General features: G+C 37.8%; 3 protein-coding genes across 12 annotated transcripts; all 3 read right to left on the bottom strand.

Annotated features, from left to right (window-relative positions):
* Positions 1-165: 165 nt before the first annotated feature.
* vlc (disks large-associated protein 2) lies at positions 166-3,884 on the bottom strand. 4 transcript variants are annotated; one of them, XM_017161588.3, is made up of 6 exons: positions 3,729-3,846; positions 2,820-2,900; positions 1,484-2,658; positions 1,328-1,424; positions 1,112-1,266; positions 166-1,052 (listed from the first exon to the last, which is right to left on the bottom strand). In XM_017161588.3, exons 2-6 carry the CDS (start codon positions 2,887-2,889, stop codon positions 750-752), a joined length of 1,800 nt encoding a protein of 599 aa, XP_017017077.1. In that variant the 5' UTR covers positions 2,890-2,900; positions 3,729-3,846; the 3' UTR covers positions 166-749. The 4 variants fall into 4 exon arrangements, with proteins under 4 accessions (XP_017017077.1, XP_017017078.1, XP_017017079.1 ...); XM_017161589.3 differs by lacking the exon at positions 2,820-2,900 and having other exon boundaries at positions 3,729-3,884; XM_017161590.3 differs by lacking the exon at positions 2,820-2,900 and having other exon boundaries at positions 3,724-3,847.
* Positions 3,885-28,708: 24,824 nt separating this feature from the next.
* On the bottom strand, positions 28,709-29,901 carry LOC108070927 (uncharacterized). The gene has a single exon (XM_070289207.1). It carries the CDS (start codon positions 29,269-29,271, stop codon positions 28,999-29,001), a length of 273 nt encoding a protein of 90 aa, XP_070145308.1. The 5' UTR covers positions 29,272-29,901; the 3' UTR covers positions 28,709-28,998.
* A 15,220-nt stretch (positions 29,902-45,121) lies between these two features.
* On the bottom strand, positions 45,122-69,944 carry ap (apterous). 7 transcript variants are annotated; one of them, XM_070284237.1, is made up of 10 exons: positions 62,072-62,170; positions 60,159-60,445; positions 59,832-60,089; positions 59,553-59,764; positions 59,266-59,482; positions 57,754-57,893; positions 46,929-47,102; positions 46,613-46,869; positions 46,184-46,380; positions 45,122-46,119 (listed from the first exon to the last, which is right to left on the bottom strand). In XM_070284237.1, exons 3-10 carry the CDS (start codon positions 60,060-60,062, stop codon positions 45,946-45,948), a joined length of 1,602 nt encoding a protein of 533 aa, XP_070140338.1. In that variant the 5' UTR covers positions 60,063-60,089; positions 60,159-60,445; positions 62,072-62,170; the 3' UTR covers positions 45,122-45,945. The 7 variants fall into 7 exon arrangements, with proteins under 7 accessions (XP_070140338.1, XP_070140350.1, XP_070140345.1 ...); XM_070284249.1 differs by lacking the exon at positions 62,072-62,170 and having other exon boundaries at positions 59,553-59,761; positions 60,159-60,438; XM_070284244.1 differs by lacking the exon at positions 62,072-62,170 and having other exon boundaries at positions 59,832-60,084; positions 60,159-60,437.
* Between the last annotated feature and the right edge of the window lie 2,145 nt (positions 69,945-72,089).

Below are 72,089 nucleotides of genomic sequence, written 5' to 3'. Positions count from 1 at the left end.
AAAACTTCTGTTTTTGGTTTTGTAAAGACTTGACAAACTGTTCATTTATGTTTATCCCCTTATCAAAATTTGTTTAATATAAAATATATGTGAAGAAACATGTAATACAAATATAAGAACTTAGTGAGATTGCATCTGTACCGTTTATAAAAAATATCAAATATGTTCATGCAGGTGCTTACAGACCAAAAGGAGTATATTTTAGATTCGTTACTTTTACAGAAATAAATATAAAAAAGTTAATGACATTTTTTTTTATAATTGTTTACTTAAATAGTGTTACATATGTAAGAATAAATGTCTTTTATAATCATAATTTTATAAACAATTTCAGATACTTGAGTGCACAGCAAATTGCTTAACGAGCAAAATCTCACGCAGATAAGGCAAACTTTATAAACAATTTTCGGCGTGTCGCTTTGGGTGGTACGAAAAAATGCGCCTACCATGGCGGGGCCATCAAAAATGACTCCAAGACCGCAAACTCGTTTGGTTAATTTGTGACACCTTGTGACACGATGTAGGTATGTTGTTATGCTGCTAGAAAAACAAGCTCCAGTATGTGCATTTTAGTCGGGACTAGTTAAGGATTAATTCAACTAGGAATTTCTAAGCATATGTTTTGTTATGTATTGTTATGTATGAGTGTACGAGTATGTCTCTGGTTTTAGCTTGTGAGTGAATGTTAATTTCAGATATGTGTATACGTAGAGAGCATAGTAAGTCTTGCTTCTCGCGGTAAACACTATTTAGCTGCTGTTTCTATCACCAGAGTTGATAGAACTCTCGCCAATTATCTGCGTATGCTCGGGAGTGCTATCAAATACAGTATGATTTGTTTTGTTTGTCGCAGCCATAGCTTCACGCCGCTGTCGTTTCATCTCCAGCAACTGCTTTCTTTGGGCATCTCTTTTTAATGCTGCAGCCGAATTTTTCGAAGCCGACAATCCAGGTAAACTCGCCTTGGTGTTTGATTTTGATTTCAGAGCTCCAGATCTTATCTGTGGAGCCTTATTGGGTAATGTGTTCGATGCTGCCGGCTCAACTGTGCGCTGGTAAAGTCGGAATTGGAAACATTACGGGTCAGGCAGCTAATGAATAACTAACTTACCTTCCAATTGTTAGCTTTGAGCTGCTCAATGTCTGCAAAAATTGAATCCAAATGCTCCACTTGCAAATAAACCATGTCCCAAAACCCTTGTAGGTCGTCAGCGGTTGTTGGGAACTCGTCCTCCGGCGACCGATTTACATTATTGTGGCATAAACCTGAAAATATTAAATGGTTTAATAAGTTGCATTGCGTTTTTGCGAAACCTTAGAATGTTACCCTCAAACTGCTTCATTTTTTGCGATACCAACAGCCTGGCTTTTCCCGAGGCTGATCGAAGCAATCCAAAAGTATCTTCTGTGATGTCAGGATTGTTCTACGGATTGTAACGAATAAAACTAGCTGGCGAACATAAACGCTATATTATTTACTCACAGCCAAGGCGTCTGTGTATTTCTCAGCAATGGCGGCCAGCGCCAACAGACGAATTTGTTCGTCTTTGAGTATTTTAAGAAAATAGTTCCCATCCTTTACAGCATCCACAACTTCGCTTTTAAGGTTAACCTCCTCCGTCTCCAGTTGGACCTGTTTCAAGGGCTGGTGGTCAACTTCATCAATTTGGCCTACTTCTTGCTTCAGTTTATTATCTTTCGTGTGGTGCATCTCAGGAGCAGGTGAGAAACGAGGGGTGGCACCCCTCTTTGGTGAAACCTTGGGCAACTGGGCTCGAAACTCGTGACTGAGATGCCGGAATACGGGTAAGTCCAACTCTCCGTTCCCCTCTGAAGACAAAGATGGAGGATCATCCAACCGCTGCGTTGCGGCTTGTGAGCAATTGTTCAGTTTCTTTCGGAACTCCCCGTAATCCTTGCTGGGCGAAAGTTGCTTGAATTTAAGCTCCAGCTCCGAGCTCTGCCTGGCCGAGGTCCGAGCTGCTGATGGAGATTGTCCGTGCTTCTTGGGACTGTAAAAGCCCTGGGCTAGGGCACCTGGACCATAAAGACGCTCCACTCGCTCTTGAATAAAGCTGCTGGTGCCTCCGTCCTTTCCATTGCTATTAATAGGGTCAGTATCCGGTCCGTTTCTTTGATTGTGGCCGTTGCTGTCGCCATTGACCTCGAACGGGTACTTGCTGATCGACGACGGCTGTTTTATATACGGCATACTATGCAAAATCGGGGCAGCCAAAGAGTTGTTCCGCTTGCAGTACTGCAGGCCGCTGGAGGACGGACGGATTGGAGAGACCTCGCGCGACTTGTTGATATCTTGACGTATTTTGGAGTCGTATGTTGTCAAGTTCGAATATCCGTTGACGCAGCAAGCCAGATTTAAATAGCTGGGCTTTTTCTCGGCAGCATCGATACTGACAGCAGCGGATCCAGGGGCGTTTTCGGGGCATGTATCGATGCCAGCGGTACTTGATGCATGGACGGACTCCACGGCCGCAGGCGACAGCACCATGTGCACCAGGCCCGTACCGGGATCTAAGTAAGCGGTGGTGGTTTGTGGTGGCGAACGCAGAGTACAGCGCTCCCGGAGGTTTGCGGTGAACTCGCGGGTGATGTCCTTCACAGAAAGCGGCGTGGGAAAGTTCAGGCTGCCACTGGTATCTGGAAACGTAAAATTTAGGTCAGAGAAACGTTTGTGGGGGGCTATACCGAAATAACATTAGAAACAAACAAACGATAACAAAACCAATACGTGCGCAGGGTGACTCCAACAAAAAACAGTAAATTGTCAGATTGAGCCAAAGCTTCATCAGCTCAAATACCTGATATGTCGGAAGAGTCTGCGTCTACATCAAGTGAACAGCTGCCAATCGAATCCTGGCTGCGATCCATTAGAACTTTGTCTGTGGAATGGAATTGATTCTGTTTCATATGTTCAGCGGTATTTTAGCTATACACAAGTCTAAACCAAGTGGGAAAATAAAAACAGATTGTTGGTTTCCGGAAGGCATGACTCAGCAAAGCCACCGATCTAGCGCCTACATATGTACATATGTACGTACATACATATGTATTGCTTTTCAGCGGAGCATGCAAAGTGCACGAAATGATGATAGAGCTCTTGGCGTGGGATATGCTAGAGACGGTGGCTAATTTTCGCCATTAATGCAAAGCAGAACACCGATCTGTTTGGTACTGATTGGATTTGCTTGCCAAAACAGATGTGATCTGAAATACCGGAAAATACACACATCAGAAAAGCAATAGTAGTGCTAAGCTGATCCTGGTGTGACGCCACCGAGAGTCGCAGCTCGCAAGATGGGAGCAGCTCTAACGGCATTGTCATCAGTATTGCCAGTTCCGCTTTGCTGGCGCTTTACCGTTTTTTCGCAATGTGTCTTCTTTCTCCAGAGACAGCACAAACACAGCCGCATTCTCCGAAGTATGGAGGTGTGCACATACGTACATATGTACATATGTAAATGCAGATACAAGTATATAACAGTTGGATAGCACGGCTTGGACCGGATAATAAATTGGCACCAAAAACCCACTCGTGCAGTGTCCAAGTACACGTTGTGCCGTATATGCACACACAACTATTTATATTGCGGCGGTTTCGCAGACTACCGAGGCAGTCCAAGAGGAAAGCAGAAATATAAATGAACTGGATGGAGCCGCACACGCATTTCAATTCTATTTTGGGCGCTTAAACACAGCAATGACCTTACGCAGCCAACGCAGAGATGGTTCCTGGTGCAGCAGCGGCCAATTCGAGTCCTTCAGCTGGATTTAGATTGCAACCAATACAAAATACAAAAAATCTCTTTGGTAGACAGTCAGCGATGAGAATCAGTGATGCCAACCAGTGATGTCATTTTTTCCGAAAAAAAGCTGAATAACCCAAAAAAAAACAACAGCTAAAAAGAGCCAAATTCCAAGGGGAAAAATCTAAGAAAAAATATGATTTTTAGAAGGTTATTTTTTGTTTATTTATTTATTTTTTTTATTTGATACATAAAAAATTAAATCAAAGCAGTTATACTGCATTTACAATGACTGAACAGCTATCTGGCCAATACGAGGGATCGAAAATACGAATTATAAGTAAAATCAAAGTTTTTAAAAATTTAAAAATAACTTCAATTTGGAAAATAAAAGTTAACGAATAAAGTAGTATTAAATTGCAAAACCTTATTAACTGAACGGCTTATTTAAAAGATTGACATATATAATTAATCTACTTTATAATACTTATCAACTGATGTACATACATATGAAGTGCTTCTTCGAATTCGCATTTGCGAATATTATGCATATTTCATATACAGTGAGTCACAAAAGTATTCGTTGCAAAGGAGGTCTTGAGGAAAATGTCAATTTTCACTAGCTAAAAGCTTCAAAATGTGAAAAAATGGATTACTATCCCAAAGATGTATATTTTGTTTAGTATATGACAAAAAAAAACTTAAAGAAAACCTTTTCAATAACAAGCTACAGACAAATATATAAAACTAAATCGATTTTTATGCTCACAAAAGTATTCGTTTCTGAGATTTTTTTTATATTTTTTTTCCTTTTTTCATGGGTTAGTGCAATTTTTTTCAGTATTCTGGTTGGGAATTCATTTTAAAATTTAATTCATGGAAAAACACAATATTTAAGCGTCATTGTGGGTCGTAATCAATTACAAAATGGCGAATAGTACGGAGTCAAAACATTTTCCAGAAGAAAATTACTTTACACCTACACAATGAGGGTTGATCCTTTAAATATATTTCTGGTATGTTTGATAATAGTCCTCTTACCATAATAAGCGTGGTTTTTCTTCTGAAATCAAGAAATTTCCTGGAAAATAAGCCGCGTTTTGGCCGAATAGAGTAATTGAAAATCAGAGAAGATAGAACAATTCTTTAAAAAAATCAGGAAAGGCATACATTTATAGGCTGCAAAAATTAACACCGCCATGACCACATCCTAAGGAACAAATGTATCCACTTAAACTATTGGAACAGTTCCTAGAAGCCATGATGAGGATGGTAGAAGCCCTAAAATAAAATCCTTGTTTTCACCTATCAATATGCCGAAGCTATTTTCTTTGATATAGCGTTTTGGAACCAAATTTTAGAGTATTCAGGGCAAGTAATATTAAGTAAAAAAGGTTTTCAATGTTTAGGGATCGGATTAAGAAGGGATAGTTTGCCGCAAGCCCGGTAAAGCCCTCAAGTTTAAAAATGATACAGCAACAGCAGAGCTTGCAAAAAACTGTCGACCGTTTCTAGTTGTCTGCATATATCTGTCTCTCTCTCACTCTTTACGAAAAGACTCAGAGAGCACCCGTTCATGAGTTCTTGGAATCAGCTCGCGCGCGTTCAGAGCGAACTCGTTTTTTTCTATTCTGTTTTGTTTTGGTTGTCCCATGAACCGTGGTCAGTGAACAAAAGTCTTTTGCGTATGTATTGGAATACATTCACACGCATAGGCAAGCAAATCCTTAAACGTTTAGTTGCGATTTAAAAACAAAATTGTCTAAAACTTTTCTATTCTTTTTAATAGCATTTTGTTATATGGACACTTGTTCACAAAAATAAATAAATAAAAAAAAAAAACAAACAAAGGTGAAGACCGTTCGCGCTGAGCTGTTCGGTCCCTTGGTCTTTTGCTGGCTCTCTGTGTGCGAACGTTTCTCGTCCCGCTCTTTACGCACGGCTCATTGAAAGGCCGAAGCAAAAAGAGCTCAACGAAAAGCGTTCAACAAAAAACCGAAATGAAGACAGCAAAACTCCCTTGCTCTGAACGAGAGCGAGAGAGTATGATCTTTTTCGGTTTTACTCGCAACGAGAGCACAGGAAAAACCCCGTCAACAGTTATTTGCAAGCTCTGAGCAACAGTAAAGCACGTCAGAGTTTCTGTTCTAGTTTAGGGTGTCTGTCTGCCCCAGGAGTTGGAAATATGTTTTTTTTTAGACAGGATAATAATTGCTGATATATATTTAAATATATTAAGGTGTATTTTACACTCTAGTGGCACCCTAATGTGTTCAGAACCCGACAAGTTCAATTTCCACCAGTACAATAGCGCCGAACAAACGACTTTTAAAGTCCAGATGTGGGTGTTGTACTATTGAAACCAGACTAAAACTCCTTCACAGAGCCCAGACGTTAGCCCTACTGAAAATCTATGACACCATCTTAAGCTAAAATTCCAGGAACAGCGGATTTCTGCCGAAAAAGGAACTTAATGATATAATGCGGAAGAAATGGTCGAATATATCCTGAAAGAGGTGCCCAAAATGGGTAGAGCCAATGCAAGGACGATTTTAAGCTATTAAATAAAACAAAGGATTGCACATAAGATATAACACAATAAAAAAATAATAAATATTTAATGGCGAAACAAAAAAACGAATACTTTTGTGACATGAAATTTTGTAGTTCAAATGAATTTCTTAGAAAAAAACAGCAATGAAGCTAGTTTTTTAACAACTTTTTGTTGTTTTCCTATTGTTTAATATCTGAGTAACATAAAAAAAAAACTAAAGTGATCAATTTGATACTTAATCATTAAAAAAATAACATAATTATTCGTCGGGAACCTTGCAACGAATACTTTTGTGACTCACTGTACATATGTTTCATATATTTTTCATATTTTATGCAAATGCATTTTATGCAAATTCCGAAGTCATAGCGATAAGTTAATAATTAAGCGAATTTAGTTAATAGGCCGCTCAGTTTAACAGTTATGGCAATACAAATTTTATTTTTAAATTTCAAAATAAAAGTTATTTGTAAATGTTTACTTAACTTATTTGCGATCTCTGGTCAATTCAGTGGGGTCCTTTTTAATCCAATCCTTAAATTCTGTACTTTGAAGCAAGTCATCTCGGACCTTTTGTTTGTAAGTCTCTTTTGCCATAGTTAATTTATGTTTTTCCTCGAATTCACAACCGCACTTCACAATTTAATACAAGCAATGGAAGTAATGTTGCAAATTTAGCTATTTCCCACTAGATCTGGCGTGTTTCAAAACCCAAGTGCGGGATATTTTGTGAACTTGCGGTCAGCGGAAATTATAGCTATTTTCCAAGCAAAATTGGCGTAATTTTAGCTTTTTGAAAACATCTGCCATCTTCATGTATTTTTATGTTTTACGATGCCACACTTAAATACTTTGTAGTATTTTTCCATTTGAATGGCAAAAAACATCGATATGCCAAAAGAGCATTAAATTGATGCTTATCGATTTTTACTATGAAATCGATTGAATTGAGTATAATACTGTCTTCCCACACAGCGCATTTGTGATACTGGCATGACACTGCCGCATTAATTAGAGACTTCATTAAAGATTTGACAGCGCTATAGCGTTTTACACAAGTGCGAGCAAGACGACTATATGGCGCTCTAATGCATTAGAATAATGCATTAGCTACTTCATTGCCGCGATAATCGATAGATCTACATATTATATACTAGATATTCGATAACAAAATACGGGTTTAATGAAGAAAATTGTAATTGAAAAATGTATTAGCCAGTTCATTGACAGTATGGTCTCACAATGAGAATTTTATTTTTATATCATTTCGCTTGTTTTTTGAACTGAAAATATATTAGAAAATTAGCAAAAATAATATGTTTTGCGGTAGCAAGGTTCTTGCGCTGTAAAATTAATTAAAAATTTTTTTTTTGTAATAATTAAAAAAATTTTAACCATTATAGGTTAAAAACATAAATTTAAAGGATTCTGCATTTATTTATGCAAGAATACTTCGACGAGGAATTTAGAAATTCATAGTAATACGCCGCGAATGGCGGCCGTTTTTTTTGTTTACCTTTTACGGTCGGTGTGACCGTAGTCGTATTACCAAAATAATCCAAGCAAAATCGAAGCCAAATTACACAAAATTACACATATAGTGGTCTCTTTCAAGGTTCTAATGAAGTAGCTAATTAATGAAAACTGCATTAGTGTATCATATGGGCATGAGGAACGTTTGGGATTTTTCACAAATGTGAAACTCGTGTTCCCACACAACATTAAAGAGCATTTAGCATCCGAACAGCTGATCGATCAGCTGTGGCTCATGAAAACGTAAACAAAGGCTGTCGAATTGGCAGTTGCAAATTTGAAATGGAGCACTTACCAACTATTTTGGCTGTTGTACAACAGCAAAATGCACAGATTGCGTCAGAATTTATCCGCACTAAATTTAAATGAATTAAATGACAAGGAATTTTAGTTTTTCTAATGATTTTTCTCTAACAAAGAGCAAATTCCCCGAAGAGTGTCTATAGGTGGTATAGGCATCCAAAATCTTTAAAATTAGGTAGAGGTAGGCGGTTTATATTAAATAGTAACAATTGGGGACATATTGGGGCAAGAATATACAGAAAAAACGCCAAGAACTATTTTGGGCATGCTTGTAGCTTTGGCGCCACGTTTTAAATTCCATATCTCATTTGTTCCTCGCCAATTTGTTTACATTTTCGTGGTGAATGGTCAAATTTTCAGAGTTGCACCGAAGAACTATCGCCTAACTATCGCCAAACAAACCGTGGTTAGATTTTAATGCTGAACTAACGCCGGGCCATTTGGGAAAATTCGGAACGGCAAAACCTTATGGAGCATTTGTTCAACGGATGCTAAATGCGCTTTAATGCTGTGTGGGAAGACCCTATAAAACTCGAGAACGGCTGAACGGATTTATCTTATCTTAGTCTTGAGATGTTCGTTAAGCTCTAGAGGTTTAAAAACAGCCCTTTTCTGTTTCCCATACAAACGTTTTTGTTGACATACTGTATACATATATAAAATTTCAGAATTAATTTTCAAGATTTTTCTAATTTTCCCTAAACTTTTCGAAAAAAAAAAATTATAAAAATTTAAAATTATACTTTTATGAAAATTTGCAGTGCTTGATTTAAGTGCCAAAAAATTATTCCTTTATGAGCATTTTCTGTGCGTTTTCAATGCTTGATTAGGAGGGTGAAAGCACTTATTTCTGTGTCAAAAAAAAATCATATCAGACACAGAAATTGCCCTCTTAAAGTACGACAGTTTTCAAGGAATAAATGCTCTTTCCGGACTCTTTTTTGGTCACTTTATGATATAAAATGCTTATAAAAAACTATCAGAAAACTGTCAGAAAATGCTCATATTGCTTGCTGCTATGCGCGGCAATATAAGAACACAACGCCGCCTCTTGTTGGCAAGTTTTCAAGGAAACAGACGCACAAATGGTATTTTGTTTGTCTGTGAAAATGCAGAGGACGATGCCTTATGTTTGGCTGTCTTGGCATGTGCGAGCAAATTTGTAAGTTTTGCATTTATACTGGATTTGCAATTTTGCAAAAACATTTGCCATCATCAGCCGCATCTTCACTCAACCAATCTTTGAATAAATAAATATTAATTTTTGACATTTTATCTATCACTCGCGCTCGTTTCAAAAATTGATGATGGCATAATAGGGTCTTCCCACACAGCATTAAAGCGCATTTAGCATCCGTTGAACAAATGCTCCATAAGGTTTTGCCGTTCCGAATTTTCCCAAATGGCCCGGCGTTAGTTCAGCATTAAAATCTAACCACGGTTTGTTTGGCGATAGTTAGGCGATAGTTCTTCGGTGCAACTCTGAAAATTTGACCATTCACCACGAAAATGTAAACAAACTTGGCGAGGAACAAATGAGATATGGAATTTAAAACGTGGCGCCAAAGCTACAAGCATGCCCAAAATAGATGTTGGCGTTTTTTCTGTATATTCTTGCCCCAATATGTCCCCAATTGTTACTATTTAATATAAACCGCCTATCTCTACCTTATTTTAAAGATTTTGGATGCCTATACCACCTATAGACACTCTTCGGGGAATTTGCTCTTTGTTAGAGAAAAATCATTAGAAAAACTAAAATTCCTTGTCATTTAATTCATTTAAATTTATTGCGGATAAATTCTGACGCAATCTGTGCCTTTTGCTGTTGTACAACAGCCAAAATAGTTGGTAAATGCTCCATTTCAAATTTGCAACTGCCAATTCGACAGCCTTTGTTTACGTTTTCATAAGCTCACAGCTGATCGATCAGCTGCTCGGATGCTAAATGCGCTTTAATGCTGTGTGGGAACACGAGTTTCACATTTGTGAAAAATCCCAAAACGTTCCTCACAAATGCGCTGTGTGGGAAGACCGTATAACGAACAGCAATTCATATATGTACACAGAAACACCAGGAGAAGCCAGTGGACTTCTTATTTTTTGCGACAAAAAAAAGATGATGTTGTACTACAATATATAACATTACTCCAGAAGTCCACTGGCTTCTCCTGGTGTTTCTGGGCAAACCAAAGTCGCTTTTCCATGTTTACTTTCGAGAGTAAAAATGTTTGGGATGTGTACTCGGTCCGTTTTAGCAGCTTTCGGATGGTTTCGTGAGAAACATTTAGATTACTTGTATCCTTAATATCGCTTGCTATGGATCTGAGCGAAACATGAGGTATTTTGGCCAGTTCCCTTAGCAATTTTCGCTCATCTCTCTCTGGAATTTTTCTAGGCCGTCCTGTTCCAGGCTTGGGACCCAGTCGATTCTCCTTGTTTGGTCTATTTAGGATGCTGTATATTGTCTGCCGTAATACGGAGAACATTTCAGACAGTTCCTAGACGTTTTTTCCCGATCTGGTGGTTATAATAAACCAGTTGTGCAACATCGTGCGAAGTTCTCTTTCCAGGTATTTTTATTTAATCTTGATAGAACTTGTCGCGCCGAAATTGATTGACAAATGATTAGGAACACAAAGGCTAAGAGGAGAAAAAAAAACCAAAGCTTAATTCCAATGGGAGCTGTCCTAAAACTGTTTTGCCGCTGATGTCAAAACACTTTCTTGACAGTATGAAATCTGAATGTTATTTGTTTTTATTTTTTTTTAAGACAGTTACCAAATGAAATGTTGTTATTTTTTCTCATAAATTAGTACTTACTTACCCACAGAATCGAAATACAATTTTTAAAATATTAAAAAACGCTGATTACTTCCTTTTTTGGCATGCAAACATAAAAAATCAAAACACTTTTCATTGTCAAAACACTTTGTTGACATACTGTATCTGGATTATTATATATGTATGTATGAAAAATGAAAATCTTATCAACTAAATCTTAATTTTTAATCAATTTTTATTATATATGTACATAATATGGAAATCTTACAAACTAAATCTTAAATTTTAACCAATATATAAACAATTTTTTTTTTTATTATTATAATATTTAATTCTGTCTTTCGATGTTTGAAACCACAAACCATCCACAAGGATGGAACAAAGGATTAAAGTCAAATATTTTAAGTGCAACAATTATTACCTCTCACAGCTGTCGTTATCGCCATGCTCAGAACTAGACATATACGCCGCCGCGCCACGCCGCCGCCGATTTTTGCCTTATTTGACGCGCCGCCGCCAAATTATGAAAATATCGGCGCGCCGCTGCACAGTAGCGCCTTTTCTCATTTTACGTTGCAAAAATCATAACTTTTGAACAAAATAAGATAACTAAATAATTTAAACGCCATTTGATAGGTAATTGTTGTAAAATTTACATATGTATTGGAAAATCTGCCACGCCCACTCATTCGCCTTTTTAAAGGGTATCACAGTAAATAAATATTTTTTTCTCAATGAAGACAATTTTTTAAAAATATTTTTTATTTAATTTTTTATCTTTATTTTTATGTATTTGCTCAGATAAAAATAATTTGAAAACTGAAAAAAAAAAAAATTTTTTTATTTCAACGTGTAACCGCCACACGCTACAGTTAGTATATTTTATGGTTAGTATGAAGCTGAGTCGGTATTTTGGTATATTTAACCCTGAGTAGTTTTGGTTTATGCTGTTGCATTTCCGGGGACGCAGCTCGACGCAGCAGATGTAAGTTGATTTTGGTCCAGATAGGTAATATAGTTTTTGTGTAATATTACCTGAAAGTCAACAAATTTTTCCTTTTTTTTTCTTATGATGCAAAAATGGAAACAAAGTTCAACTTTGAATGCTCATATCTTCTACAAAAAAAATCCGAAAATTGATTTTACAGCAGATTCTGAATCCATGGGAAATTTCCTGTCGAATAAGTATGGTTAAAATCATTTTTGCGACAACGACTTTTTCGATTTTTGCAACGGCTTTTGTTCGAGAGGCGCTACTGTGCGCTGGTGCGGCACCGGCGCGGCCTTCGGTGTTATTATTCTTTCGTTTTCTTTTTCTTTGCCCTCGAGTGGAAATTCCCCAGCTAGGCAGCTAGTTGCTAGTCGCCTAATTTATTTATTTTAATTTTTTATGTTTATTTTTATGTATTTGCTCAAATAAAAATAATTTGAAAACTGAAAAAATTTTTTTTTTTTTAATTCGAAGTGTAACCGCCACGCGCTACAGTTAGTATATTTCTTGAAATGTATGAAATTGTGTCGGTATTTTGGTATATTTTACCCTGAGTTGTTTTGGTTTTTTGCGTTAAATTTCCGCAGACGCAGCTCGACGCAGCAGATGTAAGTTGATTTTGGTCCAGATAGGTAATATAGTTTTTGTGTAATATTACCTGAAAGTCAACAAATTTTTCCTTTTTTTTTCTTATGATGCAAAAATGGAAACAAAGTTCAACTTTGAATGCTCATATCTTCTACAAATAAAAATTCGAAAATTGATTTTACAGCAGATTCTGAATCCATGGGAAATTTCCTGTCGAATAAGTATGGTTAAAATCATTTTTGCGACAACGACTTTTTCGATTTTTGCAACGGCTTTTGTTCGAGAGGCGCTACTGTGCGCTGGTGCGGCACCGGCGCGGCCTTCGGTGTTATTATTCTTTCGTTTTCTTTTTCTTTGCCCTCGAGTGGAAATTCCCCAGCTAGACAGCTAGTTGCTAGTCGCCTAATTTATTTATTTTAATTTTTTATGTTTATTTTTATGTATTTGCTCAAATAAAAATAATTTGAAAACTGAAAAAAAATTTTTTTTTTTAATTCGAAGTGTAACCGCCACGCGCTACAGTTAGTATATTTCTTGAAATGTATGAAATTGTGTCGGTATTTTGGTATATTTTACCCTGAGTTGTTTTGGTTTTTTGCGTTGCATTTCCGCAGACGCAGCTCGACGCAGCCGATGATAATTCTGGTCCAGGAAAGATCCACGTAACTTGTAGACATAGTGTAGTCAGTGGCTTTCGTTGGCGTCAGAAGATATAGACTACTTTAGGCAGAAAAAGGTGAAAAAAATGGACACCTGGCAGGTAGCGATTTACCTGTAGAAGCCCAAATCAAAGTGTCGTTTTTTTTAGGTTCTTTAATAGTTTATGAAAGTATCTATCATTTAAAGTAAAAACCATGACCATTGGTTTTATGGTTTTTTTGTAATATTACCTGAAAGTCGACCAATTTACACATTTTTTTTTGTATGATGCAAAAAAACGAAACAAAGTTCAACTTTAAATGCTCATAACTTCTACAAACAAAATCTTTAAATTGATTTTATTGCAGATTCTGAATCCTTGTTAAATTTCCTGTCGAATAAGTATGGTTAAAATCGTTTTTGCGAACATGACTTTTTTTATTTTTGCAACGCTAATTGTTCGAGAGGCGCAACTGTGCGCCGGTTCTTTCTGACCACTACGCCGCCGCCGAGTCATTTGACCTCTACGCCGCCGCTGAAGACTTTAACCATCGGCGTCAGTGTTGCCAACTTTTCCTTTAAAAAAAAGCGATTTTTGACTGGAAGAGTGATTAAAAAAAGCCAAAAAAATTTTGGAAAAAGCTAAAAAAAAATCTGTTTTTGAAAAGACTAATTTGTTGGTGACTGACTACTCTACAACATGTATATGGACACTCACTGAAACAACTCGAAATTTGTTTTTAAGCTCTTTGAAAAGTTTAACTTTCTTTCCAAAAATAACAAGGGGACATCACTTGCTAAATACACAAATTTTTAGAAAACTACGAACGAAACACGCAACATATGTATTTGTATCAACACATAGTACTTATCTGAATTTTATATTTATTGATTTCTTGCCTGAGATATTCCAATTTGAAATTGCACAGCAAAGGTAACCACAAAGACAGCACGTGTTGTTTACTTGCAACAACTGACTTTAACAGCTGTTATCTTAACACTAAACTGTTAAGTTAAAATTTTAGGTATGTAACATAGCATTTTGATAATTTCTTAACATGGTCGTTGAAAAAACAGAAATTTGCGTACTCGCGAAAAATGAGTTTTGGCCACAAAAACGGGTCAAATTCCACATAGTGCTGCGATCAAAAACGAGGAATTTCTTCTAATGCTATCCCTATAGGTATTCTTAAAAGTATTTTTAAAAGTATTCTTAAGAATATTCTTAAAATTAGCATTGATGGATCAGTATTCGTTGCTGAACGCAACCAATGTAACGATCATACACAAAAAATCGGAAAAAATCATTTGAATAAAATAAAAAGCCAGAATTCCCGCTGCCCGCTGTTTGCAAATTTTTCTAGCAATGGCATTCAGAAAAAGCCAGATTTGACGGGAAAAAAGCGACTCTGGCAACAGTGATCGGCGTAAACCTCTACTCAGAACACACTTTTTAGTCTGAGTCCCCTTCCACGAATATTGAACCGCAATCTCATCCGAACATTTTTTTTTTTCCATTTTGCGCGCAAAAATTTGGCAGGATCAGAAATATTATAATATTTTATTTCGGATTCCTATACAAAAATGGAAATATAAAAAAACGAGTGCATTTTATTGAAAATTAAAAAAACATATTTAGTTATTCTTACCAGTTGTTCGCACAAATATGCTGAATTATCTAAGTCTCCTGCAAATTTTGCTGTCTTCAATTTTATTGAAGGGTTTTGGTGGGAGCAACAGGCAACGAGGCTTATTTCCATTAACAAGCTTTCACTTCCGTTAAAATGCGAGTTTGAATTTTAATGTTATCAGCTTCCAATTTAATTAAGCGTTCATTAATATCTATTAAAATATATTTTTATATATATATTGAAAACTCTTTATTTTATACCTTCTACATTTTTGGTTAATTTTTGAACTTGGTTGTAAATAAGCTGCAACATATCTAAAAAGGGCAACATAAATTAGTTTTCTTTGAAGATAGATGTTAAAACTTAACTAACATATACTTACTTGATGTGGATGGATTCGGATAGCTAGAAGTTAGCTGAGTATAGGCAACTTCATTGGTCAAAGTTGATTCATCTGAATGCGCGTCAGTGCTCAAAAATTGCCCAGTGAAATCATTCATTATGAATTAATGGAATAACAATTACATATGCACGCTGGTGACAAAATATTAAAAATAATAGCTCTTCGTGTTCCGTCTGCTACCTTATGAACTAATGGTATGCCACAAATAACTAGTGATTTGGATATTTTTATGCCTAAAAGGCTTGATTTTAGAGGTAACGTAAAAAGATCTTAATTAAGTAGAATTTCATTTGCTTTTACAAATACCTCGTAGTTTGCTTCTACAAAATTATTAATTTTAAAAACTCTGGAATCTACAATGTATACATACATAATATGTATGGATCTGAAGGCAGCGCTACATGAGGAGTGGAACAAAATGGACCCATCTTATCTGGAAGCACTAGTTTCATCCATGCCAAGACGACTTAATGAAGTCATTAAAATGAAGGGATACCCCACAAAATATTAAATTTAATTTAAAACTGTTAAATTAACTTTTTAGTTAACTTTAAAGAAGGTGTATCATCACTTTTGTGGAAGCAAATGTATAAAGTTCTTAAGTTTTTTTCTAATTTTTAAGTAAACTATGAAGAAAAGTTTTTAAATTAATTTTTAATATGATTAATATTGTTAAAATAAACAACATGGCATCCTTACTTTTTTTTAAATATTTTTATAGAGGTGTTATCGATAACTAAAGTATAAATCGTCTGCTGTATCATGAATTAAGTGGCACACTGTATGTGGTCTGGAGCTTTTATGGATATACACATGCCAGAAAAAGTATGCGTACAAACTCGATGCCCAACTTTGATCGCTAAAAAAAAAACATATATATGTATATGTATATATAATTGATATCGACTTAATTTTTTTTTATGTTGTTTACACGTTTATTGATTATATATATATTTAGTTTTTATTGTCATAATAGCTTAACTTTATTTATTAAAATTAAAAAACGAAAAAGTGACGAATTTTTTGCCAGAAAAAGTATGCGTAAAAACTTCAAAGTTGGTTAATAATGATACTTATTTTTATGGATATACACATGCCAGAAAAAGTATGCGTACAAACTCGATGCCTAACTTTGATCGCTAAAAAAACACATCGAAAAAGTGACGATTTTTTAGCCATAAAAAGTTTGGGTACAAAGTTAAAAAACGATGTGTATTTGCTCTGTATGTAGCCCTGGGCACCGTTAGATAACCTAAAACGGTAACCAAAGTTCCAAGAACTGTTCGGCATTCGTTCTGTGAGTTAATTTCGTCACTTTGAGGGAAAAATCGCAATGGGCAAGAAGACGAAAGAAATTTATCCCAATTTAAGGAAGTTAATTGTAAAACTCCGAGACGAGGGGAAAACTCTGCGGGAAATCGGGAAAATTGTTGGCAGAGTTCATTCCTCTATACAAAGAGTGCTCGAAAACTTTGATTTGAACGGGTGAATTAGGTCAAAACCACGTTCTGGAAGGCCACCTAAGCTGACGGATCGAGAGAAGCGGGACGTTTTGAAGAGTGTGAAGCTGAATCCTCGATTAACAGCCTTCAAAATTAGTCAGGACATCAAGGAGAAGTACAGCAAAGATCTTCATGAGGATACAATCCGAAAGATTTTGAAAAAAGAGGACTTACATGCCCGTACTGCGCGGAACAAGCCCTTAATATCGCCGGCCAATAAGAGGAAGCGAACGGAATTTGCCAAAAAATTTGTCCAGGAGCCTGGAATGTTCTGGAACAAGGTCCTATTCAGCGACGAGAGTAAATGCTGTATTTTTTGAATAAAAGGGCGAAAACTGGTGTGGCGTAAGAGCGGTACAGCGCTGGACGTGCAAAATCTTGCTCCGACTGTGAAGCATGGTGGTGGCGGTGTGATGGTTTGGGGGTGTATGGCGGCAAGTGGAGTTGGAGACCTGGTGTTTAGCGAGTCGACCATGGCTTATCTGCAAATTTTAAGAGATAATTTGCACGAAAGCGCCAGGAAGTTAGGGTTAGCTGAGGACTTTTGGTTCCAGCAGGACAATGACCCGAAGCATACAGCCCACAACGTAAAGCTATGGTTGCTATATAACACCAAAAACCAGTTGCACTCGCCACCTCAGTCGCCAGATTTGAATCCCATAGAGCATCTATGAAATCATTTGGAGCGCAGGATCCGCCTTCGCACCATAACATCGAAGGCTATGCTGAAGGACGTCATTATGGAGGAATGGCTGAATATTTCCCCATCGGTGACTGAAAAATTGGTGCAATCAATGCCAAAACGTTTGGAGGAAACTATCAAAAGAAAGGGGTACTCCACTTCTTATTAAATAATAGAATTAAGTATCATTATTAACCAACTTTGAAGTTTGTACGCATATTTTTTCTGGCAAAAAATTCGTCACTTTTTCGTTTTTTAATTTTAATACATTAAGTTAAGCTATTATGACAATAAAATCTAAATATATGTATAATCAATAAACGCATACTTTTTCTGGCATATGTATGTATGTATATATGGGCATTTCCACAAAAATGTCAACCGCGGCCAAAAAACTAAAACTTCTCTAAAATGTTTTTTTTTCCAACATAGTAACATTAGGAAAAGGTCAATTGATTAAATTTGAAGGGTTTTATCATATTCTAAAACAAATTTCGAAATATTCGAATGCATATTCGCGCAAACACGATTTTTCAATATTTTGATGAAAAACATCATAAAAATGGGCCTGTTTTCTTTTGATAATTACATCCAAACCGAGGCATTATGCTTTGACTGTTGTTTACTAACATCACAAGAAGAATGCAAAAAGTCGAAATAAATTGGATATATGCTCTTCTAATTTACTTAAATAGTAAAAAATTATATGCAAAGTATGATGATAAAAACTGTCGCGTGCGACACCTTATTAAAATTAAATAAAAAATAAACTATGCTAAATTTCTGATTGTAAATAAAAGCATATGAAAATAACATTGTCGCATAATATTTTAAAATTTGTTTCATTAAAATATTCCCAGCCGTTTCGCTAAAATCAGTGTTTAAACAGCTCGCCGCGTAAAGTGACTTCTGTTTTTGTCGCGTGCGAACCCTTCAATTTTTTTTAAATTTCTTAAATTTGAGCATACACTCAAAATCAACACTAACACCAATTAAAGCCCTAGGCAAGAGCTATAATTTAATATTTTTAAAAGAAATAAAAATAAAATGTACCATACTTTTTTTTTTTTGCTTTGAATGCGTACGAATGTCGCGTGCGACACCATGGAAATGCCCATATGCTTTTATTTTGAATTGAGAAAGTATTTCCTTTCAAATATCTTTTTAAAACTTTTGATATGGAATCCCTTCTGAATGTCGTGTTTATACTTTGCTCTACGAGGCGATTATATATCTGGGTAGCAACTTGTGTTCCCTTTCTAACCATTTTTTTTACCTTGCATAAATAACTTTCATATTTAAAAGCACGGAAAGAATGTAAATTTGATTGGTAAAAATGCATTCATCTGCCAAATGCGATAAACAATGAAAATTATATTTTAGTAAAGTTGCATCGTAAAGCTCTGGCAATTTGCTTATAAAACTACAAATCAGTTCTTTAGTGCACACATTTTTAGTTAAGCAATGCTCATCACTAAGCAGCCTTTCAGTTAAAACTCCTTTTAAAACTATTGGTCCAGTGAATAGTAGGAATTGCCTAAACTCAATGGCTTTCCACCTATCCATATCTAAAATACTTCTGGGTTTTCTGGCAAATTCCATACATATGTCTGTCTTTTAAGACATGAACATGTTATATAAATAATATATTTTTTCTTCAGACAAGGAGTAGTTCTGGCCTCTAATTTTAATCCAACCATTCAACATACTTTTCATTACCCCGAGGCAAACTGTATGCATATAATCGAATGGGAATTGGCGCACTATGTCTAATGGAAGCTCATCAATTTTAAGTGGACGACTTGTGTTCTAATTCTAAATTGGTCATCCGTTCTTGGTAAACTTCCTTGAAGTTCATATATTATTCTTCTTTCGAAGTTTTCACCTCGTTAATAACACTTGTGGCAACCTAAATAGGCGCTATAACTTTTAGTTCCAAGAACAAAAGCTCTGGCGGGCGAGTCGCAAATACTTCGAAATGATTTGATTTATAGAAAAAACCAGAAGAAATAAGAGAAGAAAGTTCAGAAATAAATAAATTAAGATATTCCTTAATATCTTTTGGCTTGCTTTCTCCACAAAAGACGCCTACTAGCAATACAGGAGAAGTTCTGTCAACATTTATTAAAATCAGCCATGCCTGCATGTTAGAACTTTTAAAGAGTGGTAGCCCATCAATATTTATATTAATGTATAATGCCTTTTTATTAAAAGAAAAGTTTTCAAAAAAATCAGTCATACAATCAGCGATTCCATAATGCACATATTCGCCGCCACTCATTGGAACACAGAAATCATCTTTAGGTGTTTTTAAAGTTCTGGAATCCAGGTAATATTTGCCGCAAGATCTTAAGAAGCTCATTTAAAGCCGAGCAAGAAATATTAAATTCAACAGCGCATTTATATGGTGCCACGCGTAACAAGCTCAAAATAATGAGCGGCGATCAAAAGAATGAGCGTAGAACCTCTGTAAACCAAAGAAACGGTGTTTTCTCTTATTTCTCAACTCGCGATATCGAAGCAGAAAAAACGTCTACCAAGCCCAACCCGGCTCTACTGACCGCCGACGGCACGAGAGCGCGCTCTTGCTCTCCCGCCCTACTTATTCCAGCTCCTACATCTTGGAGCTCCCAATGCCAAACCCCACCACCAGCGGCTTCGATGGAAGACGCACCAACAACAAGCAGAGCTGCAATTTCTGCAAACGCATCAAAAGCAACAGCAACAACTAAACCAACGACCAATATTGCGAAATCGGTTCCAACGGCCGCAGCGCAAAATACAATGGTAACAAAAACCGTGAGCTCCGATAAGCAACAAGCGGTTCCGGCCATACAGACTGGCATGGATCGCTACATCCAAATTAAGCGTAAGCTTAGCCCCCATAACACGGTTGGTAACAAGCCTAAGATCAACCGTGTCACCAAAAGCTACGACCCAAACAACACCAACAAATTTTCTCCGCTAGCAGCTGGTGAGAATAATGAAGCAGAGCTGGAGCAGGAGACTCAAAAACAGCCAAAGCCCCCACCTATATATATAAGGGAGAAAAGTTCAAACGCCCTGGTCAACAAAATTGTTGCGGTGGTCGGGGACGGAAACTTTCATGTTGTTCCGATTATTAAAGGGAACATCTGCGAAACCAAAGTTCAAACCAAAACAGAAGAACACTTTCGAGCTGTGTCTAATTACCTGCAGGAAGCAAAAAAGAGCTTTTACACCTACCAACTAAAAAGCAGCAAGGGACTGCAAGTAGTGCTGAAAGGAATTGAACCAGATGTCGCCCCCTCCGAGATACTAGAAGCCCTGAAAGGCAAGGGTTTCTTTGCCAAGAATGCCAGACAGTAAAGCCCTAAAGAAGAATGAAGTTCACCCGATCTACAAGTTGCAGTTCCTACTGCATCGAAGAATCTCCGTGGAAGAACCTCACAAACGCAACGGTCCTGTGCAATGCACAAACTGCCAGGAGTATGGTCATACAAGAACATACTGCACCCTTCGGTCAGTCTGCGTAGTCTGTGGAGACTTCCACAACTCCGCACACTGCCCTGCGAACAAAGAAGACCCCAACACGAAAAAATGTGGAAACTGCGGAGGAAACCATACAGCTAACTACAGAGGCTGTGAGGTCTACAAGGAGCTGAAGAGTCGCATGCGAAGAGCGACAGCTACACGTCAACAAAATACACAAAATGTGTATTTTAATTCAAAAACTACTCCAGATGTATTTTTTGCCAAAGCAGCCAGATCTTCTTTTGGTCCGCTAAATGCCCCCACGGGCATCTCCTACGCCGAAGCTCTACGGACAGGTATACAAAATCCACTCCCCTCAAACTCAGTAAATGCTCAGCAGGCCCCAGAGAAGCCACAAAACAACATGGAATCCATGATGGTGACCATGCAACAAAGCATGATGGAACTCATGTCATTTATGAAAACGACCATGCAAACGCTCGTCCAGAATCAGAATATGGTGATACAGCTGCTCGTAGCACAACAGTCAAAATAATCAATGTCCAATCTACGTATATCCACGTGGAATGCCAACGGCGTCTCACGGCATAAACTTGAACTAATACAATTTCTAAACGAAAACCACATCGACGCCATGCTATTGGTTGAAACGCACCTCACAAGCAGATACAACTTTCATATAAGAGGTTATACCTTCTACCGCACAGATCATCCAGATGGTAAAGCCCACGGCGGGACCGGCATCCTTATCAGAGAACGCATCAAACACCACTTCCACCAAAGGTTTGCAACAAATTACCTGCAAGCTACGTCCATAAAAGTGCAGTCAGGTAACGGCAACCTTTGCATTGCTGCTGTCTACTGCCCACCTCGCTTTACAATCTCTGAAGGTCAATTCATGGATTTTTACAACTCACTTGGAGATCGATTTATAGCTGCAGGAGATTACAACGCCAAGCATACGCATTGGGGATCCCGCCTCGTGACCCCCAAGGGAAGACAACTGTATAACGCTCTCATCAATGTGAGAAATAAGCTGGACTATGTTTCCCCTGGTAGCCCCACATATTGGCCAGCAGACCCCAGAAAGATACCCGATCTAATTGACTTCGCGGTGACAAAAAACATCCCACGAAATTTAATAAACGCCAAGGCCCTTCCTGACCTTTCTTCAGATCACTCGCCGCTGTTGATAACTCTCCTTCAAAGCCCAGAAACTACGGATCGCCCCTATAGGCTGACGTCGCACAGAACCAATTGGATGAAATACAAAAAGTATGTGAGTTCCCACATTGAGCTAGCCCCCCAGCTCAATATTGAAACCGACATCGACTCCTCCACCTCCGCACTGGAAGAGGTACTTGTGACTGCAGCCAGAATCTCAACACCACAACAGACGGATGTGCAAAAAATCAAATTCAAAACGAACCAGCAAATTGAACAGCTTATCCAAGAAAAGAGGCGTCTGCGACGGGCGTGGCAAACCAATAGATCGCCAAGCACAAAGCAACGTCTAAATGAAGTCACACGCAAACTAAGCCGGGCCCTGAAGCAAGATGCCGAAAAAGCACAATTAAGATATATTGAAAAACTCTCGCCAACCAGCACAAAGCATCCCTTATGGAGAGCTCACCCAAATTTAAGCTCACCGGCTGAAACCATCACCCCGATAAGAAAGTCATCTGGTTGCTGGGCCCGCAGCGACAAAGACAGAGCCGAAACTTTTGCCTCACATCTCCAGGGCGTTTTCCAGCCGAACCCTGCTGCAAATCCATTTGATCTACCGCAAATCCACACTGAAACGGAATCTACTCCAGCATCATTTCGTCCGAACGAGATAACGAAGGTCATCAGGGAACTGAAGCCGAAAAAGGCTCCCGGCGTTGACCTAATAACTCAAAAAATGATAATTGAACTTCCGAATTGTGCTATTGAGGTCATCTGTAAAATCTTCAATGGGATCATAAGTCTCGGCCATTACCCAACAAAATGGAAAAAATCTATAATTATAATGATACCGAAGCCCGGAAAAGACCACACGATTCCGTTATCTTACCGACCAATAAGTCTACTATCATGCTTGTCCAAGTTATTTGAAAAATGCCTACTAAAGCGCATAATCCCTTATCTGGGAGCTCACAATATTATCCCAGCTCATCAATTTGGCTTCAGAGAAAAACATGGAACTATCGAGCAAGTTAACAGAATAACATCAGAAATTCGCACAGCCTTCGAGCATCGAGAATATTGCAGCGCGATATTTCTCGACGTTTCTCAAGCATTCGACCGCGTCTGGCTCAACGGCCTCATGCACAAAATAAAAACACTCTTGCCGGTATACACACACAAATTACTTGAGTCGTATCTCTACAACAGAGTCTTCGCAGTGAGGTGCAACGCAACAACATCCGGCACCTATTCAATCGAAGCTGGAGTCCCACAAGGAAGCGCACTCGGGCCTACCCTATTTGTTCTATACACAGCGGATATCCCCACAAGCGACCAGCTAACATTATCCACTTTCGCTGATGACACTGCGATCCTCAGCCGTTCCAGATGCCCAGTCCGTGCAACAGCCCAGCTCGCCAACCACCTCAAGGTAGTCGAGAAGTGGCTATCTGATTGGCGTATTAAAATAAATGAACAAAAGTGTAAGCACATAACGTTCACCCTCAACAGACAAACATGCCCCCCGCTCTACCTGAACAGCACACTGATCCCCGAAGTCAACGTGGTAACGTACCTGGGCGTCCACCTGGACAGACGCCTAACATGGCGAAGACATATTGAATGCAAGAAACTTCATCTAAAACTAAAAGCCTGCAGCCTCCACTGGCTCATAAACTCCCGATCGCCTCTGTGTCTGGACTACAAGGTCCTGCTCTACAACTCCACACTAAAGCCAATATGGACGTATGGCTCCCAGCTCTGGGGGAACGCGTGCAGTACCAATCTAGACATCATACAGCGCGCCCAATCAAAAATCCTGAGAACTATCACTGGGGCACCATGGTATATTCGCAACGAAAACATCCACAGGGATCTCGGCATTCCTGCAGTTAAGAACGAAATAGAAAAACAAAAAGCGTCCTACAAGGAAAAACTCTCCACCCATCCAAATCCTTTAGCAAGGGACTTGATACGAGTCTCCAGAAGAAGCCGCCTTCTACGTAACGACCATCCAACCCAGCCATAATTATTCAGGGCCATCTACTCTGTACCAGTCTCATGACTGCTAGTTAGGTAGTATTGTAAGATTTGATACACTTATTGTTAGTCTCATAAATGAGAAGATTCAATAAATAAAAGCAAAGCCTAAAAAAAAAAAGAAAAAAAAAAAAAAAACAGATAAAAAAAAATTAGATAATTCATCCCAAAGAGATTTGATCTCAAGGTCTTCCGAAGATTCAAACATGTCACTATTATGACTAGAGTATCCATCATTTTCAATAAAATTTGGCTCCAAAATATATTCTGAATCCATTTGGGGTTCATTAAATCCGTCCAGCTCTGATGGCAGAGGGTCCCCACAGCATCGATTCTTTGCCTTCAGGGCATTAATTATTTTTTGGTACTCTGCCCGACTTGATCTCTGGACACTAAATAAAATGGTCAATTTTTGACTATCTTGCGATAAGCGAATTACACACCGTTAATTTAAGCGAGGTTTTTACTTTGTATTTACTTACGCAGCTCCGAATATGCTCACGCATATGAGCTCTTTTTGTGCCTATTTGGATCAACACCCAAATTTGCTCAGAAAATGCTATTATTTATGTGCCTACTCAGAAAACACTCTTAATAGGGTCTTCCCACACACCGTCAAAGCGCATCCACCGTCCATTGAACAAGGTCCATAAGGGTTTGCCGTTCCGAATTTTCTCAAAAACGGACCGGCATCAAAGCGCATCTAAATCTAACGACCGTTTGTTTGGCGATAGTTAGGCGATAATTTTTAGGTGCAACTCTGAGTTCTTCTTCTGAATTTGACCAACACTACGAAAATGTAAACAAAATTGGCGAGGAACAAATGAAATATGGAATTTAAAATGTGGCGCCAAAGCAACAAGCATGCCCAAAATACTTGTTGGCGTTTTTTTTTTTTGTATATTCTTGCCCCAAAGTGTCCCCAATTGCTACTACTTAATATAAAACGCCTACCTCTACCTTATTTTAAAGATTTGGGAAGCCTATACTACCTACACACACTCTTCGGGGAATTTGCTCTTTGTTAGAAAAAAATCATTAGAGGAACTCAAATTTCTTGCCATCTAATTCATTTAAATTTAGAGCGGATAAATTCTGACGCAATCTGTGGGTTTGCTGTTGTTAAACGGCCGAAATAGTTTATAAACTTTTCATTTTACTCCCACATCGGCCGCTTCAGCCATCATTGTTTACGTTTTCATGAGCCACAGCTGATCGATCAGCTGTTCGGATGTTGAATGTGCTTTAATGTTGTGTGGGAACACGAGTTTCACATTTCTGAAAAATCCCAAACGTTCCTCACAAATGTGCTGTGTGGGAAGACAGTATTAGATTTTAATGTTGATCTAACGCCGGTTCATTTGGGAAAATTCGGAACGGCAAACCCTTATGGACCGTTTGTTCAACGGATGTTGAATGTGCTTTAATGTTGTGTGGGAAGACCCTATAAAGCATTTGTTTTCTTAAAATTTTCCCCCATATCTGCTTTCGAATGACATCAATTCATTTGATTCGCTTCGAAATCATAGCTGTATAGTTTTTTTTGGTCTGGCGACGCTTTTAGCTTTTGCGATAGCAACATTTATCTCATGTTACTACCCGCGAAAAAGAAAAGTCAGAAAGTTCTGCTTTTTTATATGGAGTTTGGCTGCTTTCAAAAAATGTATCTTATGTTAGTGCCAGCCTCATGTTAGTACTAGCTTAAGCTTCACTTGTTTCTTGAAGATCATTTTAAAGAGATCAAAGTAAATGATGAGGGTTTCTTCCTAAAATTTAGCAAAGTAACATTTCTCAAAAACAAAATCGAAAAAAATCAACGAAACTTTAAAAAAATGATTCCGACAACAGTGATGTGCCACTCCGAGTGGCAACTATCGATATATTCCAGACGCGAACCGCTAATTTTGGCGCCCTCTGGAGGTTAAGCTTTAGTATTTAAAGTACTGCCTATTATATTTACAATTGCCCTTTTTAAAAGTCAGAAAAAGGTAATACTGGCATGACACTGCCGCATTAATTATACTGGCATGACACTGCCGCATTAATTAGAGACTTCATTAAAGATTTGACATCGCTATAGTGTTTTACACAAGTGCGAGCAAGACGACTATATGGCACTCTAATGCATTAGAATAATGCATTAGCTACTTCATTGCCGCGATAATCGATAGATCTACATATTATATACTAGATACTCGATAACAAAATACGGGTTTAATGAAGAAAATTGTAATTGAAAAATGTATTAGCCAGCTCATTGACAGTATGGTCTCACAATGAGAATTTTATTTTTATATCATTTCGCTTGTTTTTTGAACTGAAAATATATTAGAAAATTAGCAAAAATAATTTGTTTTGCGAGGGCAAGGTTCTTACGCTGTAAAATTAATTTAAAATTTTTTTTTGGTAATAATTTAAAAAAATTTAAGCATTATAGGTTAAAAACATAAATTTAAAGGATTCTGCATTTATTTATGCAACAATACTTCGACGAGGAATTCAGAAATTCATAGTAATACGCCTCGAATGGCGGCCGTTTTTTTTGTTTACCTTTTACGGTCGGTGTGACCGTAGTCGTATTACCAAAATAATCCAAGCAAAATTCAAGCCAAATTACACAAAATTACACATATAGTGGTCTCTTTCAAGGTTCTAATGAAGTAGCTAATTAATGAAAACTGCATTAGTGTATCATATGGGCATTAGAGACTTCATTAAAGATTTGACAGCGCTATAGCGTTTTACACAAGTGCGAGCAAGACGACTATATGGCGCTCTAATGCATTAGAATAATGCATTAGCTACTTCATTGCCGCGATAATCGATAGATCTACATATTATATACTAGATACTCGATAACAAAATACGGGTTTAATGAAGAAAATTGTAATTGAAAAATGTATTAGCCAGCTCATTGACAGTATGGTCTCACAATGAGAATTTTATTTTTATATAATTTCGCTTGTTTTTTGAACTGAAAATATATTAAAAAATTAGCAAAAATAATATGTTTTGCGGTAGCAAGGTTCTTGCGCTGTAAAATTAATTAAAATTATTTTTTTTGTAATAATTAAAAAAATGTTAAGCATTATAGGTTAAAAACATAAATTTAAACGATTCTGCATTTATTTATGCAAGAATACTTCGAAGAGGAATTCAGAAATTCATAGTAATACGCCGCGAATGGCGGCCGTTTTTTTTGTTTACCTTTTACGGTCGGTGTGACCGTAGTCGTATTACCAAAATAATCCAAGCAAAATCCAAGGAAAATCCAAACAAAATGACAATATAGCTGACTCTTTCAAGGTTCTAATGAAGTAGCTAATTAATGAAAACTGCATTACAGCATCATATGGGCATAAAAAATGGTAAAGCCTAGTACTCTGACGAGAAAAAACCGCTGTATAAATTTAGACAGCGGCCAAACTCCATATAAAAAAAACGGTGTCGAAAAAAAAAGAAGAAGAACTTTTAGACACGTCGTTTTTTTCGGTACTCTGACGACGAAAATGAAGCCTGCGAAAATTGAATGGCGTTGCCAGATCAAGATAGTAAACAGCTGATATCGCGCTGTCTAAATAATTCATTTGATTTATTTAGACACCCCTCATGGAGGGAAAGTTGAAGGAAAAAGGTGGCATTGATAGGGGCTGTCAAGGGGAAGCCCATAATATGGAATTTAACCCACAAAGGACATTTTAATGCCATATTTATTAATATTTTTTTGAATATTTGTTTACAAACAGCTGTCCAGTGTGACCAAGGAAAATCCTTAAACGCCATAAAAAGTACTTTTTTAATGGAATTTCAGGATTTTCCTTAATTTTTTTTGGTCACACTAGCTCGGTAGCGAAATAAACAGCGATTCCGCTGTCTAATTTAGACAGCGGGTTTTTCTCGTCAGAGTACTAGGCTTAAAGTTAAGCAAATCTAGGCACCTAAGATGCTGCCACACATTTCACAGCTTTAATTCCGGTGATCTCAAATAATTATTTGGTTAATTTGGACCATTTAAGTAATCACATTAAATAGCATTATTTATAAACAACCATTTTGGCGGTCCTTTAAAGTTATTAATGTATTCATTTATATTTTATAAGTATTTTTAACTGAATGTTTCGTTCCACCAACAATATGGCAATCTTGGCGATAACTTTTTGCGGTAAACTTATCGACCTATCGCCAAAACGAGAAAACTGGTTGAACACGGCAAAAATTTTGTTGTCAAATCTGAGGTGGGGTCAGAAATAAATTTGTTATAAAATAATTACCTGCCAGAATGATCTTATGGTGGTGTGGAATAAACATCAATATACCACTGAGTAAACTATTTTTTTCCTTTTGTAAATACGATCTGATTTCATATAAAAAAAGCCAATTACTTTTCATTCCGGCCAGAAAAAGGTGCCCGTTTTTCAAATCGAAAAAATCTTTCGTTTTCGATTACCGGAGCACCAATTTCTCGTTTTCAAAAACGAAAACGAAAAAATTTTGCCGTTTTCGATTACCGGAGCAGGCCTGATTATGATCACCTGCCACAAGAGCATAGCTCTGATGATCCCTTTTTATTCTTACGACCGTGGAGTGATCTATCGAGTCGGTAAAATAGGCATAGATAATTATTAGAATATATGTACATATGTATATCGCATGATTTAACAATAAGAAAGAAAAAATATAATAGTATAAATGATAATATAATAGTAAAGTTTACTGTGGTTGGAGTTGTAGATGGTCTCGTGGATGCCGCAGGCCTCCATGCCGAGGAAGGACGGTTGGAATAGCGACTCAGGGCAACGGAATCGCTCGTTTCCGATGGTAATAACCTGTCCGTCGGGCAGCTCATACGACATCTCCAGTGACGAGCTGGAGGCGGCGGTGGGCATCTCCTGCTCAAAGTCCAGGGCGACATAGCCAAGTTTTTCCTTAATGTCGCGCACAATTTAACGCTCAGCGGTAGTGGTGAACGAGTAGCCGCGCTCGGTCAGGATCTTCATCAGGTAGTCAGTCAAGTCACGACCAGCCAGATCCAGATGCAAGATGGCTTGCGGCAGGGCGTAGCCTTCATAGATGGGAACGGTGTGGGAGACACCGTCGCCAGAGTCCAGAACGATACCGGTGGTACGACGGGAGGCGTACCGGAGGTTATTCAGCACAGCCTGAATAGCGACATACATGGCCGGAGTGTTGAAAGTCTCAAACATGATTTGAGTCATCTTCTCGCGATTAGCCTTGGGGTTCAGGGGAGCCTCAGTCAGGAGGACGGGGTGCTCCTTGGGGGCGACGCGCAGCTCGTTGTAGAAGGTGTGGTGCCAGATCTTCTCGAACTATCACAATGGCAGCCGATTGAGCACGGCATTGTTACCAACTAATCGATTCGTTTCTGTGGTCAATCAAACTCAGCTTGTTTTACAAACTTCGATATAAGATACCAATCAATCTACAACAAAATGTGTGCAGCTTTGGTAATGGACAACGGATCCTTATTAAATAAATTAAAAATAACGAAAGTTGAAGAAAGCAAAAAAGCAGATAATAGAAAAACTTGCAAATTCTAATAACAAATATAATATTCGAAATCTACTATAATAAAGCTTAAAGCTTTACACTCATAAGAAATTAAATTCTTTTGAAAACGAAAAAAAAAACCAAAAATATTAGTTATTATTTCTAAAAATCAAAAACGATACATGTATCTACATGTTCCTGCCGATACCGTCAACGGTCAAAATGTTTTACTTTGCACTGGGAAATAAAATAAAAAACAAATTAAAAAAATAAATACATAAATAAAAATTGATTTAAATGAAAAAATACGAGAATATCCTAATCCAATGAAATCAAGAAACACACTGCCAATCTGGCTCTGAGCAGCTTGCTTTTATACGATTTAGTTTGAAATAAAACTCAAGGGCTTCTACGATTTTCTGAAAAAAAAAATGGACAATAGGCTGGCAGGGGGTCACGCTGATTTACCGATATGTAATTTAACATTAATAGGGTCTTCCCACACACCGTCAAAGCGCATCTGGCATCCGTTGAACAAACGGTCCATAAGGTTTTGCCGTTCCGAATTTTCTCAATTGGACCTGCATCAAAGCGCATCTAAATGTAACGACCGTTTGTTTGGCGATTGTTAGGCGATAGTTTTTCGGTGCAACTCTGAAAATTTGACTATCACTACGAAAGTGTATACACACTTGGCGAGAAACAAATGAGATATGGAATTTAAAATGTGGCGCCAAAGCTACAAGCATGCCCAAAATAGTTGTTGGCGTTTTTTCTGTATATTCTTGCCCCAATATGTCCCCAATTGTTACTATTTAATATAAACCGCCTGCCTCTACCTTATTTTGAAGATTTTGGATGCCTATACCACCTATAGACACACTTCGGGGAATTTGCTCTTTGTTAGAGAAAAATCATTAGAAAAACTAAAATTCCTTGTCATTTAATTCATTTAAATTTAGTGCGGATAAATTCTGACGCAATCTGTGCCTTTTCCTGTTGTACAACAGCCAAAATAGTTGGTAAATGCTCCATTTCAAATTTGCAACTGCCAATTCGACAGTCTTTGTTTACGTTTTCATGAGCCACAGCTGATCGATCAGCTGTTCGGATGCAGATGCACTTTGATGCAGCTCTGTGGGAACACGAGTTTCGCATCTGCGAAAAATCTCAACCGTTCCTCACAGATGCGCTGTGTGGGAAGACCGTATAAGATAAATAGTATGTATATGTTGTGGCGAATTTTTGTCAAATTTTTGAAACACAATTCGCTTTACATAATAACAAAGATTAACAATTAAGGAATTAAATTTTTTTTTTCGTAAATTTTTTTTTATTTTTTATTTTTAAAGTTTAACATCTTAAGAATATTGTGTCCAAGGTTTCCATCGATCAGGGTAAAATTGACGAAGTTATGCGGAGTTGAACGAAGGTCGGTTGGTGTTCAATGCATGAGAATCACAAAGTTCAAAGCGCTCTCCTGAAAAATTCAATTTTTCAAATCGGTGTACACGATTACAGAAAAACTACTGGACCGATCGATTTAAAATTTTGCACACACATTCTTTAACTAATTCCTCAGGTATTCACGTCGGCCTTTTTTTAATTTTTAATTTTTATATATTTTTAAATTAAGAAATAACGTTTTTTTTAGTCAAAAATCGGGTTTTTGACTTTAAAATTTCCTAAAAAATCACAAAAAAACTAAAAAAAAAACGCTTCCTGAATACCTCGGGACACTTATCCTTTAACGAATGAGGTATAATTTTTTTAGATCGGATGATCCTGTGGACTGTTAGGATGTACACCGCAAAACAACTTTTTTTGGAGGCGACTCGGGAGATTCCCTATAACTTCTCTACCTCTAAATATTTTTCAATACAAAATTTATCAAAAATTATTCAAATGTTGTGTTATTATATGATATTTAATTCATTAAGCTAACTTTAGCTGTTCCGCCACAATAATTTTTTGAAAAGTGGCCTTTTTTGCACCGAACTAACCTTACCCCCCTCTTAAGGGGGGACATCTGAGTAACTTTTTTTCAAAATCGAAATTTTTTTTTTTTTGCTTAAAAAATACTTTAGGGTCTTAAAAATAACATATCTAAAGATAGAGTCCGGCAAAAGTTTCTAAGTGTCGAAATTTTCCATTCTGCGGCGATGCCTCTCACATGTAATCATATACGATTTTAAAACTTTAAACGCGTTTATCTCAAAACCACTTTTTTTGAGTTGGCCGGAAACCTAACTCGAACAAATCTTAACCGATCGATCTGAAATTTTGACAGTATATTCAAAATACCTATGGCTATCGACACACGTAGGATTTTTTTTTTGCTTACTTTTTTTTTATCAACAAATTTTGTGACGTTTTTTTCTCTGAAAATTGAAAATTTTATTTAATCACTCACCATTTTGCTAAAAATCAAAATATCGAAAAAATCCTACGTGTGTCGATAGCGGTTGAGATAAAGAATCTAACTAAATTTGATTTTTTGTTCTTGACCAAAAATTAAGGACGTTAGGTTTCCGGCCATGGACCCCTTTCAAAAAAATAGGGCCTACGAAGAAATGCTGCACAGCCGCCATTTTGTTTTCGATTTATTCCAAAAAAATGTATTTTGTACTTCACATATAACATTATCAAACCTAATTAAAAATTTTTCGATTTGCTTTTTCATTTGGCCAAAAAAAAATTCTTGAAAATCGGCTTTTTTTTGGCCAGTTACTCAGATGTCCCCCCTTAAATAACAACTTTACGTTGCGGTTGTTAGTTAATTTCAGATGTTGCGTTATTTAATTCATATTTTAAAGTTTTTAGTTAGCATAGTATTTCATTGTGTTTCTCTTTAAGCTTTGGTTCTCACTTACGTAAAAGGTTGCATTAACACTCACGTGACACGCATCTTATCCATCAGCGAAAGATCAATCTCCCTCGAAGGTGTGCTGTAAATTTGTTGGCTTTGGCATGCCACGGTTTAACCAGGCCAGGTTTAACCTTTAGATTGGATTTCTAAAACATTAGTTTAAACAAAAGAGGTAAAAGAAACAAACTGCTGCCTTATGCTTCACAATTCGCAACAATAGAAATTTTCTTAGGCATTACTAATATTACTTAAATTTTATAAATTATTCTAATCTATCCAAAAGGCATTTCTTCACAATATCTATGGCTTTCAGCGATCTCAAACAAATTCACAAATCGTTTCAGTTTAATTTTATAAAGGATATGTTAACCTATGAAGGTCATTGCCATTTAGCGACGAAAAATTCGAGAAAATCTATTTTTGACATTAAAGGTTTTAATCCCATTTAACTGAGTAATTTAGCACGGAAAATATGCACTCGGACATCGGATGCTTTCTATCTGCCCTGATGGGCCCTAATCTGCACTATCCATCAGGGTTATGTTCACTTTTCAAAGGTCTTAGGTTAAGCCCGCGTGGGTGCAGGGGTCAGGCTGTGGTCAAATAGTTCACCGACGATCACTGCCTAACGTCCAAGACAATTCTCCGCAACTGTATCGCTGGCCGCTGAAGAATGTCGCGCATCCGCGCTCGATTTGGTCGATTTGACTGCAGTAGAAGTTATTTATTCATCCCTCCGATTCGGCTTCCTAGCCCGTCATGCCCCTCTTTGGGATGCTCCTCTGGACCGGGAGTCGAATACTGCTTGCTGGGGTCAATCTGTCGATTTTAAATTCGCCACAGTAAGCAACCAATAATATACTGGCCGATGCTAGACGGTTCCCTAATTGGAACTAAAGCTTTCCAGATCTATATTGGCGCAGCCCACTGGACGCAAATCCCGATTTTTCGGCATAAAGTCTAATACTGAAGGTAGAGTGTTAAAACTTCGTACAGTTTTTAGTAATAGTGTGTGTAGTCAGTGTTCAAAATTAGAAACAAAATGGCTTTGCCCTGTTGATCCATCAAATCCATGACTAACCACTAGTTTGGCTCTTGTGATATTTTTATACTGTTGGTTTTGTTGATTAAATAAATAATAACACAAGAAGTTCAGTTTGATTTTGTCAATTTAATTTTTATATTCACTCGCAACACCACACCAAGCACGCTGTTCGAGAGGTAAGAAGAAAGAAACCAAAAATGTGACCAAAGCTAGATATTCAATTATACCAAAGTGTTATGGTATTATGGTATTTCTGAATGAGGAATAGGGGTATTCCAACATATACCGTTTGATCACATCTTCTTGCATAAGTAGAATACGGCTGACAGTGTGGTTCAATAAAGTTTGCAAAGTTACTTCCGCATTGATTTCCGTCACCGATATTTCTTTGGGCTTGCGGAACTGGATCCGACAATAACAATTTATCTTTTATGTTGCTTCCACGATTTTCGCATTGCATGCGAATGAAGTGTCTTCGTCTTTTGACTTCTTTGATGAGACTGCTGCCGCGTGATCAGCAGAGCCGCAGGATTTTTTTCTACCATACCGGCAGCCAATTTTCTCTTCAGTCTTGAGCCAGCTTCCGAGTAATCTAGACGGGGACGTCCCAATTTACTTTGCGAAGTTGTTGAATGCCTTTCAGGACCTAGTTTAACTGACCATTTCTTTAAAAGCCATTTAGAATGTTTTATTTTAAAATTAGAAACATTTCGACCACATTTTGACAACCTTTTTCGCATGTATGTAATTGTGAAAACTATAGGCTTTTCGATTAATTTCGGTTCTCGTACTAAAGTTAACATCATCAACGCCGATTTGACCGAAAATCGAATCCGAAATTGACGTTTCCGTTCTCTTGTTGCTCCATTCTTCGAGCAACTGTAAATTGCTGAAGACAAACGTAGCTGCAATACATTCAGTTATCCGGAAAACGCGCAAAAATGCGCAAATATGATTATTATTCTCTAAACCTGTATACTTTTAATCAAAACGAAACATTTACTTTTTGGCAAAGATTCGCAACGTGTTAGTTCTGCTCCACAATACACAAGGGCTCGGGTTTACTTTTCAACATAAATCGGTTTAACAACACAAGGCACATACACAACAAATAACACAAATTAAGCAATTCTTGCTAGGGATTTACAGTGGCTCACAGCTTATTTGACTCACACCTAATTTCCAACTTAAAACAGCTATAACTTCTGAACCATAACCGAGCAACCGACAAAAATGAAACGCAGAATGGTAAGCTGACATTTTAACTTAAAAAATATAGTTTAGTTTATTCATTTTTAACAACAACTTTTTTTAATGAACAAAAACAAAAAATACTGCTTATTTTCACGCCACAGCTTATTTGACCCAGGTCTTAGATTAATTAATAGAAAATTATACGCGATTTTTTTTTTAAATTTTAATATTTTGTATGTCCGCCCTTTTGTTCCACAACGGATTTAAGGCGATTTGGAATCGATTCCACCAATTTCCTTGTGGTTTCTGGTGGGATTTTAGCCCATTCCTCAATCAAAGCAGTTTTCAGGTCATTTTTGCTTGAAATATTCCGTTCACGAATTTTTGAGTCCAGTATCGACCACAAATTCTCAATAACATTGAGATCAGGAGACTGTGCTGGCGGTTTCATGACGTGAGGACAATTGTATATAAGCCAATACTGCACAATTCCAGACTTATGTTTTGGGTCGTTGTCCTGGTAGAATCGAAAATGTTCTTTTATTCAGAATTTCTCGGCACTTTGGAGTAAATTGTCCTTCAGGATATTAGGATAAACATTTTTATCTATCGTGCTCTCAATAAATTGAAGGGTCTCGACTCCTGCTGCGGACATACAGGCCCATACCATAACATGGCCGCCACCATGCTTAACGGTTGGTTTTAGGTGTTTGTCTTGCAGCTCTGTATTTGCTTTCCGCTATACGTAAGTGCGACCATCGGACCCAAAAATATTAAATTTGGACTCATCCGCGAAAATTACATTGTTCCAGAACTCAGAGTCCTTGCTGATGTGCTCCTTTGCAAATTTCAAACGCCACTCTCGATTTTTCTTATTTATAAACGGGTTCTTACGTGCAACTCTACCGTGTAAATCGTTATTTCTGAGATTTCGACGGATGGTTTCTGGACAAAAAGACTTCCCGGTTATTTCCTGCATCTCACTAGCTACTTTTGGTGCCGATATTTTGGGATTTTTTTTCGGAGCTTTTCTTCCTTTATTTTCGATGCGATTTTCAAAAACAAAACTGTGTATAATGGCTTTAACTGTGCCATCAGGTATATTGACCATTTCAGCAATATTCCGGCGAGAATGTCCTGTTTTGTAATGATTTAGGACCAACTCACGTTGTTCTATAGTTGTGCGTTTTCCCATGGTCGTAACTCGTGCTTTCGCGATCAAATCTTACCCAAAGTGAGGAATCTGCATAGGTTGCGAATGCAGTCAACATAAGCAACGACAAAAACCGTAATTCTTACTAACCGGACAACGCAATCGTTCTTGAAATATTATGGGTCAAATAAGCTGTGGCGTGAAAATAATCAGTATTTTTGGTTTTTGTTCATTAATTAAGAAGTTGTTGGTTAAAATAAATAAACTAAACTATATTTTTTAAGTTAAAATGTCAGCTTACCATTCTGCGTTTCATTTTTGTCGGTTGCTCTTATGGTTCAGAAGTTATAGCTGTTTTAAGTTGGAAATTAGGTGTGGGTCAAATAAGCTGTGAGCCACTGTATATTAAACATACCTTGCTTTTCATTTTCCATCCTAAAAATAGTTCAAAGGTATTTTCTACAAAATATGACACAACCTTAAACTTTTAGAAAATTTTGCGCACGGCAAAAGTAAACAAAGCTCAGATCATCAGGCCTGCTCCGGTAATCGAAAACGGCAAGATTTTTTCGTTTTTGAAAACGAGAAATTGGTGCTCCGGTAATCGAAAACGAAAGATTTTTTCGATTTGAAAAACGGGCACCTTTTTCTGACCGGAATGAAAAGTAAATGGCTTTTTTTATATGAAATCAGATCTTATTTACAAAAGGAAAAAAATAGTTTACTCAGTGGTCTATTGATGTTTATTCCACACCACCATAAGATCATTCTGGCAGGTAATTATTTTATAAAAAATTTATTTCTGACCCCACCTCAGATTTGACAACTAAATTTTTGCCGTGTTCAACCAGTTTTCTCGTTTTGGCGATTGGTCATAAGTTCACTGCAAAAAGTTATCGCCAAGGTTGCCATATTGTTGGTGGAACGAAACAGCCAGTTAAAAATATTTATAAAATATAAATGAATACATTAATAACTTTAAAGGAGTGCCAAAATGGTTGTTTATAAATAATGATATTTAATTTGATTACTTAAATGGTCAAAATTAACCAAATAATTAATTGAGACCACCGGAATTAAAAATGTGAAAAGTGTGGCAGCATCTTAGATGCCTAGATTTGTTTAACTCTAGCATTTTTTGCCTTTTTCTGGCTTGGAAAAAGGGCAATTGTAAATATAAAAGGCAGTACTTTACGTTGTTTGCTTATTACCAAAAACACAAGCCAGCTGCTTGAGCAGTGAGAAACGATGAGAAAAGAAACATTCCGATATCAGAAATTTGCCGAAAACCAGCAGCTAAAAACGAAAACGGTTCGTTTTCGCCCAAAACGAAAACGAAAAAATTTTACGATTACCAGAGCAGGCCTGTGTATGTTTGACTTTGAGACCCTGGTACAAAGCCAGGGCTGCAACTATACAAATTTATATTATCGATTTAATGTGCTTGGAGTATCTGCTTTGAAAATAAAGCCTAGTACTCTGACGAGAAAAATCCGCTGTATAAATTTAGACAGCGGCCAAACTCCATATAAAAAAAAACGGTGTCGAAAAAAGAAGAAGAAGAAGAACATTTAGCCACGTCGTTTTTTCCGGTACTCTGACGACGAAAATGAAGCCTGCGAAAATTGAATGGCGTTGCCAGATCAAGATAGTAAACAGCTGATGACGCTTCCCTAATGGAGGGAAAGTTGAAGGAAAAAGGTGGCATTGATAGGGGCTGTCAAGGGGAAGCCCATAATATGGAATTTAACCCACAAAAGACATTTTAATGCCATATTTATTAATATTTTTAATATTTTTTTTGAATATTTGTTTACAAACAGCTGTCCAGTGTGACCAAAGAAAATCCTTAAACGCCATAAAAAGTACACTTTCATGTCATTTCAGGATTTTCCTTAATTTTTTTTGGTCACACTAGCTCGGTAGCGAAATAAACAGCGATTCCGCTGTCTAATTTAGACAGCGGGTTTTTCTCGTCAGAGTACTAGGCTTAAATTACCAAATATTTTAAGATAGTTTTTTTTAAATTTAAAATTTTTTAAATTAAGAAATAAATGTTTTCATTTTTAATTTTTCTTATATTTTTTGAAAAAATTTTAAGTATTTTATTGTAACAAAATTTGAAAATCAAAATAAATTTAAAAAAATTATTACATTTCTTTGTTGCTAATTTCGGGGATGCTTTCCAAAAGCTGAATCACCTCGTCATCCAAAGCAATATACTTTTTTGAGAACGCGGAAGTACATTTTGACATCGATGATATTAGCGGGTCTGATGTCAGTAAAAGTCAGAAGTCTTCCATCGTATTCTGGACGTTTTTCGAGTGTGATTCAAGCGATAGTTGCGCATATCTTTATTTCGCGCTCAAGCGCTTCCTCGGACATCACACCGATGGGAAGGGAAACATTCTTTATTATGTCTGCTCCATGAATCAAAATTTTGTGAATGGATGAAGGCATGTGGTCAACCAAAGACTGCAAACAGACTTCCGCTGAAGTTTCCGAAATGTGTATGTCCTCAGGATAAGTCGCCTTATTAGCCTTTACCACAACATCATAACAAGAAAACATTTTTGACCCACGATTTTTCATAATTTTTTGAACTAGCTGGTACGTATTTTTTGTAAAGTCTTTATCTACCCTAAGGGCTAATATTTCTGGCATTTTCAACTTCTGCGCTCTTAGTAATTTTTGTGGGATTTTATGAGTCTAGGTTCAATAACATCTGAGATGCATTTCTTTTGCCAGAATTATACAAACTCACGCGAGCAGCCACGACCAATTCTTCGCATGGGGTTTCCTTAACAATTTTGGAAACTCTTTGAACTTGGCGATGAGGTTTGCAATCGAAGAAAGCTTTTACTGGGGCCCAGAGCTACTAGAGGCTCTTTCCGTTAGCACAATAGACTCATTTAGCCAATTTTCACTTTGTTTTTGAAAATATATGTGGCTTCTACAGCATTTTTTCCACTTTTCCGTAATTTTGCTAGAAAATTTGGCTAATTTTTCATTTAATTGCTTGTATTCTTCATCGCTAATATTGTTCTTATCAATATGGAATGAAAAAACATGGCTTTGAATTGCCTCAAGTTTCTTTTCGAGCACAGTTTCCTTGTGCCATATTGAAAAAAGCGTGCTTCTAAAAACTGACATTGTACCTATAAAATATAATAAGCTACAGGGTAGCAGCTTGTAGCACCTCATTTTGACACTGAACGATTCAAAAAAGCTAATTCTATAAACACAGAAAGATTGGTGGCAGGAGATCGTAGGGGTCACAAGTTTTATTCCACGAAAGTCTGAAGTATGTAAGTAATGCTACTGTAAATGAAATGTTAACTTCTACATCGATTTACCACGAATGCAAACAAACACAGGACACACACATGTTTTTTTATTAACATACCAACTTTGACTTAGCTTAACACTTATTTCAGAAAAAATCGCAAAACTTTAACTTTTACAAAGCAGAAGCAAACGCCTAAAAAGTGCGGGAACGTTACGTTTCGAAGTTTATTTGTGCAGTGTATAGTGTTCTTGAACGTCTAGTCCTCGTGAATAGGGGCTGATGCTCGAATTTTGATCTGTTATACTGTCTTCCCACACAGCGCATTTGTGAGGAACGTTTGGGATTTTTCACAAATGTGAAACTCGTGTTCCCACACAACATTAAAGCGCATTTAGCATCCGAACAGCTGATCGATCAGCTGTGGCGCATGAAAACGTAAACAAAGGCTGTCGAATTGGCAGTTGCAAATTTGAAATGGAGCATTTACCAACTATTTTGGCTGTTGTACAACAGCAAAATGCACAGATTGCGTCAGAATTTATCCGCACTAAATTTAAATGAATTAAATGACAAGGAATTTTAGTTTTTCTAATGATTTTTCTCTAACAAAGAGCAAATTCCCCGAAGAGTGTCTATAGGTGGTATAGGCATCCAAAATCTTTAAAATAAGGTAGAGATAGGCGGTTTATATTAAATAGTAACAATTGGGGACATATTGGGGCAAGAATATACAGAAAAAACGCCAACAACTATTTGGGCATGCTTGTAGCTTTGGCGCCACGTTTTAAATTCCATATCTCATTTGTTCCTCGCCAAGTTTGTTTACATTTTCGTGGTGAATGGTCAAATTTTCAGAGTTGCACCGAAGAACTATCGCCTAACTATCGCCAAACAAACCGTGGTTAGATTTTAATGCTAAACTAACGCCGGGCCATTTGGGAAAATTCGGAACGGCAAAACCTTATGGAGCATTTGTTCAACGGATGCTAAATGCGCTTTAATGCTGTGTGGGAAGACCCTATTACGTGTGTCAGTGGGCCGGGTTAAGAACCTACGACTCGAAGACCTACTTTGATCATAACAGTGATATTCTTATCCTTTTATGTTTTCGTTATGACGAAATTTGACGAATATTCTCGTGCCCTATCTTATATACTTGTCAAAGGGGTTTTGGTTTGTTGTGGAATAAATGATCTTATTATATTCTTGTGCACCACTTTTTATAATTTCGGAATAAACGGTAAAATTAAATTTTGTTATGCAAAGAGCTAATTCTGTTAATGTCGAATGTTCGTTTGAGCTACTGTGCAATCGGGTCTGCGTATTGTAAAGTTAACTCACACCTTTGTGCAAAAGATTTAAATTGGGCCGAGGAAAAGCAATATAAATATTCTATAAGAATTGATACCAAATTTTGTGGAGCGTCATACTCAACTATACATACATATGTCTGGTTTTATTAAATACATTGACAGATTCATGGATAGTAAATCTAGCTTGTTGTCAATATTTGAATCAGAAATATGTTTAATGTTCTTTTAGTTTCTTCAATTACGTTTTTGAAACTAAGTACTTTCTGCGAGTGCAAGGTACGGTTAGATGGTTAAAAGGTTTATAAATACTCGCCAAAAGTCCAAAAAGGTTTTGAAATTGCGAAAATGCTTCTTTCAATATAAATGTGTACGCCAATATATTCATTGTAGTAGGCACAGCTATGAGCTACCATAATAAGAAAGGGCTCCCCATGCCATCACGCCCCCAACTCTGGTGTGTAACCCGTCGAAATTTCCAAATTAGTATCCTTACGTAGATCATGAAAATAATAGGGGAGAGTGGGGATAGGTGAACCACTTTTTTTTTATAATCATTATTATGACTGAACTATTCGACGTAAGGGTCTGCCTATATAGAAATCTAAAAGAGCCCACATTCCTTGGAATATTGAGTATTATGCAAAAATACTATGTTTTGTTTTGTAAAGTTTATTTGCTTTCCAAATTTTTGTCTCGAATGGTTCAGGTATCACCACGGGTGGGGATACCTGAACCACCCTATGGGGATAGTTGAACCACCTATCAGGATAACACAAAAACTACAATTGTATAAAAAAAGTGTAATTTTTTTCTTTGTGCTTGCCTTCTTTCTGTTCGAATATAAACATTGCACCTTTACAGCATGAAATCAAACATTACAATATTGCTATTTATTCTTATTTTTATACCCTTGCAGGGTATTATAATTTCAGTCAGAAGTTTGCAACGCAGTGAAGGAGACGTTTCCGACCCTAAAAAGTATATATATTCTTGATCAGCATCAACAGCCGAGTCGATATAGCCATGTCCGTCTGTCCGTCTGTCCGTCTGTCCGTCTGTCCGTCTGTCCGTCTGTCTGTCTGTCTGTTTCTACGCAAACTAGTCCCTCAGTTTTAAAGCTATCTGAATGAAACTTTGCATATAGTCTTCTATATGCTCTCACTGCTATATATGTCGGAACGGGCCGGATCGGACGACTATATCATATAGCTGCCATACAAATGTTCGATAAATTTTTAGAAAAAAAAAGATAACTTTGCTGTTTTCCAACATTTTTGCACCATTTTTTAGATATGGTCATTTTATATTATTTCTGAATTTTGGTAAAAATTTTATGAAAATCGGACGACTATATCGTATAGCTGCCATAGAAACGATCGGGAAATTAATAGAAAACAAATTATAACTTCGTTGTTTTTCAACGTATTTTCATCTTCTCTGAGATATAAGCTTATTTTATTATTCTAGAATTTTGGTATAAATTTCATGAAAATCGGACAACTATATCATATAGCTGCCATAGGAGCGATCGGTAGATGTAGAGAAAATGTAAAGGTGTGAATGTAAAACTGTAACTGTCAAACTGTAAACGTAATAAGTATAGGTAAAATGTAATGAAATAATATCTGCAAGGGTATACAAACTTCGGCGTGCCGAAGTTAGCTTCCTTTCTTTTTTCGAAGGTTTTTTTTTTGAGTTTTCTGATTGTGTTTTTCCGCGATCAATTTTTCTGCGGTGAGTCCGTAGCAATGATACTCCTTCCTCGTTTTCTTCCCCGAGTCGTCTGTTTTCGTGGTTTAGCCTTTGGGTACCCTCGTAAGTCCTCTGGCGATTTTCCTGGCAAGAACCCATGCATTCTGATCGTAAAAAGAACGTCATCCAGGTCAATATTGGGAGACATTGCGGACTCGACTGAGTTATTGTTCCTCGCAGGAGTGTTCAGGAGCACATTTTCATCTTGTACGATTGCCATTTGTTGAGAATTATGATTGTGAGTGTTTTCTGTGTTCATGTCTCTGAAAGTCAGATGCAGAAAACTTTTGTGGGTTGAAGGGAAAAATTCCACTCTTTTCAAAACCTGATTTGATATTTTGTTTGTAGTTTCTCACCATTTTGGCAGCCTGCGATGGAAAATTTAGAAAATCAAATTTGGAAAGGTGGTTCATGTATCCCCATAAGTACTGGTTCATGTATCCCCACAAGTCATTAGCCAATTAGAAGTGATTTGAAGAAAACACGAAATATTTAAACTGTGTGAGGTATCCGTGGAAATATCATAATTTGCGTCCTCTTACGATAAAATACAGTTTTATGAAGTTTAATGCCACTGGCGAAGCACTATAAAATTTTTCCAAGAAAACGTTAGGTCACAATTGAAGCTGCAAACGGCGAATACAAACTTCGATTAGCGATAAAAACGACAACAATCGTTTGACGACTAAGTAAGCAACACACATATAGATGGCTCACAAAATCATGACAGAAGGTGAAGTATTTGTAGTGGTTCATCTATCCCCATGGTTCACCTAACCCCACTCTCCCCTACCTACATATATCCGACCGGTCCTTCTAAATTAAATCTTTTCGTCGGAGAAGACCACTCTATGCCATTCATAAACCCACGTGACGTGGGTTAAGAAGCTTTTTATACCCTTGCAGGGTATTATAATTTCAGTCAGAAGAATGCAACGCAGTGCAGGAGACCTTTCCGACCCTATATAGTATATATAAGTATATAAAAAAATTATAACTTTGCTGTTTTTTTATGAAAATCGGACGATATAGCTGCCATAGGAACGATCGGGAAATTAATAGGAAAAAAATTATACCTTCGTTGTTTTTTAACGTATTTTTATCTACTCTGATATACGATTTTTTTTATTATTTTATAATTTTGGTATACCAATTTCATAAAAATCGGACAACTATATTATATACATAGCTGCCATAGAAACGATCGTAACTGTAACTGAAAACTGTAAACATAATAAGTATAGGTAAAATGTTATGAAACTCTGTTTCGTTTGTGTTTTCATCATTTAAATTTATAATATAAATATGAAAACCAAATTATTATATGCGATGTATCAATATACAACTTTTATATATTTTATTTAATTTAGTTTTTTAATTATTTAACTAGCATGGCTCGATTCTTAATGATTTAATTGCAATCTGAAAGGGTATACAAACTTCGGCGTGCCAAAGTTAGCTTCCTTTCTTGTTATACCCTTGCAGAGTATTATAATTTCAGTCAGAACTTTGCAACGCAGTGAAGGAGACCTTTCCGATCCTCTAAAGTATATATATTATTGATCAGCATCAACAGCCGAGTCGATCTAGCCATGTCCGTCTGTCCGTCCGTCCGTCTGTCCGTTTCTACGCAAACTAGTCCCTCAGTTTTAAAGTTATCTGAATGAAACTGTGCATATAGTCTTCTATATACTGTCACTGCTATATATTTCGGGCCGGATCGGACGACTATATCATATAGCTGCCATACAAATGTTCGATAAATTTTTAGAAAAAAAAAATATAACTTGACTGTTTTTCAAAATTTTTGCATCATTTTTGGGATGCAATTTTCTATTATTCCAGAATTTTGGTAAAAATTTTATGAAAATCGGACGACTATATCTTATAGCTGCCATAGGAACGATCGGGAAATTAATAGGAAAACAATTTTTAACTTCGGTGCTTTTCAACGTATTTTCATCTACTCTGAGACATGCCGCCAAAGCTTCATGGATCCACTCCTTAAAATGGCAGATGAACATGTGTTTTTTATTTGTGTTGTGCCTTTGCAACTGAAATTTGGTAATGCCATTCTTTGGCAGAATCCTCGCCCATCATCGACTCGTTACTGTAGACCTCTTAAAATAATGCTTGCAAAAGAGTCTACTGAGTTGGTAAGAGTCGAAATAGAGAACATACAGGCGCAAATTTCTCGAATTGTGCCTACGAGATTGAGCAGGTTTCAAGTTAACCACAAATTAGAGCTGACAATGATCGACGGAAAAGTGTTTAGCGTAATTGCTGAAACATCTTCACAAACACGTGGCATTTGTAAGGCTACGCCTAAAGTAACCTAGAAGCCATTAACAATTTGCCAATTCAAAATGATTTCCTTATCTCTTCTACTTCGGCATTGATATTTTCGTTGAGCTCTCCAAAAACTTTAATAGCCGGGTCATCCAGCTGAATTAACATTTTTTTTTGGCATTCTTTTTGATATTTTGCCTATTTAACTACCTTATTATTTTGTTAGTGAGTTGGCATTAAAGACGTAATTTATAATCGAATTTTGATCTGTTACGTGAATCTGTGGGCCGGGTTGAGAACCCACGACTCGAAGAGCTAATTTGGTCATAACAAAACATACAGGAAAACATTGTAGCTGTGTAGCTGTGGCGCCACGTTTCAAATTCCATATTTTAATTGTTCCTCCCCATTTTTCTTTACATTTTCGTGGTGATTGGTCGAAGAATTGTCTATCGGAACGGTTAAACCTTGCGGCCCATCCGTTCAACGGATGAGGGATGCAGATGTGGCTCTTTGGGAAGACCCTATTATTTCCAAAAACTTGGTTCCAGATCCGACTAATAATATATATACATAATTAATATTCCTTAGGAAAGGTTTTCTTGTGTTTCTTAGTTACAAAAGAGTAGGTTTGAATAAGAGAAAATCGCAACGTAAGCTTTAATTGTTTTAATAATTTTTATTTGGCTTCTATGGTACGACTTATGGTTAAACTATTTGTAAGTACAAATCTTTCTGTGTTCATTGCTTCGATTATTCGTCATTGCTAACAGCTAAATGACATTTTCGTTTTTAAGCGCTTGGATCTCTATTTGTCAGCAGCGGCGAAGCAATTAATGCACCATAATACTACATACATATTCATATGCACTATATTATATAGAGAGGGTTCTCTAAACAAAATTCTTCTCTAACTATTAAATTTGGGCAATAAATATTAAATACATATCAATATGTATATGCATGTTACGTAATGTTATATACATACATAATTATTTGAGTTTTATAAATAATAATAAATTAACAATATCGGCTGCTACGCAAGTACACAAGGTTAGGGTCCATTACATATTTACAAATGAATGTTAACACGGAAGGGAGAAGCACTAGTGATGCTTCAAAGAAGTGATGCTTTGAACACAGTCAAGCTGAAGTTCTGGCATAACGACAATCAAGCGATTGCCGAAACACATAACTAATACGCATTGATTCAGCTATACAAATGTATATGTACCATGCCTAACAGCATTCCCTAGACGTTATACATAAGTAGGCATCGATTATTTGCATGGAGTGCAACTATATCGGTTCGGTTCCTTTCCAAAGCTGTCTCTGGAGTCGGATCCGTCACACTGACTGGAATACAGGTAAGGACAACCGGTGCTTGCGCATAGGATATGCAAGTTTTTGCCAGCTTCTTGTCTGCTACCGACGTTTGTTTCGCTTTTGATTCCGGCTCCGCTTCCCGTGAGCAACTGTTAGTCTAGATTATGGGGCGGAGTACTGTTTGGACCGCCCAGTATGAACGATGTTGGGCTGTGTACCGAGATGCTTTCGAGGTCCAGTCCGCCGTCACCCTTCTCCATCATACCGCTGCCGTCCTGCTTCATCATCATTCGGCGCCACTTGGCCCTAGCATTTTGAAACCAGACCTGAGGGGAACCGACAAATTCCGGTGAGCGGCTGCAATTTATTTTGGCGGCTGACCACACTCACCTGCAGGACTCTCTTTGGTAAACCAGTTTTCTGCGACAATTGCTTCAGATCCTTGGCATCAGGGTTGTGATTGATTGCAAAGTAGGACTTCATGGTGCGTAGCTGGTGATGCTTGAAGGATGTACGCATTCGCTTGGTGCGCGACGAGGAGCTCATGTGCGAACCGCGGCCGAAGTCCACGTATTCGGTGTTGAGATCTGCAATCAATCCAAAGGCTCGTGTAAGTCTTGCTGTTTTTACTGCACCTCTGGAGTTTTACGATTTAGGCACATAAAAACTGGTGCTGCAGCTTCAATGGCGCCAATATCCAGCTTCAGTGCCGACTCCAGCACCGCCGAACCCACTGTAGCCATAAAGACCTGAACTACACGCTGGCCATTTTTATGATCCGCAGTTGCGTCGCAAATGTACTGGGAATTTACAACCTACCTATATTGGCGGTGAACGCCTCGATGTCCTTGGGCTTGCGCTTGCGAGGCCTGCCCTTCTGACGCGCCGGCTGTGGCAGGCCGGTGATGACGTGAGACGCGGGCACAAAAATGCCTGTAGGAACAATGCTCCGACTGGGGTCCGAGTGTGGGCTCGAAGAGTCGTTGTGCGGCGACCCAAACTGGGCGCTGTACGGATAGGTGGCGCTCATGCTGGAAGAAGCGGCATCGCCTTCCCTCGCTATGCTGTAGTGGGTCCTACGGGTGATGACTGGTAGTGTTTAACTTGCAAAAATCGGATTACTCTTGACACTTACCTGCAGTATATAAGGGAATCGATGATGCCGTACTGGTCGCCCTTCGTCAGGGGCGTGTGACAGACCGTGCAGCAGAAGCAGTTGACGTGAAAGACCAGGTTTCGGGCGCGCATCACTAACTCGGTGGAGCTGATCGAGGCCAGGCAGCGGGAGCAGCGGCGAGTACCAAAAAAACTGCAAACGGAAATAATGATTGTCTTTTATCAATCGGCGCATAGAAGCAGCAGCAAAATCCAAGCAAGCTCAATCATTTGGTGTGGAGTAGTGAGCTTAACTCATGCCGTGCTTTGTGTCGGGCTTCCCACAAGTCTCACTAATCACATGTTTGGCAGGAAGCTACCAGCTACTGTCAGTCGGCCCTGTCGATAATCATGAGGCCTCCAACTAGCGGCCAGTAAACGCCTACTCATCTTCATCTTCATAGTCATCGTATAATGAAGACCGTCTACACCTTGGCTCGAATTCAATCCTTTGCTGGGTGATTTTAAAGCTGAGCGAAACTCAAAGCTTGTAAGGGTATACTCGTTTTGTTGAAAAGTGTGAGTCAGGAGACAAAAGTTTTCGATATGAAAAAAATTGTTGATCATCAACAATGTGGAAGATTTAGCCACCTTCGTCTTGTGTAAGTGCATGCTGATAGACTTCGTTTCAAATTTTGCCCTACTAGTGTAACAATTTTAAATGTTGCGCTTTTTTGTTCAAACATTTGTCTGTAGCGATCTATCTTGTTTTTATAATCAACAGATCCTAGAGACTGTAGAAAACCTACCAAATGAGGTTACATTGTGATCTTCTAATGGACAATTAGAACTATAATGTTTGCTTATATAGATGTTGGGCAATATTTCTTGTTATTTACCAAGTCAAACAAGACCCTAGGTCCCTGCAAGGCTATCACATCACATTCAAACGATAGTTTAATGTTCGCCGTCCTTTGACTTTAATGTTCATAATATTTTAAGACACCTGACCTTGCCTCTGCCCACCGAATGTGTGTCGGATATCGTTAAAAACCCTCCATATTCGGTCAGAGGTAAGGGTATGTTCTATAAATTATTAGGGCATTTATTAGACCTTTCTTTTACAAATAAAGAATTAAATAAATAAAAATATTTATTTTTTAAGATAATCCCAAAATTCGTAGGCATTTGCACCGGACAAAGACAGTTACTTTTTGAAAAGTTGTTAAAAATGTTCAGCAAAACGGAATCAAAGATTTTTATGTCAACGTTTTACATTATTTCCTAATAATGTGATTTGAGCTTTATATGTGATTACATCGGTATATGATATACCTAAAATGTTTTAAATATAACCAAACTTTAAAGAATCGTAAATAAATAAATAAATTATTAGTATTTTCTGTCTGCCGTTTACCTTTCTGGAGAGTTGCCCGAATCAAACTCCAAACCATAAAAACACACATACCACTTAGGGTACCGGGTATACCGTAGTCGATTGTAGTTTTCTTACTTGTTATTTTCGCAAATGACAGATCAAAGATTACCAGCATCGCTCCGTAATCACTGGGGAGTCCGATGGTTTCGTGCCAGAAACAAACCAGCCAACCGCAGCTTGGGGAAAGTGCGCAAGACCTTATTCCTGGCTGCCGGGAAACGGACGAGGACCAACATCAAATGCGCGGGACACGCGATTTCTTTGACATTAATCAAAATAATTGGCGCATACTGCAGTTTTAGCCTCTCTCAACAGACTAATTCTCACATTGCAAAGTGCTAGGGTGGATTTGGGCAAAAATAAACAGCCTTAAGGGGCAGCCGGTCGACACCGAGGCAATTTTCATTCCACATGCCTTTATCATATTCATAGGGAGCACACTCTTAGAGACTTTTCCATCCCGTATCCCATCAGTGCCGCCTCGCCTTTCCCGATCGCGTTCCAGATCCGCTCTGCATCTGTGTTGTCATTTTGTTGAAATTATTTTGAAAGCGACGTCGAGATTTTCGTCACATCGCAATTTCGCACATCTTGTCGGTACACGAAACGCGGCTTCTGCGGCTTTCGCCCGATCTCTCGCTCGGGTTCCGTCTGCAGTCAAGCCCTAAGCAGAAGTGCCCTTGTACATATGTACATACATACATATGTATGTATCTTGGCTGCTTTGCGGGACGTAAATCCCATAAATAATATTAAACATGCAGAAGAAGCGGTCGCAGCTACCAACTCATAAAATTACTACAGACCGCTGTTTCGGCGGAGTTGAGTTCGTTCCGCCCCTTCCACCTCCAGCGCCGTGACACGCCCCTTATCTCCTCGAAGAGCGGGGGAGAGAGCGCGAGAAAAATGAATTATGATTATTGCCATGTAAAAGAGCAGGCGAAATGTCAAAGTGACAACGTCTAATATATGAGAATGTTTTTAAGCGCTCGAAATCTGATACTCTTACACACATTCTGGTGGCTCCGCTCCCCGGTCACCGGTCCCAGGTTCCCCTTCCCGATCCCGTTCCCGTTTCCAGTCCTCTTTTAGTTTATCTTCCTGTCGTGCTCCGAATCAAATTTGCACCATTTCCTTTGACGCCTCGAAAAGGTTCTTTTTGTATAACTTTGACTATTATAATGTTGGAACTCTAAATCGTCATATAACGCCTGCTAATATTTTACAAAGCAGCTCATGTGCATTATAGGGAGGTTGTTTTGGAAATGTATCCCCAGAAACAATTTTCTTAGGCGTTTGATTGTCACAGCCAGTACTACAACCTAGTGCCAATTAAGAATGCATTTACAATAATAGGCAGAATGAATCATCTACGACCCTGCAAAGTATATAAATACCTATATTCAGGCGCAACATTAGCCATATCTGTCGCTCTGTAAGCTCTATAAGAGCTATAAGAACTAAACCAGCCAATTTTTTATATAGCTGTCATATAAGTGATCAGTAATTTTATATAATAATAATATTTATAATAAAGAAAAAATATGAAATTCAGCTTTTGAAAGGCAACTTCCTATCACGAATAGATTGAATGAATGTATATAAAGAATTTATATAGTATTCGTGGCATCTTGTGACTAAGAACATAAAAGGCTCTCTTGAATAATATTGCCGGATTAAAAACTCCTCATTAATGTAAATTTGTTAAGAATCCTTGATTGAGTCATCCGTATTCCATATTGGCCGCAGCGTTATCGATTTGTTTTAGTACTAATTTGCTTTATTTCATGTTTATACTTCTAGATGCTGCCGATCTCATGCATAAGAAGCCATGTTCCCTCAACTGGTAGCCTTATTTGTTCTCCTGACGTTTGGGAGGCGTGGACCTTTAAGGAAATCTCTTGCCCATAGTCTGGTCCTCAGAACATTTTAACACTATATCATATTTTAATTTTATAAAAAATAGTCTACAATCAAATTAATTTTAATATAACTCTTCTGTGGAATCAATGGAACAGGGTAAATAAAGAAAATAAGATGAGCAAGTTTCTGAGTATGCACAAGCAATATTTTCACCGTGCAGTTCCTCAACAACAGCTAAAAGTCAAGTCTTCACTGAGATCTAGCAAAGAGATTAAAACTGCAGAGCTCTGATATGCTTTCGAATCGTGGCTAAGTGCTGCGCCGCTCCGCCACTCACCGCCACTTGCCGACCATCGATAGGCCCGAGACTGAAGTCCGGGCTGAAGCTGCGGAGTGCGGCAGCTCTGTTTGTAAGGCGGAAGAGCTGCCCTACACACGTTGAAGTGTAAACCGACGTGCGACCCGGCTGGACGCTGCGATAATGCCGCGAACGTGTATGTAAAAGGGAGCAGGGGAACTCAGCTCGGGAACGTGGACGGGGCGGCCACGTTTTGTAACGTGAGAGCGATGAGGTTCCAAGAGCCACCCGCTGTGCCCAGCTCTTCAGATTACACACGTATAAGTATACCAGAAACAACAAGAGCGGATTTCCCAGACGGTCCGCCGGAACAACGTCATCTATCCCCTTCTACCACCCCATTAGCGGCGATGGCAACAATTTCGCTGCTGGGCACCGTGAGAGCGCTTCGAGTAGTCCTGGCCCCTAATCCTAACCCCATCCCCCGTCCCCTTTCCTTCCCTTGCTGAACCGACGACGACGTCCCGGGGCGATAATTCGATTCTAGGGCTCGGCTGGCGTCTGCCTAAACGTATACAATAATTATTTGCATTTAAGTTTTGTGTGTTTGGTTTTGTTATGACTAGAATTGCAAGCAATGTCGGTCAAAAATCGATCGAACAAAAAACGCATGTTTTTGGGTGTTAAGTCAGCTGAAAAATTAGTTATATCTGCCTGCTGGATTTATTCTTCCGGAGCCATCCCCCTGCCCTTTCAACCGCAGCCACTCAGAGAACAAGCCACTGTTTGGAGTTTCATTAACCATCGCATTTGCATTTCTAAGCGTTCCTTAATAGGACTCATCCGGTTCCAAGAAACGCACGTCCAAACCCATGACCATGTCCAGTGAAATCGTGTCTATAATTTTATAGCCAAGCTGATTAGATTACCAACCTATTGTTAGTCTGTTTTTGTGGAACGCCCTTACTTCTCCCAGACACAGTCTGTCATTCTGGAATGGCGCTTTCGCGCATAAATTCGGCGTTAAATGATTTCTTAAGATGCCTATTAAACATTTTAATTATGGCGATACCCCTGAGTTTATATAGGCCCTTCTTTCCAAGCCAAGTACCCGGGAATTCAGGCGGCAGTAGAAAGGTTAAGTTGTGCCGATGGGCAACCATGCGAGCGACGGCGATGCGAGACTGACAAGAAACCTACCACAGTGGCTGCGACTCACATTTTCTCGACCAAATATTATAACTCGATTAAACCTTAAAATATATATTTCGGGTGAAAATATATATGTACTTTTTCTAAAGAAAGTGCGAGGCAACTTGAACAAATAGGAATAAAACCTATGACATTTTAAAGATTTTCAGACATTTTCATAGTTTGCCAGTTCTATCTTGAGTTCATGTTCATATTTAAATATCAAGAGGTAAGTGTATTTTTCTATAATTTTAACATTAAGCTTTATGATGTAGTAGTTCGATTTAGATAAGATTTTTAAGGTAAAAGAAAAATTTATGTTATAAGTTATAGAACGCTCACCTCACATTCCGATTCGGTGGCCCAAGAAATGAATACCGAAAGACATGCCAAACAAGGAATAGTCCCCAGTTTGGCCCATTGTAACTATTTGTGGCGCTACACGAAACCGCTGACAAGTGACCATAAAAAATGAATGCTGTTCTCAGTCTTTTTGTCGGCGAAAATAGTGTGATTGCTGCTTGCTTCTCACTAACATTTCATCAAAACCCAGATCTGCCTAGCTCTAAATGGGACTCCAGGCTCTTGGTAACACTGGGTCCTACCGCTCAATTCTCTGAGGGCTGCGAGTAGAACATAGAACATGAGCCCCAACGAAAGATTGAATCGTTTGTAGATTTCAATTTCATCACGCAGAGGCTTCAGCTGAATGTAAGCTCTTCTTGCACTCCACTTATTTAATGAATTCTATCTTTGGCTTTTTCACGTGAAGGGTAATACGCCACTGTTGTCTGCGGGGCAGAGAAATTATTTTATTGCATAACAGACGGTTTTAGAGGGGCCATAAATTTGGTGCTCAAGTCTCCTGCTTTTGCTCGCGCTGGCCACAATTAAATAGTCTCGCTTGAGAGACTTTTGAAACTGTAAGCATTTTATGTCAATTTTTTTGGTTTCTTCCACTTGTGTACTTTTCAGGTCACTGTATCCATCTCCCACTGCAAAAGAGGTTTATTAAGACATTTTCTCGGCCTATGTACCTGCATTCAAGGTTCAGAGGATATGGAACCGAATTTTACTTGGCAGGTGATAACATATTATTACTTAGTGCAATGTAATACTCCGACAGCTTCTGGCAACGCTTTACAAAGTAATACGTACTCTAGACGGTTTCCTAAATCTAAGTTAAATCGGATAGGATCTTGTATCTGCATCCATCTCCCGCTGTTTTCTGAGAGTTACGAGCTGGATTTGAATTTTAACTTAATGCACAAAGCCTTGGTTACCGGGTATCTCACATTCGAGCACTTTTGACTGCGGCTGCATACTTGTTTGTTTCCAGTTTATGAGGAGCACCATAAAATAGAAATTACGACACTGCCTCCCGTCCCGAAAAACAGTATAACACTGCCAGTGGGGCTCCTGACGCGGCATCTGATGCTGCTGCAGCCGTCTTATCTGTTCTGCACCATCAGCAAAACATAATCACGATAGATAAGCCTTTTTCTTTGCTGCCCAGACAGCCAGGATGAAACAGTGACCATCGAGAAATGGGTTGAGGTAGGCTGTGCCACAGGTTTGGCCACAAAATATGGAGGAACAAGGTGACAGTGACACTCTTCACTCCACGCGTCACCAAAACCAGCTTTGGCAGTAGAAGTCGAGGCACTGCGCCATTCTAAAGTAAAGTTTTCAGTATACGTTGAAATTCATCAACTGCATCAAGAGCTTCGTCCTCAAAATAATAACCAAATGAAGTACAATACTTTTTTTATTTAAATACACAGCGAAAAAAAATTATTTAAGAAAGAACATAAACTAATGTTGGCTACCCGACGCCTATTTCGATAAAAAAAAAAAACAAATAAAAAACTCCATGCGAGACACTTTAGAAACAGTTGGGTTCTATGCTAGCACACATGCGGCATTTATCGCCCCAAATTTAGGGGCGACTTCGCCCTGGTTCTACCTGGTTCGAAAAATTGACGATCAAAACAAGGGCAATTCCATTTAAGATAGCGATCTCTGCTCTCACCTCAACTCAATTGAATAATTTGCAGTTTTATTGGCATATCACCTTGCATCTGCTTCCTTGGCAACAACTATTGTATCGTGATGTACTTTTCCCCACAAGCATATTAAGTTTGAAAACTTTTCCATATACATTGGATATATAAAAAAATTATGTAGGTTTATAATAATATTGATGGCAGTTTCGAACAAGTTTAATAACTAGTCGAAGGAATAAAGTTGATGTAAATGTCTGCTGTGGCTTGTCATATGCCTTAAACAAGAATACTTTACACATAAGCCTTTAAAAAGCCCGTCAAAAATCGCCGTTTCTTCCATCTTTATTTATACATAGTTTGATTCTTGTATCCCCAGAAAATGCACTGTCTATTACAAACAAAAATATGTTCTGTTGAATGTCTGGCTTCCAAACTTGATTAGTGCACTTGAAAAACCTGCACCTGCTAAACCAAACCGATCGACGGGGTCGTGTTCAGCGGCCCAAAATGCTTCTTGTAGGTTATCTAATCTTCCCACCTCGATTCCTTTTTAAACGTGGTTTTATTCTTAGTTCCGACCGAAAAGGTATGTATGAATGCATATAATAAAAAGAGGGGGCATCTCCGATCCTATTAAATATATATCTTTGCCAAGCGTCTCGATTTAGCCATGTTCGTCCGTTAGTCAGTCTGTCTATCCTATTGAAACAAAAGATCTCAGGCTATAAGAATATGGAGTAACTATCCTAAAATTAGGAATTCTGGTTTGAAGTAAGAATTGTTATTGAATAATTCGATTTGTGCGGCCTTTTTACCCGTTTTACAAGCGGACGTAAACGGATGGATCCGAACAAAAATCGCTGTAGATATTATATACGGACAAGGAATCGGACTTTCGGCATTAAATTCGCAGAATACTTAAAAACGGATGCTAAAACGGAAGAATGATACGAAACACGTGTTTTGTCCAGCAAAGTGAGTAAATAACCGCACAATGTTTTAGTCATTGTAGTTTTGTCCCGTGCTCATCGTTGTTATAGCTATTTCATATTTTGTACCGCTATTTTATAAGCCATGCCGCCTTTCGATTTTGACTGTAAGAGTTGTAAGTTTTAAGAGTTCCCCATTTTGTGAAGAAGTTCATAATTTTCCCGCGGTAAGTATTAAATTCATCTTATATATGTATTTATATATTACATTTCTCATGTATTATAAACATACAGTTCTTCTGAGTTACTGGTTAATTTTCGTTTGTGCAACGCAAAGGAACAAAGGAATAATTTGGTATTTTGTGCTATTTTAAATACAAAAGTAATATATGTAATGTAATTTACTCAAAATAATTTATATTTTCACAGCCGCCCCTTTCAAAAGACTCCTTTAGAAGACACCGTTTTTGATGGGACCACACACAAAAACATTTAATCACTTTAAATTAAATATTATTAATTTATATCTTAATAATAAATAATTTGTTTCTCTTTGACCGTTAGGATATTTGAACGTATCTCAATTATTTGTATTTATAAAACTTTTTCGGGTCGAAAATGATAGCTTTTGCCGCCCAAACTCCCTGACAGATGATTAACCTGAGTGCCTCTTTTGGGAACTAAAATCTGACGTTTCGTACGCCTGAAATCCGAAAAAGTATCTTTAGAAATATCATAATCGGACCTTTGGTTTACTAGGAACTTCAGCAAGATTTACGGTTGTGTTGGCAGCACCAATATCTGTTGCCCAATAATTTCTTGTCAAATTTTTTTACTATTAATGCATATACTTCTAACTAAGAAAAAACCCTGCAAGGGTTTGATAAAAACAACTCCAAATGAGGTTAGATAAAAATGCCTCTTGCATCTTCAACCACCAAAATGATTACATACATTTTATTAACAAATAAAGGTTCAATTTGCTAAAAATGTAAAATAAGAGGTTTCGAATTCCACACGCCACTTTAAAAATGTGTTTAACATATAATAAATATGCATCGAAGTTGCGTGATTTATTTTCAGCCCCAATGTTGTCGAAGAATTCTTTACTCTAAAATAAGTTTCCATAGATCATATTGCAGATAGTATGATATACATTTGCCAAAGATGCATTAAAACAGAATAATTCAGTTATTTGTATAAGCTGTGAGACCAGTTTACGTAGAAAAGGACAGACGGGCGTTCAGATGAACTTGACTAGTTTGATTTTTAATATACTTATATGTATATATGTATATAATATATTGATGATGAATACGCACAAGGCTAATGTATACTTATTGATAGTAAGTACACTGAGTTCATTTATAATATTTATTATTTAAAGCACACTTATGTCAATAAGTATAAATCCTGTAGCTACTGTTGAGTTCTGTAAAAATGCCAAAGCTCATAAAGTCCAATTAAAAGAACATCTTACAAAGACCTGCTTAGCGTTTTTGGTATAAACAAGGTGTTACCTAGCAACTGTTTAAAAGTCTGACACAAGCATGTTCTCACTTGTATCCCATATTTTATGTGCATATATACATATATATGTATATGTGTCGTAAAGCGCTGTTGGTGCTTTTCAGTTTTGACAAAATATGACTTTATTTCATTGGATGCGCCTACTCGCGTTCAATGAAGCTTCAATTCGCCCGGCGCGCGGAGAACTCGATAGATTTACATCCAGTTAACGGTGCAGATGACATAAATTCACCGCTCCCGACCCCGACGGATCCCGCGGACTCGCTGTCATATTCGACATCTGCAGTATAAATCAAAAGAAAATATGGGGGATTGTGCAGGGGAGGGTCGCGACCGCGGGATCCCAAGTGATTGATAATGCCCAGCAGCGAAAGCAGCATCGTCAAAAGCCGCCGGAATGAAGCGAAATGAAACATTACGGCGGAATGGATTGTGTATGACATGACAGGGCGGCGGCTCCCGTCCCCATCCCTTCGTCGTCCCCCCTCTCTGCGTCTCCCCAGATTAGACTACGACTTCCCGAGTGTGTGAGTGCCAGCGGAGCGCGGCGGTCGCGGTGCTGGATTCGGGGGATCAGCCCCATGAAACCCCTACATTGCAGGGAGCGCGACCCCAGATCCCGGCAGACTCTTGCAGACTCGGGCTTTGAATGCGCCTCAAAAACCGATGGCCGGCGGTGACGCCGCATACTTTGAAATATGGAGCGGCAATAAATGTCACAAGATTCATTAGAGAGAAAATTCAAGTGACGAGCGTGACTTCCACTGGATGTTCGGTACGCCAGGGCGAGGGTTCTGACAAGAATGGTGATGAACAGCGGAGTTGCCGCAGAACAGGTGTTGCCTTCGTCGCCCTCACTACCCTTCACTCCACTGGGCGCTCAATTCCCAGACCGAAAAGTTCGCAGACAAATTGGTGGTGTCCCACAATTAAAGAAAATCTAAAAGGCCCACAACCTCCGTGGGTGTGCTAAAACCCAGTGTAATTATAACCAGTTTTAGTAGCTCGCGTGATGGCTTCGGTCCGTGAAATCGGACTGCTGCATCTTGCGGCGGCTGTGAGAGCTGCTGCCGAACCCACCTGGGCGAGAAGTGTCAACGCTGGCAGAGTTGAACCTTTCGACCTTCAACCTCCCAAAGATCGGCTGGAGCTAGAGTGCTAGAGTGCGTTGGCAGGGCCGAGGGGTGAACGGACGTCCTCCAGAAAGTGGGGGGAAGCAGGCAGCATAACGCACGCAGGGCCACTCAGCCGGGGGATGAGAGGATGAGCTACCGCTGGTGCCTCCGTCGCGGTCTGCTTCTTTTTGCATTCGAATTCGCGATCGCGTTCGCACAGTGATGCAAAACAATGATGGGCATGGATCTTAGGGGAGCCGCTTGCATAAATACTTCAGTCGCGTGTTTGGAAATCATTTTCTACTCAATGTCTTGGCATGCTGTTGCTGCTTTATCTGATTCATCGGCCCCTGTGTCCCACCATCCGGCGACTGGCTTCTAGCCATAGATTCTGTCACTGCGCCCGCGTTCCCTCACTCAGTGGAACATTTTTCTCAATAGCTGCTGCTCTGATCCGGATTCGGCTTCGGCCTCGGCCTCGGCTTGGCGACTTACCTATAATAATCGTTTTTGCAATAAATGTTGCCATCACGTGAGTAGCATGAGGATTCCCGTTCCAGCGGCTGCTGACAGGCATAGCACTGCAAGCAGCTGGCGTGCCAACGTTTTTCCACAGCAGAGAGGTAGAAGCGATCCTGCAGGAAGGTCAAAGAAATTTCTTAAATAACATGTTCAATATATATCCTGACGGTAAGGGTTCCCAATATTCATAGACTGGGAATAAACAATGATTTGTGTTTGTTTACACAGTATTTCAAAAGCAATTATATTTATTTTTTTAAGTAATGATAACTATTTAAGGGCAATAGCATTTTGGGATTGCTTCTGCTTCCTTGTAGGAACTTTACTTTTATACACTATTCATATTTATTTTCTTTCAAGTTGCAGAATCAAATGCGACTGGTGATACAAAATAAACTAGAAAAATAAATCCTGCATACGCTCAAGAGGATTTTTTGAAACAAAACTAGATCAGTCCTATACAATTTTTTTTCAAGTCGCCTTGCCTTATAAAAAAGGATTATTTAGGACCAATTTCTGTCTATCAATCCTGAATTTATGTTCTGTATTTAATAAATATGGTTTATTATGCGTACGACTTCAAAATAAGTCTAAAAGTCGATTCGATTATTTTCTTCCGATTCGAAAACAAGTATACTGTGTTAAGTAGAGGTGAAGAACAAGGGCCTAATACGATTACGAACTTACTTAAATGCTGGTTGGGTTATTAAAAAAGCTCTTTCCGATCTTAAAATTGACTCAACTGTTACTTTGAGAGCCATAGAACATAGTAGATCGATTTCATTTAAATAAAAATAAACAATTATATTGCAGAAATGACTTTCTACCTTTTGGAGCATTTACATATAGTGCAATAAAGAGTATATGTATATATTTGGCATAGGAGCGATAACAAAATTAAAAGAAAACAAGAAAGAAAGCTAACTTCGGCATACCAAAGTTTTTATACCCTTGCAGTAGTTGGACCATAAAGAATCGATCCCTATTCGTCAAATGAGTAGAAAGACTGACAGGAGATATATAAACGATATATAATAATACATATATATATATCTTCTATGGCGGCTATCTGATATAGTCGTCCGGTTCGGTTCATCCCTACTAATATACTAAGGAGAGTAGTGCGTTTCTGCAAAGTTTCATTCAGATAGCTTAAGATTTGAGGGACATGGATAGATCGACTCCGTTGTTAATGCCAATCAAGAATATAAATACTCTATAGTGAATATACTGTATAGTGCATTTTTTACTGCGTTGCAAACTTCCGACTAATTCTAATACCCTGTAAGGTTATAATTATATGAAATCTAGATTATAGAATATATTTTAAATCTAAACTAAACGATCCCTAGAGGGATTTTACATTGTGAATGCTGATTTTGAAAGTGATCTGTTACATTGTTTCTCTGATAGCGCACTGTTGTAGTACCCTTTTACCCTATGTGTACTGGGTACGAGTTTTTCGCATTTAGTCTGAAGGGTTACCTGTATTTTCCGCCCACAACCGGCGCAGTCATCGAGGTTGCGCGCTATTTTGCTATCGTTGGTGGACTCGGGACTACTGGGTGGTCCGTATGGTTCCGTTTTAAACGATATGCCCGACGTCGTCTCGTCGCTGACTTCCGTGCAGTCCGTTCTGCTCCGGCTGATCGAGAATTTGGCCGCAGAGTCCTCGATAGTGGCGCGATCAGCGGTCTCATAGCTGCAGGAACCAATAAAGTTTGCGGTAAAGCTCGCAGTTGAGTGCCATTGATTACGAAATGGTTTCTTACCTTCTGAATGACTCGGTTGCGTATGCATTGCTAAATGGCTTTGTACTGTGGTCACAAATATCCGGACACGAGGATGAGGAGCATGTGCGGAACAATGGGTGATTATTATTTGCACCTGCAGCACTGCCACATTGATTGCTCCCTTGATGTGCTACAGGTGGTGTCGGACTTTTCTCCCTTGCGCCGGGCCCAAGAAATCTTGCGCTCTGCTGCTGCAATTTTTAAGAAAATATGCATTTATTATTGGTTGGAAAAAGTCATGGAAACCAGGACTAGGACCTGCGCAGCGGTGCCCAGTCCGCTTGGTAAAGGAGTTGCTGTCTTATAAATTATACGGCCAATGTTCAACGACGATGGCGGCAAATGTAAAAGCAGAGCCAAGGTTTGTTTCAAATTAGAGCAGGGTATTTCAGACTTATTCCGAGAAAACGATGCGCGACATTTGCGAAACGCCAACATATGAGCAGAGCCAGCGGCAATACCAGGCCGGGACAGGCCATCCCATCTCATCTCGCATCATCCCCTCTGTGGACTTCACTTATTGGAAGAAAAAAACAACATTGGGCATGTACAGATGTTTCTACCAAGAAAGTACAGGGGACATACATACATACGTCGTCTTGCACTTTTCAAGCGGAAGATTCCAGACTTCGAGAAGCCCACGTCCAACTTTCCGCCTCATCTCACCTCTTATCGCCTCGCCCGGCCCCTCCAATCATCTCTGCTTCAGTTTACTTATTTTTGATTAATTAGTTAAAAATAGATGACAACTGCAGCTTTGCCGGCCGTGCGCGTGTTAGAAGGATGACAGGTTTCCTTGCTCAACACGATACTTTCCTTATTCGGTTTCACTTTTTTCAGGACCATTTTTTGGACATTTTATTGGATCTGACCTGAAACAAGTTGTTACCTTTAGGGGAACACTGTGTATAAGACAAGTGCTATAAATGTATAACAGTCTTGCCCTCTTTGGATTGAAAATGGTGTCTCAGAGTTTCTTTATAACGACTTCTTGCGTAAATATACTATAAATCAGGGACCGTGTAACATTAATATATTGTATTACAATAAAAATAAGTAAAAAAACAAGAAAGGAAGCTAACTTTAGCACGCCGAAGTTTGTATACCCTTGCAGTTTGGAATTGGATCATTAAGAATCGATCCATTCTGGTCAAGTTAATATACAAATAAGAGGAAATATATATTTATACATCATTTAACAAAAACTATATTTTATATAATAAACATTATAAATATAAATGCTGAACAAAATATATATAATAAAGTTTCATTACATTTACGTATACTTATTACATGTTTACAGTTTGATTGTTGCTCGCAAATTTCCCTACATTTACCGATCGTTCTATGTCAGCTATATTATATAGTTGATATAATTTTATAAAATTAAAATCGAAATTCTGAAATATCAACGAAGTTATATTTTTTTTCTATTAATTTCCCGATCGTTCCTATGGCAGCTATATGATAGTCGCCGATTAGGTCCGTTCCGACTATATAGAAGTGAGAGAAGTCAGATAACTATATGCAAGGTTTGTTCAGATAGGTTCCAAATTAAGGGATTAGTTTCCGTAGAAACGGACAGACGGACGGACAGATGGAAATGGCTAGATCGACTTGACTGTTGATGCTGATCAAGAATATATATACTTTTTAGAGTCGGAAATGTTTGCTTTACTGCAATGCAACCCATAAAGTATACACAAATATTTTTGATAAGCATCACCAGCTGAGTCGAAGGTGACATCGTCACTTTTACCATATCTCACCTCGTCAAGAACAAAGGTGTCCAAGAACAACAAAGTTATTATTTCTTTTCTTATAATATCCCGATCGCTCCTATGACAGCTATATAATATAGTCGTCTGATCCGGACTGTTCCCACGTATATACAAGTGAGAATAGTCTGCAGAGTTCATTCAGATCATCCAAAACGGAGGGACTACTTTGGGTAGAAACGGACAGAAGGACAGACGAACAGACGATTAGACGGACATTGCATAGCACTAACAAACAAGAACCTCTCCTTAAACTAATGCATTTTATTTTTTTGATATCGGATGTACATATATAGTCAGGATGTACATCGCAAACCATTCCCTTTTTCTTTGGAAGGGAGTTTAGAGATTTCATATAAATTCTATACCTATAAATATTTTTTGATAAAAAACTTTAAAATTTTGTCAATATAGTTATAATTTTAGATATTTAAGTTATTAAGCTAACTTTAGTCGTTTTGCACGGAATTAATTTTTTTCCAAAATAAGAGGCACTTTTCCCGAAGAAAAACCAACCATCTAACAAAATGTCGAAATTAAAATATAGTTAATAATTATTAAATAAGTACATTTTTCTTGATCAATACTGTATGAAGCTATTAGTACATACTGCAGCTAGTGCATGAATCATAACAATCTGATCAAGCGAATGTTTATCATACTAAGAGATATTTTAATAAAACATTAGAATAAATACTTTTACTTTACAAATTAAGTTACTTTTTATTTGGTTTTCATGATTTGAGACGACGAAAACTTTATTATTATATATTAAAAAACTATGTTTTACAATTTTGAGACCATAATTACTCGGAAACGCTCAACCGATTTGTGTCAAACACGGGAGGATTTTGAACGTATGTTTTTAGAGTTACATCAAAGCTTTTAGATTACAGATAAAAGCATTTTTTGCTGGAAAAGTCAAAGCGTAATCGGATAGTAAACATTAGAGTTATGAGACAAGAAAAAGGTATATGTATGTCAGGTGTTGGGGTGGTTGCTTAACATGTTTCTGGCAAAATTTTCTTTATTTAGGTGTTGCGCAGCAGGTCCTTACCAATTGTCACTATTTTCTTCTGCCTTCCGCATTGCCTAGGGTATTATATTTTCAGTCAGAAGTTTCCAACGCAGCCGAGTCGATCTAACCATGTCCGGCTGTCCGTCCGTCTGTCTGTTTCTACGCAAACTAGTCCCTCAGTTTTAAAGCTATCTGAATGAAATATTGAATACTCTCACAACAATATATATCGATATGATATCGACGCATTTCCGGGAATGTATCGTATGTTTAAAAATTCAATTTTACAGGAGAAGCTTTTTTCTGATGTAATCCCTTTGGAAGCACTATAGAAAAGACACAATTGAAACTTAATTTTTATCGGAACTAAAGGGCTTTCAGTTATAATATTTCACAGGGTAGTGAGACACTAGGTGCCTAACAATTTTGCATTAAAATCTCAATTTCGAAAAAAAGCGACATACGATACTTTCGTGGAAATGCGTTGATATAGCTGCCATAATAATGATTTGCAAATTTTTTGAAAAAAAGTATAACGTGGCTGTTTTTCATTTCACATTTTCACATTTTAGATATGGCCATTTTTTATTATTTTAGAATTTCGGTTTTAATTTTATGAAAATAGGTCTACTATATCTTTTAGCGCCAATAGGATCAATCAGGAAATTAATAAAAAAAAAACTTATAACTTCGTTGTTTTTCAGCGGAATTTCGGTTTTAATTTTATAAACGACTATATCATATAGTCACCGTATAAAAGATCGGTAGATGTACAGATGTAACTGTCAAACTGTGAATATAATAAGTAATGTAATGAAACTTTGTTTTGTGTGTTTTTCAGAATTTAAATTTATCATGTTTTTTATACTAGATATGGTCATATCCGCCAAATGGTCAACCATAAATAAATGTCAATATTTTCATAATACAATGGAACCATAGCATATCTCTGTTGTTTTTTGACAGAAATTGGCCAGAAAACTGAAAACATTTAATTTTTTAATTTTTAGCTACTTTTAAACGCATTTTTTTGTTAAATTATTTCGCAAGGAAAACATATGATATGTTTGCACTTTTTTTTACCAAATTTTATTATAGCAATCTAATGAGAAGAGCAAAATTCAAAATGAGCGAAGAAAAAGTTCAATTAACTGTAATTTTAAATTTGCTTCTTATCTATGCTCTAATCGTACGTTCGCGACCGAAAACGTAATGTAATTGTGATTGCTTTGCATTAAGTGCAAGCAGGTGGATGAAACTTCTTGTGTCGTCATTTTCGGGTTACTATTTCAAATATACAAAAACTGAGATTGCTACTAACCAATCTTTTTATATATATATTTTTTTTTTTAACTTATACTTTTTTGTTGAACAAGCATATAAATGTTCTTAGATGTGACAAAAGTGGAAATGTTAAATTTAACACAGTTCGGACGGCCCATTTCGCAAAAACAATAATATCATAACAATTTAATTACTTCACTATTACTTTATCCGTTTTTCTTGTTAATAATAAATTTCTTGTTAATATTTCGTATTCAACAAATATTGCTTATTTGCTATAAATGTTATTACAATTATAAAATTGAGCTAAAACTGCTTTTTATTTAAGGAAATATAAAGTTATTTTTTAATAGTACGAAAAAAATGGAAATAAAGCATAATGCTTATTTTACACCACTATTTTTTTATGAATAACTTCATATTTCCATAAATAAAAAAAAAGTTTTAACTTAATTATATTTTTTCCATTTTGGAAAAATCGTACGTTTTCAACTCCTACGTTCGCGACCGGTACTTAATTCAATTAAAAACAAGAAAGGAAGCTAACTTCGGCACGCCGAAGTTTGTATACCCTTGCAGATTGGTTTTGATATTTATATTATAAATTTAAATGCTGAAAACACTCACAAAACAGAGTTTCATTACATTTTACCTATACTTATTATGTTTACAGTTTGACAGTTACAGCTTTACATTCTACCGATCGCTTCTATGGGAGTTATATGATATAGTTGTTCGATTTTTAAGATGTATATGTTAAGAGTAGATGAAAATGCGTTGAAAAACAACGAATTTATTTATTTTTTTTTTTTCTATTAATTTCCCGATCGTTCCTATGGCAGCTAAAGAATATAGTCGTCCGATTTTAATAAAATTAAAAACGAAACTATAAAATAATTTAAAATGGCCATATCTCAAAAATGATGCAAAAATGTTGAAAAACAAACAAGTTATATTTTTTTTCTAAAAATTTATCGAACATTTGTATGGCAGCTATGTGATATAGTGGTCCGATCCGGCCCGACATATATATAGCAGTGAGAGTATATAGAAGACTATATGCAAAGTTTCATTCAGATAGGTTTAAAACTGAGGGACTAGTTTGCGTAGAAACGGACAGATGCTGTTCAACAATATATGTATGTACTTTATAGGGTCGGAAAGGTTGCAAACTTCTGACTGAAATTATAATACCCTGCAAGGGTATAAAAAGGAAATGTAGATATTTCTTTGGGAATGGACTCAATACAAAGCTACATGAATACATTTTAAAAGTTAAGTTATTGCTTTAGAATATTCCGCCCCAATTCGCAGAGTTTTCCATTTTACTAGATTAAGCCAAAATAGATTCCCATTTTACGTACGTTCGCGATCGCATGTTTTTTTGCCAATATTATGAAAACAAACCCCATTTTTACACTAAGCAAAGAGCTAACAAAATACTACCGAAAGGCAAAAAACGTTTCTTTTATATATATATATTTTTTTTTGCACTGAGTACGTACTAGCGTACGTCCGCGACCCGCGGATACGCCCTTGTTTAAATTTAAAATATAGGTTTTTGTATACGAATAAGTTTTATTTTTTTTTAATTTTATCAAAACCGAATTATTATATGGTATGTATAAATACAATTTTAATATTTTTCCTTTTATTTTTTCTATTAATTTGACCAGAATGGATCGATTCTTAATGATCTTATAGCAAACAGCAAGGGTAAACAAACTTCAGCGCACTTTCTTGCTATACCATCAGGGTATTATAATTTCAGTCAGAAGTTTGCAACACAGTGAAGGAGATCTTTCTGACCCTATAAAGTATATATATTCTTGATCAGCATCAACAGCCGAGTCGATCTAGCCATGTCCGTCTGTCCGTCCGTCCGTCCGTCCGTCCGTCTGTCCGTCTGTCTGTTTCTACGCAAACTAGACCCTCAGTTTTAAAGCTATCTGAATGAAACTTTGCATATAGTCTTCTATATACTCTCACTGCTATATATGTCGGAACGGGCCAGATCAGACGACTATATCATATAGCTCCCATACAAATGATCGATAAATCTTTAGAAAAAAAATTATAACTTGGCTGTTTATCAACATTTATGCAAATCGGACGACTATATCTTATAGCTGCCATAGGAACGATCAGGAAATTAATAGGAAAAAAAACTATAACTTCGTTGTTTTTCAACGTTTTTTCATCTACTTCGGGATATAAGCTTATTTTATTATTCTAAAATTTTGGTATAAATTTCATAAAAATCGGACAACTATATCATATAGCTGCCATATAAACGATCGGTAGATGTAGAGAAAATGTAAAGCTGGGAATGCAAAACTGTAACTGTCAAACTGTAAACATAATAAGTATAGGTAAAGTGTAATGAAATAATATCAGCAAGGGTATACAAACTTCGACGTGCCGAAGTTAGCTTCCTTTCTTGTTATTCCTTGTTATTATTCCGATTAATTTCAATATTATACGTTACTAAATAAAGTATAGTATAGTAATAGTTTGACTTCCAATTATAAGGAAATACCTTTAGCAGTTTTTCCAAACAACAAATGAGAGCTTTGTTTTTAGGCCACCTTACTAAATGAATCAAGATTTCACATTGTCAGTAAATATATAGCCCTAACATTTCTGGGCGGAACGCACCAGTGCAGTAAAGAACACTTTTTTATTTAGTTATCATTAATAAATAGTAAATATCTGCCATTGTAAAACTATAGCCTTACCGGATAAGGAAAATTTCTTAATGATATGCTCCGACTCACATCAGGTGGCCAGAGGCAAGGATAAATATCTTAAGATATTGTTCTATTAAAATCTAAGGATCTAAGGCGATGGCCTTGAAGGAACTGGGAAACGTATTTGAGTAAGAAGCTGACTGGAAAAAATATGTCCGTTGATTAGTTTATGGAGGAACATCACGCAGTGGCAGGTCCGATTATCAAGATCCTTATACAATTTTTGAGTAAGCTTCGCCAGCCGAGTCAATCCAACCTATGTGTGTGCTATGTAAATTAAAATACTCAAAATTGATTGACAAACCTATCTATATTGATAAACATTTTTGAAAACCCCATTGCATTGACTCCATTAAAATATTTTATATAAAATATTTTGTTACATGTGGCCTATATTATATTATTATATCTTAGCAGAGAAGAAAGAAACTCGAGATACAGTTATTATTATTAATTTTAAAATAATACTTAACGTTTGGTTTACAATCAGTTTCTAAAAGTTCCACATTTGTTTTGGACTCTGAGATATCGTCTTACGCCCTCTACGGCCTAAATTGGGATGCTGACTTGAGATTACTGTTTTATTCTAGTAAAACAAAGCTAACCGTAGAACGATGCTTGGTGTCGTATTTCTTAATAACCTTTAAAACGAAATATTTGAGAGCCCCTACTTGCTAAGGCCACGTTCCTTGGCTAACATTTAGAACCTATATACCCTTCGTAATAAATAACTGTAGGCTGGACTTTGAAGTACATGTACATGAAACCGCCTCTTTGATATTATTGTGATAACCTTCCCAACACCGTAATACTTTCAGAATTAGCTCGTAGCATAGTAATATAGTAATTTTTAAAATTTCCTGTTTTTTATTTTCTTCACGCGTCTATCCAGTTCGGTCCGTTGGGGGAAAGGTGGGCGTGGGACTCACGAGACAAATAACTGTTTAAATAACTTCCTTTGTAAGGCGAATTTAAAGATATATATAGAAAACTATTGATATTTTTTCAACAGACCTTTTCGCTGAGACCAACAAATATTTTAAAAAATGTTATATACTGATTTAGAATGGCAGGTAAACTATAGTACTTTAACATGCCGTAATGATTGTTTTAAAAAAAATCTGTAATGAAGTTACAGATCTCAAATGCACCCAACAAAATTTCCTTTTTGCTGTTTAAGTTTAAAATAGGGGACGTATAGGGGTTTTCGTGAGGTCGGACTCGAATTGGGAACATCAAAAATCTTTGTTCTTTGTTATTGGTCTGTTTAATATTAAATAAGAAAGGAAGTTTGTATGCTCTTGCAGTTTGCAATTGGATCATTAAGAATCGATCCATTCTGGTCAAATTAATAGAGAAAATTAAAGGAAATATATAAAAGTTGTTTATTTATGGATACCACATAATAGTTTGGTTTTAATAAAATTAAAAAATAATGTTTAATCGCAGAAAATAACTGTATTTTAGATTTTAAATATCTGGTATAATAAACAATATAAATATAAATGCTAATGCTTAAAAAACCAAAGTTAAAACCGAAATTGTGAAATAATAACATATAACCAAAAAAAAAGCAAAGCCATACATTTTTTTTTTTTTTTAAATTTGTCGATCGTTTTAATCCAAAATATATAGCAGTGAGAGTAGTCAGAATCATTCAGATAGCTTCCAAACTGAGGGACTAGTTTGCATAGAAACGGACAGATTCAAAATCGGATGACTGTCATTAGGCATTCAGCATAACCTACATATACGCTCTAAATTTATTTGGGTCAATATTAGTAGCTCCTGGATGGGTGGTCAAAATACTACTAAGCAGAAAGGCCAAATTCAAATTGTTTCAGAAGACCTCAAACTTAATTCTTAAGCTCAAAGAGCCTTGTTGTTATAATATTCCAAATAATAATTGGATACTTCTAGAATCCTAAGATCTAAGATAGAAGAAGAACATTCCTTTAAGAGATAGAAAGTTTTGTCCACAAAACACCTTATACAAACTCGTGAAACACTATAAACTTGAGAATTGAATCGATCTGTGCACTAAAATCAAAGTGATTCGACAAAAATCAACAACTGCCACACAATGTAACAACAACTTTTACAGATCGATAATGCTGGAAAATGTTATTAAACCGGAACGCCCAAGGGGATCTCTTATCTTCTCAGTGTGGCTGTAGCTCTGCCAGCGGCTTCTGCTTCACCGAGCTGTCTGTCGAGCTAGCCGGGATGGGGATCTTTTGGACTAGCTAGGTCTGGCACTGATAACTCCCAGTAACCCGAGCGCAAAGCGAGATAAGCCCTAAATTGTTCAGGGACTTGCGCCAAAACCGCTGGAACAGTTCGGATGAGTTCGGCCGGAGGCTTCATAAATTTGTCATTGCTATCGCGGGCTACAGCGGATCTGAGGAGTCAGAGTCCGGTGGGAGTACTTACCCAATGCATCACAGGGCGCTCCTCGGTGCAGACGCCCATGTGCGTCTTTTGGAATGACGCGAGGTCTATTTCCAAGGATGATTTCCGTCGGAGGTGGTATGTTTGTTTTTATTATGTCTAAGTTCCTTGCCCTATGAGCCAAATACCCCCTGGTAAAGGCTGTGCTCCTCAGCTAGCCGATGGGATTCCTCCTTCGTTAAATTTCAACTGTCGAGAACTGGAAACAACACTTGACACCGACCTCGACTGCGCGATTTGGCTTGCCGAAAGTTTGTATATTCACTTTGGTGTCGTCAACTTGAAGGCTCAAAATTTCGCGTTCGGCAACTTTTTGAATTAATTTCATAAATACGTATTTTAGTGACTCTAAATAAATTTTCGTTTCAGCGTTAAGGTAATTTGAGGAACATTTGGGTCACACACGAGCACGCACAAAACACTCAAATGACTCGCGGCAGGTAGTATAATTAGGCGAAAGTCATAGGCTTCCAGGCTGAGAGCTCATCTGGGGACGGTGACGGTGACAACGAGTAGCGGCAGGGACTGTGACACCGGTTGCAAGGAGTTCCAAATTAATTTATGACATTCATTTACGAGACAGCGGCAGAATGGCACTTCAGATCCGAATTGAGTGGTCGTGGCCTGCTCTTGTCGGACCGCTTGGCTGGCTTGGGGACTCGCCGGACCTTCCCGAGATGCGTACTACTGATAAATCATTAGAGAGGCGGTTGCGGGGATCGGCGTTTGGTTCTCGGCTCCTTCGCTGCGTTGTTTATGGCTGGCCGTTTGATCCCCGGTTTTATTTCAAGTCTGTCTTTTTCGCCAGGTCCGCTCTGCGTCGCTCGTGATTGCCGTCGTGATAGCTCAATAAGCTGGGTGCTCGTATTGCCCCCGTTGGCAATAGTCAGCCGTAATCCGCGGGGCGTGGTCTTGTCTTCCCCAGCCCAGCTCAAGTCCCAGCGCGAAATCCCGACTCTGCTGGCACTACTCCTGCTGCTATAGAGCGATTTGCCACGAACTTAGATCCGACCTGAATTCGAACTCGATCTCGATATCCAATTTCAATCCGCGACCGATCGTACAGAGGCGCGAGGACGACTAGTCGGCGCAACTGCGTAACTGGGAATGCTTGGGCAGCAGTCGAGCGCAGCGCCGGCAACCGAAAAACTCAACCTCCCCGCCGAGTGGCGTGGCTGTTTGTGTGAGTGTGCAGTGCTGTGCGCACGCCAGCCTGAGCGAGGGAGAGTGTGTGTGTGAGTGCGCCGAGCCTGTGCTGCCGGCCCGCTCGCACTCACGCTGTGCGCCGCCACTCTCTCCGTAGCAAATGGCGGTGCTCTCAGTTGATTGTGTCAGTATGTCGCACTCACTCTGACGCACTGCAGCTGCTCAAGAGGGCGTGGTGTGTTGTCACCCCAACCTGTGCGTACATCCCAGTGCTTAGCCCGGGGAAGCTCGGGGGCTCGAGGCCCCGTAGCTGGCTGCCAAACATGAATAATGCAACGATAGCAGTCTGTGAAGGCACAATCGGCATTTAAACGGAGATGGCTCTCGGCCCGGACAAGGGAGCCGGAGTCCGTGACAGAAATTTTTGCGTCCGCGAAAGATGTTCGTTGGCCTCCCACACCCAGCGTCGGCTCACCCGAACACCCCACACACAACAGCAGTAACTGCTGTTTGTTCTATTCTGGTTGTTAATACTGTCGCAGGAGCTGCTGCTCCTGTTCGGGTCGCTGTGGGATCTGTGCGGCACCACCTTCCTCGCTGCTACACGCCAAAAGCTTTAAGAAAGTCGAGCAGGTCTTATTTATTTCGATTTTGCTGAGCTCCTTTGCCCAACCCCCCCCCCCCCCCCATTGTATACTTCTTTTTCGTTTCTCGGTCTTAAAGTTGTTTCTGGCTGCTGTCGTTGTTGTTGGTGGAAGCTTCTCGCTTTGGAAGCTTATGAAAAACCCCGATAATGTCGACGACTGATTGGGTGGTTGTGGGTGATGTACTTGGGCCTTGCCTTTTTATATTCCTTTTCTACAAGTATCCGATTTGCGTTGTCAGCTGTTTTGTAATTCAGTTTTTTATACCCTGAACGGGGAAGAGGGTATTCTTACACACATATGTACAAATCTACATACAATCCTACGCTGATAAATGTATACATAAAAAACCAGGAAAAGAAATCGTATTCGGTGTGTGCGTATATATATATATATTTTATCCCTATAAAGACTTCGGTATAGTCCCCCTTATAAAACCATGGCAATATTTTAAGAGCCAAAGGTATTTCATGGTTGAATTTGTTTTTAATTCATTTTTCTTTAAGTTAAATACTTATCAAATTTATAAGCATTTTAAAAATTTCTGTTTATGTGGTAATTCCCGAATGCCCAAAAATTTAATTAAACATAAGACGAGATTTTATTTTATTTTGACAAAATGAAAAATTAATAGCTCTTGGTTACCACTATATCAAAAAGCCCCGACCACTATTAATTCGCACGACAAGCATCTATCTTCTGTTCTTCCTTGCAAAACAGATCTCAGAAACTTTAAGATCTAGACCTACCAAATTCAATGTCAACGTGTTAAGAAAAGTTGGCTAATCCTGTCTTAAATGACATTATAAATAAAAGTATGCCAAACATAAACAAGAAAGGAAGCTAACTTCGGCACACCGAAGTTTTTATACCCTTGCAGATTGGTTTTGATATTTATATTATAAATTTAAATGTTGAAAAAACACACAAAACAGAGTTTCATTACATTTTACCTATACTTACAGTTTGACAGTTACAGTTTTACATTAACAGCTTTACATTTTCTCTACGTCTACCGATCGATCCTATGGCAGCTATATGATATAGTTGTCCGATTTGTATGAAATTTATAACAAAACTCTTAAATAATAAATTAAGCTTATATCTCAGAGTATACGAAAATACGTTGAAAAACAACGAAGTTGTTTGCTATAAGATATAGTCGTCCGATTTTCATAAAAGTAAAACAGAAATTCTAAAATAATATAAAATGGCCATATCTCAAAAATGATGCAAAAATCTTGAAAAACAGCCAAGCTATAATGTTCTAAAAATGTATCGAATATTTGTATGGCAGCTATATGATATAGTCGTCCGATCCGGCCCGTTCCGACATATATAGCAGTGAGAGTATATAGAAGACTGGTATATGCAAAATATCATTTAGATAGCTTTAAAACTGAGGGACTAGTTTGCGTAGAAACGGACAGACAGACGGACATGGC

This window comes from Drosophila kikkawai, chromosome 2L (genome assembly GCF_030179895.1).
Source record: "Drosophila kikkawai strain 14028-0561.14 chromosome 2L, DkikHiC1v2, whole genome shotgun sequence".
Lineage (NCBI taxonomy): Eukaryota > Metazoa > Arthropoda > Insecta > Diptera > Drosophilidae > Drosophila > Drosophila kikkawai.
Note: the sequence above shows the minus strand (reverse complement) of the source record. Positions and strands in the feature narration are given on the sequence as shown.

Coding starts and splice junctions, on each gene's coding strand:
- vlc (XM_017161588.3), bottom strand. CDS start 2,889: ATGGATCGCAGCCAGGATTCGATTGGCAGCTGTTCACTTGATGTAGAC. Junction 1,425..1,483: donor AATACACAGACGCCTTGGCT/GTGAGTAAATAA, acceptor TACAATCCGTAG/AACAATCCTGACATCACAGA. Junction 1,267..1,327: donor AAAAATGAAGCAGTTTGAGG/GTAACATTCTAA, acceptor TAATATTTTCAG/GTTTATGCCACAATAATGTA.
- LOC108070927 (XM_070289207.1), bottom strand. CDS start 29,271: ATGACTCAAATCATGTTTGAGACTTTCAACACTCCGGCCATGTATGTC.
- ap (XM_070284237.1), bottom strand. CDS start 60,062: ATGAGATGGGATGGCCTGTCCCGGCCTGGTATTGCCGCTGGCTCTGCT. Junction 46,870..46,928: donor GATTCCCTTATATACTGCAG/GTAAGTGTCAAG, acceptor CATCACCCGTAG/GACCCACTACAGCATAGCGA. Junction 46,120..46,183: donor TACCAAAGAGAGTCCTGCAG/GTGAGTGTGGTC, acceptor GGTTCCCCTCAG/GTCTGGTTTCAAAATGCTAG.